The 68,676-nt window shown below is 54.5% G+C and overlaps 3 protein-coding genes and 1 long non-coding RNA gene across 9 annotated transcripts; 1 reads left to right on the top strand and 3 right to left on the bottom strand.

The window, feature by feature from the left end:
* Positions 1 to 15,017: 15,017 nt before the first annotated feature.
* On the bottom strand, positions 15,018 to 21,491 carry LIF (LIF interleukin 6 family cytokine). Of its 3 annotated transcripts, none has more exons than XR_015549952.1 (3): positions 19,451 to 19,654; positions 16,201 to 18,721; positions 15,018 to 15,754 (listed from the first exon to the last, which is right to left on the bottom strand). XR_015549952.1 is itself a non-coding variant. In XM_004429792.3 (3 exons), the coding sequence occupies exons 1-3, from the start codon at positions 21,433 to 21,435 to the stop codon at positions 18,311 to 18,313; spliced, it is 609 nt and encodes a 202-aa protein (XP_004429849.1). In that variant the 5' UTR covers positions 21,436 to 21,491; the 3' UTR covers positions 15,018 to 18,310. The 3 variants fall into 3 exon arrangements, 2 of the variants coding, with proteins under 2 accessions (XP_004429849.1, XP_087280100.1); XM_004429792.3 differs by adding an exon at positions 21,417 to 21,491 and having other exon boundaries at positions 15,018 to 18,721; positions 19,451 to 19,629; XM_087423974.1 differs by having other exon boundaries at positions 15,018 to 18,721.
* Positions 21,492 to 36,456: 14,965 nt separating this feature from the next.
* On the bottom strand, positions 36,457 to 49,623 carry OSM (oncostatin M). Of its 2 annotated transcripts, none has more exons than XM_087423973.1 (3): positions 49,550 to 49,623; positions 38,596 to 38,729; positions 36,457 to 37,974 (listed from the first exon to the last, which is right to left on the bottom strand). In XM_087423973.1, exons 1-3 carry the CDS (start codon positions 49,602 to 49,604, stop codon positions 37,438 to 37,440), a joined length of 726 nt encoding a protein of 241 aa, XP_087280099.1. In that variant the 5' UTR covers positions 49,605 to 49,623; the 3' UTR covers positions 36,457 to 37,437. The 2 variants fall into 2 exon arrangements, with proteins under 2 accessions (XP_087280099.1, XP_004430162.1); XM_004430105.3 differs by lacking the exon at positions 49,550 to 49,623 and adding an exon at positions 40,382 to 40,507.
* Positions 39,524 to 41,234, top strand: LOC147912448 (uncharacterized). 2 transcript variants are annotated; one of them, XR_015549950.1, is made up of 3 exons: positions 39,524 to 39,665; positions 40,607 to 40,728; positions 41,144 to 41,234. It is a non-coding gene; the product is annotated as an uncharacterized LOC147912448 (long non-coding RNA). The 2 variants fall into 2 exon arrangements; XR_015549951.1 differs by having other exon boundaries at positions 40,598 to 40,728.
* Positions 49,624 to 63,634: 14,011 nt separating the features above from the next.
* Positions 63,635 to 68,185, bottom strand: CASTOR1 (cytosolic arginine sensor for mTORC1 subunit 1). Of its 2 annotated transcripts, none has more exons than XM_014786995.2 (9): positions 68,006 to 68,185; positions 67,332 to 67,402; positions 65,952 to 66,139; positions 65,734 to 65,866; positions 65,353 to 65,479; positions 64,769 to 64,882; positions 64,517 to 64,599; positions 64,334 to 64,428; positions 63,635 to 64,197 (listed from the first exon to the last, which is right to left on the bottom strand). In XM_014786995.2, the coding sequence occupies exons 1-9, from the start codon at positions 68,116 to 68,118 to the stop codon at positions 64,129 to 64,131; spliced, it is 993 nt and encodes a 330-aa protein (XP_014642481.1). In that variant the 5' UTR covers positions 68,119 to 68,185; the 3' UTR covers positions 63,635 to 64,128. The 2 variants fall into 2 exon arrangements, with proteins under 2 accessions (XP_014642481.1, XP_004429847.1); XM_004429790.3 differs by having other exon boundaries at positions 65,353 to 65,476; positions 68,006 to 68,183.
* Positions 68,186 to 68,676: the final 491 nt, after the last annotated feature.

Here is a 68,676-nt window from a genome sequence, read left to right as displayed (position 1 = left end):
ATGAGGAAATTAACCTCTTATATGTTCTTGCCATGTTTTCATCTTTCCAAAGCCTCTTCCCGTCTGTGACCTCCTCTGAGCTTCACAGCACCGAGCAAGGCCAGGGTGTCCTTCTACCCACTTGACAGGAGACAAGACTGAAGCTCAGAGAAGCTGCGTGACTGAGAGCATGGTGCAGCAGGCAGGAGCACATGGGGGACCTGGGGCTCCTCGGGCCTGGACCTCACCACCGGCCAGCCCTGCTCTCCGTGGCCCTGTTGGTTCCTGAGCGGGGATGGTGACGTCTTTGGGCTTTTCATACAGGCAGGGGACCGGGTCAAACTTCCTGGGTCACATGGAGGGCATTCGGCTTGAGAGGATTCGCAAACACGTCCTCAAGAGTCACAAACGTGTCCTCAAATATTTGAAGGCCTCTCACGCAGACGCTGAGTTAGGCTGGCTCCAGGAGCGGAACTGGGACAAAGGCTTGGAGGTTCTAGGAATGTGGAGAAGGGGCTTCAGCGCACTGTGAAAGGGAGCATTGTGGATGCTCTGAGCTCACAGGTGGAGCAGGCTGCCTGAAGGGGAGTGAGCGCCCTGTCATGGGGGTGCTCAGGTGCAGGCCTGACAATCAGTTAGCGGAGACAGCTCATAGGCGAGTGGCTTCTGAGAGAGGCAAGCCTAGAATCGGGCTTCTCAGCTTCAACACGATGGACATTCTTTGGGGCAGGGGCTGACCTTTGCACCTGTGGGGTTTTCAGCAACATCTCTGGTCTCCGCTCACTAATGCCAGCAGCACCGCCCTCCCCAACCCTTGTGACAAGCAAAAATGTCTGCAGACACTGCCAAGAGTCCCCTGGGGCAAAATCACACCCGCTCCTCTTTGAGAACCTCTGGCTTAGATGACCTTTAAGATACCCTGATGGGCCAGCCTGTGGCTTAGAGGTTAGGTGCACGCGCTCTGCTGCTGGCGGCCCGGGTTCAGATCCCGGGCGCGCACCGATGCACCGCTTCTCCGGCCATGCTGAGGCCGCGTCCCACACACAGCAACTAGAAGAATGTGGAGCTGTGACACACAACTATCTACTGGGGCTTTGGGGGAATAAATAAATAAGTAAAATTAAAAAAAAAAAAAAGATACCCTGAGATCCTATGATTCTGCCATTCTAGACCATTCTAGACAAGGAACCACAAGAATCACTGTCATTTTTAGAGTCCCTTCTGGCCTGCATGATGCTGAGAGTCTTGTATGCATCATCTCATTTAATATCGTGATCTGCTTTGGTCAGTCTGTCTTCTACACCATTCTCCCCCACGCCTCTGCCTGGCCCACTCCAATTCCTCCTTCTGTCCCACATTAAGTGTCACTCCCTCTGGAGTCCCTCCCTGCCCTGTCTGGGTCGTGTCCCCCCCCTCCTTTTTTTTTTTGGTGAGGAAGATTGGCCCTGAGCTAACATCTGTTGCCAATCTTCCTCTACTTTGTATGTGAGACGTGGCCACAGCATGGCTTGACAAGTGGTCGCGCCCAGGATCCGAACCCACAAACCCCACGTCGATGAAGCGGAGCACATGAACTTAACCACTATGCCACTGGGCCAGCCCCACTCCCTTTTTAATTATATTCCAGCACCTCTTTTCTCCCCTAAATAGCACAGCATCTGAGTGCCTCCATGTCCGTCTTCTCGCTGGACGTCAGGCTGCTGGAGGGCCACCCGGGTCTTGCTCACCCCTGGGTCCCACACAGTGGGGACCCCACACATATGCACTGAGGGAGCAAGGTGGAGATGTCCGCTCAGCACAACACCAACCCTGCCGTCAGCGGGGCTGCCTGAGTCTGCAGCCTGAGCTGCCCGCCGCCCCGTGTGTGCTGCCCGCAGAGCCCTGAACGCCCCCTCGGGAAGCCACCCGCTGCCCGGCTGCCCCCCGGTTCCTCCTGAGCACAGGCCCCTGACCCAGACGCCAGCCGGTGTCCAGACAGCGGGCTCCACAGGAAAGATGAGAGGCGGGCCTTGTGGGCAGGACCCTCCCCTGCAGGAGGAGATGACCTGGATAGGGACAGTGACCACAGACTTGTTCAGCAAACCCTGGGTCCCCGAGCGGGTCCCTTTCTTCCAAGCTGGAGGGAGGTGACTTTGGGATAAATGAGGGAAGACCAGTCAAGTCCCGGCCGGGGCATGGTCAGGGCAGAGGGCCCTCCTGTTAACCAGGTGTCCAGATTCAGGGGGAGTCGTGGCGAGGATGGCGGGAAGCCCCCCCGCCCTTCCTGGGCTTCCAGCGCGCAGTCAGCCGGGTCACCTCTGCCAAGTCGCTCCAACCCTCAGGGCCCCAGAGGTTTCTTTTGTGAAATGAGGAAGATTTGAACTACATTGGTGGTTTCTGAGCTTCTGTGGGTGTTTTTATTTTGTTTTTAGCAAAAGAAGCCCCCCCCCTTAAAGGAAACTCTCATGTCATATCCCAACATTTAAAACCGTGCGCTCTCCTTCTTGGGGTGCCCCATTCCGCACCCCACCCCAAAAGAGCCCTGGGTCACTCCCCGCCCCATACGGCCCCCCAGGGCCCAGTTTGAAACCAACGAGGTTTCTTTAAGGCCTGTCTAGCTCCGCGGTCTGCAGCTCTATAACTAACCCACCAAATGGTGAAATGCGATTGGACATAAAAGGGGGGCGGTATGTGGTGACTCGAAGGCCCCTCAGGGTCTTGCAGGCCCGGGGATAGCTGTGACTTGAACATGCTGAGATGGAAAATTCCTGTCATCCGAGTATTCTGTTTACTTCTGTGGGTCCCTGGATAAACAGGAATTCACAGTACCCAGCAAAGATAAACTTATGGAACTCATTAGCCCAGAAAGGGTTATAGGCCAAGGACATAAGCACACCCGCAGGCCCTGCTGTGTTTGGATGACGGAGCCCAGCGTGGAGACACCCAGGCCTGGCCCAGCCTGACAGCAGCGGCCATCGCCCTGAGAGAGCAGCCGTCACGAGGCTGTGACTGAATGCCGCACAAGCACTCTCTCATCCCTTTGAGATTTGCCGTCCATTCTTTTCCCTTTTTGACTGATGAAGATACTGACGTTCAGAGAGGTAGAGTCACAGGCAGGTGGCTGAAGCCAGAGTTCTCAGCTCCGCTCTCAGGCGCCTCCCATACATTCACCAGGTGGCGGTGAACAACCCCAGCTTGGTCTCCTAACCTGGAAACTGGGGGTGTGGGACTGGAGTGGGCCTTCCCATCAACACACGCAGGTTGAGTGATCGCTCTGGGCTGAGGATGGAGATAGATGCTGATAATAGAGACATAAATAAAAACCTGGCCCTTGTTCATCAGAGGGACAAGGGACCAATGGTTAACTCTACCAGGTAGCTGGTGGGTGAGTGTTTGGAGAAGGTTTCATCAAGAAGGGGATGTCTGAGCTCACTTGGAGGCTGAGTGGTCAAGTGGCAAATGAAGGCAGTGGGGAACAGCATTTCCCCTAGAGGGAACAGCCTATGCTAAGGCGCAGAGGCATGTGGGAGGATCTTGAAGGATTCCTCCAGCTCTAACGACTTTGGTGGGTCATTAAGTGATGATGAGGGAGGAAGAGCAGATGTCCTAGGATCAATATCTCAGAGAAAGAATAAGGGTACTCCTTCTAGAGTCAGATTCTCATTCTTCAGGGACCCTGGGGCTGCCCATGGGGAACATGTCTTATAATTGGGAGAATCTCTGAGTCAGTTCTTGTTGGAGCTAGGAGAGCCCTTTAGGGATTGTACTAGTTTCCTGTGGCTGTCATAACAAATTACCACAAACTGGGTGACTTAAAACAATAGACATTTATTTGCTCACATTTCTGGAGGCCAGAAGTCTGAAACGAAGGTGTTGGCAGGGCCACACTCCCTCTGAAGACTCCAGGGGAGAATGCTTCCGTGCCTCTTCCAGGTGGCTTCCAGAAGGCAGCTCTAGGCAATCCTTAGCTTATGGCTGCGTCACTCCAGTCTCCGCCTCTGTCTTCACGTGGCCTTCTCCTCTGTGTGTCTCAGATCTCTCTCTGCCTTTCTCTTATAAGGACACTTGCCATTGGATTTAGGACCCACTTGGATAATCAGGGATGACCTCATCTAGACTTGACTTAATTACATCTACAAAGACCCTTTTTCCAGATGAGGTCACATTGACATGTTCTGGAATGTGGATATATTTGTGGGGGGGCCACCATTCAACCCACTACAGGGGTCAACCATTCCACAGCCTCGTTTTGAGGTTGGGGACATTGAGGCTCAGCCAGGAAAAGACGCTTGCCCGCAGCTTGCCAGTCAGTGACAGAGCTGGCACAGGACTTTGGTACTGATGCCACCATTGTCATCATAGCATAACACATATCACTTAGCACAGGCCAGACATTGTTCTATGTTGTGCACCCATCAACTCAGAGTGGCCGCATTCTAGAGAAGAGGAGAGAGGCACAGAGAGGTCTAGGAACTTGCCCAAGGCCACACAGCTAGTCTGGGGGCCCACACTCTAACCTGGGACCCCAAGTGTCTCCTGATACATTTGTGAGTGCCGGCCATGGAATGGGCCTCCGGGCGGCTCTGAGGCTTTGAGGGAATAGAACAGGGGTCTTGGGATGAGCTGGGGTGATAGACACATACAAGATCATTTCCTGGAATGTGAGGGAGACACCAGCTGGGGGTGCGGGGAGAATTCTTACAGGAGAACAGGCCCACGTTAGGAGGCTCCCTAAGGATGAATGAAATCATCCAGAGGAAAAAGAATGGGAAGGGTGTTCTAGGCATGGGGACCGGATGCACAGAAGCAGGGAAGCAGGAATGAGCGTGGTGATCCTGGGGACCGCAAGCAGGTTGGTTTTGGTGGAGCATAAAACAGGACGCAATAGGGAATGAGGCTGAGGGGCGGGCAGAGTACAGGCTGAGGCTTTGGACTTGATCCTGGGGGTCCTGGGGAGCCACCGAGGGTTTCAAGCAGGAGCTACATTGGTTGATTTGTGATTTAGAGAAATTACCAGGGGCCCAGCTTGACTCAGGCCCTGGGCCAGGCCTCATGTGGCTGGGAGTGGATGGGGCATCTCCTGAGGGGGCCGTGTGCCTGCACCTGGAGTTCAGCTCCTGTCCCTGGCTTGGCAGGTGTGAGATGAAGCCGAGGTTTAGGGCAGGAGGACCTATACCCAGCTGCCCCCCCTCCCTCTCCCCTTCTGCTCGAGAAGCCCAGGTCATGCTACAATCTGCAGTGAGAAAGGTCTGCAGACAGAGTTCAGCCCTGCACCAGCTTTCGTGTGGGGTAAGCCTCTGAGAAAGATGCCCAATGGGACATTAAAAGATGTGGGCAGATCAACGTTTCCCGGACCGTGTCCACGGAATGTGGTCCTGGAAGATCCCTGGACACAGTGCATGCTCCACCCCCACTTGACTGTCCTAAAGGCTCTGAGAAGTCCCGCAATGAAGACATCTTTTTAATTTTATTTAAACCAGTGTTTCCCAAACTTTTTTGATGCAAAATCCTTTTATTCTCTGAACACCAATGAGCTTCCCTTGAGAAAGGAGAGCAGTGGAACCCACTTTGGGCCACACTGGTACAAAGGAAGGAGCACGGGACCAGGAGTCAGAAGGCTTGGGTCGAGTCAATCCTGCAGGGACTCCCACCACTTCCCCGAACTTCCATGCCCTCCTTGCTCCTTTTCAGGGGTTGTCTTCTGTATTACAGCGACACGTGACCTCTCTGTATAAGGAGCTTGTGTTTCCACCCTGGGGTTCTAGAGCCTGGTAGAGGGCCAGGCACTGAATGAATACACGAGTGAATGTCTATGAATGCCTCTGAGATGAGTTTAACGTTAGTAAACTTTATAGCCCTGTTCACCTGAAGGGACTATTTTTTTATGTACACTGTAATCCAAGGGGCCTTACCTGCCACCGACACACCATGTGCCTAAAATTCCACCATTAGTCACTCGTTTGCCTCAGGGCACTGAAGGCCCCAATAAAATGTAAACGTGTGACCTGGTGGTGTCTGCATGGAGCCACCAGCACCCCTGACATGGCATCGTGCCATCATCATTGGCAATTTGTCCAGCCGATTAGTCCAGAAAACGGGTCCAGATGAAAGAACTCAGAACTGGGAGGCTCTCTGCGGAAGAGGGAACGTGGGGCATAAAGCGATGTTGCTGGGGGCCCTGGGGGTGGGGGGAGCAGGGGTGTGGCTGTAAACTAGACTGGACTGCGGTCACACCGCCGCCCTCAACCCCGCACCGCTCCCATCCAGGCAGGCCTGGGCCATGTTCCTCACCGCCCAGGATGTCCGGGTCAGGCAGCTGGGAGCGAGCCTCTGGCCCATTTTGCCCAGGGCTGTGGTCGGCCCGGGGGGTGGTCTGAGCTGCGCTCTGCAGGAAGCCCATCCAGCACGGCCCTCCTGGTCCTCTGGCCTGGCTGCTGGGGTCAGGCCAGATAGGCCAGCTGTGGGCTCTGGACAGGATACTCCTGAGAGCAGGTGCCAGGAAACAGGAAAGGAGGTAGCTGCTGGCCATGGTCAAGTTTGGGGCCTTCCTCCCCCGAATCTCTTCCTCCCCGTACCCCCACCCTCACCCCCACCAGGTGGCAGCCCTGCGGGCCCCTCCTCTCCAGACTAGGGGATGAGACACACGTTGCCTCTCTTAGGGGTCTTATGCAAAGGGGTTTAGGAGAAATGTGGCTTCTTGGCCACAGCTGACCTGTTCCTGCCCTAAGCAGCCCGGGCAGCCCTGAGGAGGTAGTGGATGGGGAAACCGAGGCTCCTCCTCCTCTATCAGATCTCCAGGAAAATGTCACTTCCCCGGCCACCCAGCTCTGCCACAGCATCCTCGTTACTTCCTCTGGGGCGTTTCCTCCCTGCTGACGCCAGCTTACGTATTTGTGGGCTCGTTCATCCTCTCTCACCCAGCTTGGATTGAAGCCACGTGAGAACAGGGACCCGCGTCCAGCGGCATCTAGCACATAGCAGGCATTTAATAAATATTTGTTGAACAAATGAAGGAATTAAGGACTGGGCTCAGAGGGGAAAAGGACTTTGCCAAGGTCACTAGAAAGTCAGCGAAGGGCCGGGTCTAGTACTCAGGCCCTCGTCTCCCCAGGCCAGGGCTCTCTCTAATTTATTCCAGGCTGTGTCCCCAGGGTAATCGAGAGTGCCACCTTCTTCTGCACATTGCTCCTCTATCCACCGCCCAAAAGCGGGGGCGGTGACTCTGTGGGATCCAGACACGCCCCCCGCCCCTGAGGCAATTACTTCCTGAGATAGACCAGGGCTCAGCCAACTTTTTCTGTAAAGGGTCAGACACTAACTGTTTTAGGCTTTGCAGATACTTGACTCTATTGTCGCATGAAAAGCAGCCAGAGACAATGTGTAAATGAATGGACATGGCTGTGTCCCAATAAAGCTTTACATACAAAAGCAGGCAACAGGCCGGATTTAGCAAATACAAATACAGGACACCCAGTTAAACGTGAATTTCAGTGTCCTGTATTTTATCTGCAGCCCTAGGCTGGTGGGCCTTACTGTGCTGACCCCAGCGTAGATTCTGGGTTGGCGTGAACCTCGGAAGTGACAGGGAAGAGAACCGTCACGGAATGCCTGCCACATGGTGGCACCGCGCTGGGCGCCTCCCATTTATTGTTTCCATTTATCTTCCCAGCAGCCCGGTGAGGTTAGACGCGGGGTCCCCGCTTTACACACGAGGAAATGGGGACCCAGAGAAGGAAAGTAGGGAGCCCAGGTCCCCACAGCTGGTCAGGGACAGAGCCAGGAGCCAACCCGGGGCAGCCTGGCCCAAAAGCCTGTGTTCTCTTAAGCCAATCTCGTTTTGTGATGCGACAACCGAGGCTCAGAGAGAGGAAGTGGCGTGTAACCAGTAATTCTGGGGAGGCCTGCCCGGAACCAGGACCGAGGCTTCCTGGCTCCCCGTCCTCCGAGCTTTCCGGGGGCCGGCCAGCGTTTCTGTGTATGAACTTGTATTGTTGCTGACCTCTCAGGTTACTTCCTGTGTGCGTGTGTGTGCATGTGTGCATGTGTACACATTGCACACACGCACATACACACACAAACAAAACCTGAAGCCGCAGATCCAGTCAATTCCTGGGGGCAGGGCTGGATCTTGTCTGGGAGCAGGTTGGATGCGGAGAGAAGATGGGTTAACGGATGGATTCATTTTGACCCAGGCTTCTCAACCTCGGCACTCTCGCCATCTGGGCTGATGGTTCTGCGTTGTAGCAAGCATCCTCAGCATTTACCCACCAGATGCCAGTAAGTACCACACCCATCGGTTGTGTGTGACAACCAATAGGGTCTTCAGACATTTTGCCAAACTTCCGGGGAGCGGGGAGGAGAGGGTCGGGACGAAATCACCCCCAGCTGAGAACTACTGATTCCTCCGGGGTCTCCCTGGGGAACCTGTACTCGCCCACCCCCCAGAGGCCCACGAACCTCCCCGGGCCTTCGGCAAAAACATTCTGGGCATCCAGAATGGTACCACTGGGAAACTCTAAAAAGCAGAAGCAAGGGTTTGTCTTGGCCAAGCTGTGATGAAAGTCACTGCGAGCACAGAATGAACCCCAGTCGGTGCAGCCTGTGCTCTGTAGGCAGCACTGATGCCTGAAGCCAGAGGTTCCCGAACCTGTCTGTGCACCAGAGCACCCCGAGCTTGTTCAAAGGCCCACTCGGCCTGTCCTCATGGACCACGTGGACTCGGGAGGGTGGCCGGGGCATCTGTCCTGTGTTTCCACTCAGCCCACCCGGCCGCACTCCCCGACAGGTGTTTGGAGCCAACTCCTCAGGGCCCTCGGAGGGAATGAAGTGGAGGGAATTGGGGGCCCCGGCTGCTGTTGGGGGAAAAGGTTTGGACAGAGGACTTGGGGGTGCGGGAATCCTGCCATGTGGGTGGCTGACTTCTTTGCATCAGGCTGGTCTGGTGGAGAGAATGACCTCACCTGCTTGCAAGAGCCCTTGGCGGTTGCTGGATCTGGGGTCGGGGAGTGATCCCCAGGGCCAGACGGAGAGGAGCTTGGGGGCTGAGAACACCTCCCCCCCGCCTGGCTGCAGCCCAGCGTGGCTGCCTGTGGTCTGGCCCTGGAGCAGGGGACAGACCTCCCCCATGGCTGGCACCCACTCAGCGGCCTCTTCCCAGCCACGGCGAGGAAAGTGAGAGGGGCTGACGTGGGTCTGACCTCATGCCCGGCTCCCCCTTCTCCAGCACCTCCCTCGGGGGTTCACTGATGCTGGGAAGCAGGACCTCCCGGGGGTCACGGGGGGAGGGACGGTAACCAGAGGATGCTGCAGGCTGAACTGAGTGGGGGGGTGGGTACTGAGGTCTCAGCTAGGGCCAGGGGTAGGCTTGGGGAAGATGGAAAGGCCCCCTTACACCCCAAAACCTGCTCTGCTGCCTCCAGGAGATCTGAGGTTTCCTTAGGAGGGTCACCACATTGGGGGGCTTTCGAAAGTTCTAGAAATGAATCAAGAATGGATGGCCTTTGTGGGCAAGATAGGGGGAGGCAGAGAGAACTTGCACATTCAGAGCCCTGGCGCTATCCAGGTGCTGTAGGTCAGCCCTTCTCAGACTCCAATGAACAGAATCCCCTGAGGATCACACTGAAACGCAGACTCCAATTCGGCCTGTCTGAGGTGGGGCCGAGATTCTGCATTTCTTAGCTCCCAGGGCTGTGGACGCGGCTGGTCTGTGCTCTACTCATTTTGCATAAGGTGACAGGGTCAAGTGCCTGGCGCGGGCCTTCAATAAGTGGAAGCTCTTATTTCTACACCTGTGGAAAGTACCTCTCACATGCTCTGTGCAGACTAGGCGCTCAATAAACGGTAGGTCTCCTTGTCCCTGTGAAACATGACCACATATAGGAAGAGATTGGTGTATTCTAGAGCCCCGTGCAAACATGTAATTGGAGCTAAAATGGACTCAGAAGAGTCAAACTGAAGGAGTCAAGGAAGACTTCCTGGAAGAGGTGGCGCTTGAGCTGGGCCTTGAAGGACCAGAAAAAAATTTTTCACGTAGTGAAAGAGGAAAGGCATTTTAGACAAAGGGAAGAGCCAGAGTGAAGATGTGGAGAGGTGAAAAGATGTGACATTTAACAGACCGCAAAGCCACATCGTTGCCAGAGGAAGGGGGAGTTGGGGTGGGGAGTGAGCTGAGAAGGTTAAGTTGGGCAGGACCAGCTACATGATTTGCAAATAAAAATGCAGGGCCCCTTAGAGAGGAATGGATGGGTGTATTAGTGTCCTAGGGCTGCTGTAACACATTAGCACAAAGTGAGTGGCTTAAAACAGTAGTCATTTATTCTCTCATGGTTCTGGAGGCCAGAAGTCCAAAATCAAGGCGTCAGTCAGCAGGGCTGCGCTCTCTCCGAAGGCTCTAGGGGAGGATCTTTCCTTGCCTGTTGCAGCTTCTGGTGGCCCCAGGCATTCCTTGGCTTGTAGCTGCACCACCCAGCTTCTGCCTGTGTCTTCCCATGGTCTTCTCCTCTTTGCTCTGTGTGTCTCTTATGAGGACACTTGCCCTTGGATTTCGGGCTCACTCAGATAATCCGGGATGATCTCACCTAGAGATCCTTAACTTAATTACATCTGCAAAGATTCTTTTTCCAAATACGGACACCTTCGCAGGTCCAAGGACCAGGACATGGGTATATCTTTTTGGGAGCCACCATCCAACCCACTGTAGCAGGCAACGCAGGCCACGCCCCTCTCAGAGAGAGGGAGAGAAGAACAGGCAGAGGGAGATGCCACGAGTTCTGCCTGTGGGGTGCCTGCATTTGACTTTTGCCGGTGACACACTCTTCTTCGAAGAACCATCCTTCTGGGGAACTGGGAGGGTTCCAGCTGGCCTGCCGGGGCCAGAGGGGTGGGGCCTTGTTGAGCAGGGCCAAGAGAAAGCCTGCTGACAGGTAGAGCCTTTCCCAGCTTTGATTCATTGACCGTCTGGGCAAGAGCTGGACCGAGCCTCTTGGAATTACAAAAATGCCTCGCGCATATTTTCCTCCAGGCCGGTGGTTTTGCTCTCAGCCAGCAGAGAAGGCCTGTCTGCTCCGCCAACCCCCACTCAGCCCCCCATCCCCTCTCCCGTCTGCGGCTCCCTCTGCATCCCGCCCACCTCTCCCCCCAGAGACACCCTCTCTTCGCCGCCCGTCATTGAGGCTGGAGTGGGCAGGACTTGACCACGTCCTCATAATTGAAATATTTGGCCCCTGAAGTGAGGCCAAAGCAGGGCGGTGCTTCCCCCTAGTCAAAGGGATGGATTCAAGCTGGGCTCTGCTTCCGCAGGAGGGGGCGCGGGAAGTGTCCTGGACGCTGAAGCCAGTGGCCAGCAAAAGGCTTTCTGCTGGGTCCCAGAGGACCCAAGTGGCCTTGGAGTGAGACAGACACAGAAACGTAAGGCCATTGACCCCCGAATCCCTGCCTCCGTCATGATGCCATCCTTCCCGCCCGTCCCACATGCACCACCCGCCGTCACTCCAGCCCCTCAGAATCCTCCAGGAGGAAGGAGGTCATCTGTTGCCCATTTTGTATATTATGCATCAATAAAAAGGTTTTTCAAAATCCTGGGACAAGGGGAGTTTCTGAGGCATATTCAGCCCCTGCTACCCCCTTGGGACTCTGAAGTCCACTTGCGGGTCGGGCCAAAGCCCCAGTTTGCCCCTGTGTCATCCTGGCCCTTGTAGAATCCCCTGCGTTGGGTGCTGGGCATCAGCTTTTGCAAAGATCACTGCAGAAACAGCCCCCAGGCATCCACTTGCTGCAGGTAGGGCCCATTGCCTCACCCACAACCCCCCATGGGCCTCGAGGGAGAAATCCCCTTCACAACCCAGTCCCAGGACAGGCTCTGCTTTCCCTGAGGCTTGAGAAAGCCTCATCCTTTCTGACTATGAGAATTGCATAACAGATCACATTTCCCTTATTGCTTTAGCTGCCAGGAATCTCAGAGCCAACTTTGAAGCTCAGCCATGGTAATTATGTGACCCTTCGTGATATGAAACATTTATTTTCTTTCTTTCTGTAGTCTCAGTTTTCTCATTCTGTTTATATATTCTCTGATGCTGATACTCTTTATCTGTTTTATCAGTACTTTTATTATGTGCCTTCTGTTGTAAGCGGCTTTGCATGCTGTTTAGAACAAAGAAGTAAATAGGGAAATAAATACATCATGGTTCCATTATGACATTAATTTTATTTCTGAAGATGTGGCTGTTTAGCATGACAAATGAATTCCTCTTCTGCATCAGCTGAATTTAGGGCAGAGGACTTGGGAAATTCTCTTTCTTCTAACACTAAACCTTGAGCTCCTTGGGTATAAAGCCTGGCTCACAGAGGCCCTTGCTTGTCTTGACCAGGTAAGTGGACAGATGACGACCACAAAGACGAGCAAACATGAAGAGCATGTCTCACAAGCTGAGGGATGTCAGGATAGTCCCTTAGCCTCCTGGCGCCTCAGTTTCCTCATCTGTAAAATGGAAACAGTAATCTAGTCCCACCCTCAGAACAGTTGGGAGGATCTAACGATGGGTGAGAAAACACTTTGTAAACTGTGAAGTGCAGGGCCATCGCAGAGCCCGTGGCTTGTGCCTCCAGTGGGATTGCTGTTGACAATCAAGCTCTTGGGATGGAGGTCCCCCTCCCTGTCCTGTTGACCTGCTGAGAGCTGGGATGGGAGAAGGCTCAGCTGGGTATCTAGGCTGCCCCTGGCTCCCCCACATCGCTGAGCTCAGGAGGCCTCTCTGTGCAGGTCTCCTCTAGGCCTGGGGCTCAGGGTACCGTCAGAGCAGCATCAGCTGGAAGCTTGTCCACCCTGGCGGCTCCCTTCCCCATCAGCCTGGCCACCCGGCCTTGGACTCAGAGCTGTCAGCTCCTCCCTTATGCATTCACTGCGGGAAAGGACCGCCCCTTTGCCCTGCAGAGAGGGCACCAGTGTCTGAGATTCATTCTGCCCTCTCTATCTCCACCTGTGGATGGGCTGGCTGGTCCCAATTCACACAGCATTTCCATCTCCCTGCTCGGGGGCTCCTTTTGGCAGCCTTGTGAAGCAGATAGGAGAGCATTCATCACCGATTGCTCCTACAATTTCACAGATAAGGGAGCTGAGCTCACAGGGCTGCACGTGGTCCAGAGGACCCAGGCCTCAAGGGCAGAACCCTCCCTGCAGAGCAGGCGGCCTCCCTTCCTCCCACCGAGGGATTGTTTTCACCTCTTTTTGGGAGAGTGACCCAGTAACCAATTAACAGTGCTTTGTTCTCTCTGGGCAGGGCAGAGAACAAAACACCTGCCCTCTCCTTGGGGCGGATCACCCCCCCCCCAGAGAGGCGAGGGAAGAACAAGGGCCTGGGCCGCCCAGCCAGCCCTACAGGACAGCCGTTAGGACCTGTCGTCCCTGGACCCAACCTCATTTCTGTGCTTTGGCATTTGTTTTGTTTCTCTAGTTTCCTAGTAAACGTTTCTTTTGAAAAGCTTCAACCTTGTCTCCCGTGAGCGAGGGGGAAGGAGTGGGGGATGCTATGGGGTGTGGCCTGGCCATGGGATTCAGCCAGCCAGGAGGGGCTGAGACGCCGGACCGCCTTCGGGAGGAAGAGTCCGAACCAGCGTGGGTCGGGCTTCTGGTGGCCAGCCGGCCTCTCCCTCTCAAGCGGCTGCCTGGCTGCCCTTGGTGATTAATTTACGCCTGGCGCCTTCATCGACTCAGGAGGCGTGAGAGATGGAAGGCGTGTGGGGTGGCCTGTCTCAGACTGTAACTTGCACATGGATCGCCTGGGATCCTGTTAAAGGGCAGATTCCAACTCAGCAAGTCTGGGGTCAGATGGGGGCAAGATTCTGCATTTCTGCTCAGCTCCCGGATGAGGCCAGCATTGCCGATGTTGTGGGTCTAGTCCCTTCATTGCACAGAGCAGAGAGGACCACGGCCGAGGCCCCTGCTGCTGCCTGGAGCAGTGAGCGCTCTCTCCACCTTGGCCTCGCACCTTCCGTGTGCCTCTTCCATCGCTCACATCCTCTGGGATTTGCTCATTCATTGTCCCCACTTGTGAGCCTGTGAGCTTCCAGAAGGCATGGACTGTATCCTATTCACCTTTGGAACCCAACACAGGACCTGACAGTTATAAACATTCATGAACAAGCAAGGAAGTGACTCTCAGAAAAACTGCCCAGATCCCCAGACAAATCTCGGCTGGGGGAGCCCCAGACCCAAACTCCAGAGCAAAGCACAGGGGAGACATTAGGGGCTGCTCCAGATCCCCTGTGTCTGTGGCCATCCAGTTCTGACCCCGCTTGTTCCCCAAGGAAGGGGGCCAGGTGGCTGGGGAGAAGGTTGCTGTGGAAGGGGGTCCCCAGGTGTGAGCAGGAGGAGGGACGGCACTGTCCTCTGCAGGAGAGCTGCTCAGGCCCAGGAGAGCCCGATGTAAAAGCCCTGGTTCTGGCCCCAGCATCCTGCATGATTCTGGACAGGACCCTTAAACCTCCTGCTGCACAGTCACTCATGCCTGTTCCCTTTGGCTCCCCTCGCATGGTCAATGGACCATTCCTCGTGGACAGAGGCCTCCGCAACTGCTGTCTTCTAGGTCCCTGAAGTTCCACGTAGGGGAAAGAACATGAGATGTAGAGCTAAAGTGGTGGCCCTAAACACTGTGCCTGTGTGACCCTGGGCAAGTGGCTTCACCTCTCTGAGCCTCAGTTTCCCCTTCTGTGAAATGGGGATGATGACTCTTGGGGACTCGTGGGACTACAGTGGGAGGGAAGTGAGGAGTTGGGAGTGAAGGAACTAAGACATCAACTAATACGTTCCCCACTTTGGGGCAGCCCACACCTTTCCTGGCAGCACCCCATGATCTGGAACCCCACCCACCTTGCTCTGCCTGAGCCAAAGTTCCACCTGCCCCACCCATACCCCTGCCCCACCCTTGCCCAGTGGAAGCGCCCCCTCTTCTCGCCCCCACTGCCCTTTGCCAAGCAGAGCCCCACTCGGCAGGGTGCCCAGGACAGAGACAGTCCCAGCCCCTCCAGCCCCGTCTCCCCACATCAATACACTCTGGAGAGCTTGCCAAGAGCAGATTCTTTATTAATTTCTCTTTTTTCTTTAAAAAAAAAAAAAGATATTCCTTCAATATAAAAAATAAATATTTTAAATATGACATTGAATAAATAAAAATAATCTGTCAGTATGAAACATTCCCACAGGGTACATTCATCAAAGAGGAATTCGTCCCCAAGGCCAAGTCTTGTCCAGTAGAAAGGAAGGAGGGAACCAGGGAAGGAGGCAGGGAGCTAGCAGTGTAGACGGGAGAGACGCCCAGGTACAGGATCGGGATGGGGGCTGGCGAGGATGGGAAAGTAAGACCATCTGTACCATCTCAAGGGAAATTAACTTTCCCTTCCGGCCTCCCCCCCCACGTGCTGTGTCTGTTCTGGAGAGCCAGCAGGGCAGAGCTGGACTGCTTCTGTTGTTGGGGTGGGAGGGTCCCCAAGGAGGGGACAAGGAGAGGGGGAGGAGAAAGACAACAAGGAGGAGAGATAAATAAACTAGCAGTGCTTTCCTGTTTAAAAATTTTCAAAATAAATAAGGTCCCCAAAACTCCTCTCTTGATAAACTGCAAAATGACTGCCCTACCCCCTCTTCCGCTGACGGCCTCTCCCGGTGACCCAGGATGCAGGTGTGGGTCCACACCAGCAGATGAGAAGCGAGCAAGAGGACAGCTTCCTGCCCTGCAAAGCTCTTTCCACAGAGGTTCCATCATTCAGGGATGCTGTGCAAAGTGGGTGCCGATCTGCCAGACTGGTTCTAGAAAGAGCATTGAGGATGGGTGCTGAGGGGCAGAGCCGGGCTAGGGAGGGGAGGGCGTGGGCAGCGAGAGTACAGAGGAGCCGGGGGCTGTGTGGGGCCCAAGGGAGGAGATTCTCTTGGTCCCCGAGCCTCAGAGGCTCCCCTGTGGGACTGGCATGGGGAGTCCGTGTCCACGGGGTGATGAGATGATGGGATACTCAGCCGGCCCCAAGCCTTCTGAACCACGCTCACCAAAGAAGCAGAGCGATGGCAGGGCAGCAGGCGGAGGTCCCGGACAGGGCAAGTGTGACCCACATTAAGACAGCGTCAGAAAACATGTGAGCCTCGTGGTCTCCTCCACCACCCACCACAAAATAGTCTCGCCAATGCGAGGGACAATTCCCAACTCCAGCCCCCACGCCCACCCCCACCCCAGGCCTGGGTCCTGCCTGCTGCCTGCCCACCTGCCATCAGCGGGCGTGGGTAAAGTGCTTAGAGAAGACAGAGCGAGGTGCGAAGTGACAGCAATGTACCATAATCGCGTTGGCTGAACTGCTCGGACTGCCGCCTGCACAGGATTTGAGAAGAAGCCAGAACGCTGCTCTTAGCAGCTGCCCCAGCCCTGCGCCCTCCTCCCCTGCTCCCAGACTGGAGGGCGTTTCTCCACTAGCCTGGCCCCGGCACAAAGGAAAGGATCGGATTCCCTGCCTGGGAGCCCAGACATGGGTGGGGGCGTGGGGGGAGGTGGGGCAGGAGGGACCACAGCTTCCTGGTCTGTGTCCCAGGGCCTCGTGGTCCTCCCTCCAGAGCAGGGGGCTCCTCCCTGCACTGCCCCAGCTTCCTGAGGGCCAGCCAGGCCCCTCTGTGGGTGTTCTCGGGCCACCAGAGAAGGAGCTTCCTCCTGTGTGTGAGCACGCTGGGTGCTGGGGCAGGACTGTTTCAGGGCCCCTCCGCTGCTAGTCTAGACACAGCGTGGAGACAAGGAGACAGGCAGGCTGGGCCACCAGGACTGCCTTGCCCCCTGTCCTGGGGCACCATTTCCACCATGAATGTTGCCCCTTGCAGCTCAATTCCAGGGGGGCCAGAGAACACAGTGTGGAATGAGCCCCCTGGAGCCAAGCAACATGGCGGCCCTGGGAAAAAAGGCCCTGGCCACTCCACAAACCTGCCTGGCATGCCCTGCAGCCAGGATCCCATACCCGCAAAACAGAGACACATTTGGGGTGGGGGGATGGAGCGGAGTCCCCTGCCCCCATCCAGGCTGACCAGCTCTCTCAGATCCTGACCCTTCTCTGAGCTTCACCTGTAAGGTTTATCCCAGTTGTAACATCTTTGACTTCCAGACCAGGCCCTGCTAAGGCCTGGCCCTGGCTCCAACGGAGAGAGCCATCATATTATTTCTGTTGGGTAGGGATCAGGGAAAGGGGAGTTAACTTTGCCATTTACAGCACCAATAAGTTAATATAAATAGGACATCATAATAAATAGACATTCATGCTGGGTCAGACACACAGCACTCTTGGATCTCAGGCTTGTCTGAGACCCTGACCTCAAGTTCTGCTGTCCTCTCACTCTAGGGACCAGAGATGGCCTCTGGTCCCCCTCAAGTACCTTTGTGTGACCTCACAGGGCCTCCGTGGGCCTCAGATGTGAGCTTCCACTCTGATCTACCTTGTCTGTCCCCTCCCTTCCAGACTCTTGCCCAGAAGGAAAACTCTGGGTGCTCTCAGAACCTCCTCGTCTGACTTTGCAACCTGCCCACCTCCACAAACCCCCCTTCCAGGTCTGGGCACCAGACCCTGGCCATCCCAGGCTGCAGGAAAGACTGCAGGGAAGAGGGAGGAGAGCCTGCCAAGGCTTTCAAGGCCTTTCTTCCTTCCAGTGCTTTCCTTCTCAGGCCTGAAAGTGGCCTCTTTCCCTCCCCAAGAGCCTGGATGCCAGTGACCTCCTTCTGGAACCTTCCACCTGACAGTTCCTAGGCCTGAGCTCTCCAGTCATGCTCAAAAGAAGGCAGCATCTCAAACCAGAGCTCCCTTCTCGAACTTGCAATCACCATACTGGTAGGGGCTAAGGAGTCCTGTGGCATCCCAGCCCCTCTGGCCTGCCTGAATCCCAACCAAACCTTCCGAAGTCTACCTGAGGGGCAGCAAAGGCACTGATGGTGGTCATTCTACAGGGGGAAATTTCCCCCAACCCCTGCTGTCTTGCCCTGTGGTCAGGGTCGCCGGAGACAACATGTGCGGTTTGCTCACAAAGACCCTGGCCGAGGGGACAAGTGGGGGCAGAAGTCCAGCCCACACTCCCCTCGACAGCCTGACAGCCTGGTGCCAGGCTGCAGTCTCCCAGAGGAAGGGGCGCCTTCTTCTAGGCGCTGTATAGAGCCCCTGCCTATGGGAGATTTGACTCTGCTCAGAATCATGGCAGCCCACCCCAAAGGGGAGTGGACTGGCCAGGAACCCCTCGAGGTCTGCCAGCAGCCCCCGCTGGGGTTTGGCGATGCTCTGGGCCCCGGCCGCAGTTTGAGAGCCACCTGAGTCTAAGATCTCAGGTCACTGCATGCTTCAAGACCTCCGTCTAGAAGGCCTGGGCCACCACCTTGATGACCTGCTTATACTTCCCCAGGAGCTGACAGCCCAGCTTCTTCTTCTGGAAGGCGTCCTTGTTCGAGGTGTCAGGGCCGTAGGCCACGTCCACGTTGGCCACGTGGTACTTGCTGCACAGGTGGCAGAGCACGTTGCTCAGGAGGCCCCGCATGGTGTCTGAGGTGGAGTTCAGCTTGCAATGGAGGCTGCGGGCGTTGGGGTTGAGGACCTTCTGGTCCCGTGTGATGTTGCCCAGGGAGGCACCAAGGTACGCGACGATGCGGTACAGCTCCACCAGCCGGGCCTTCTCTGTGCCATTGGCGTGGAAGGGCGGGAAGTCTGTCACATCGGGGCGGCACAGCTTGTCCAGGTTGCTGGGGAACGGCTCCCCCTGGGCTGTGTACTGAGGGGCAGAGGGGAGGAAGGGAGGTGACGTGAGAGCCAGGGATGGGTGTTCCAGCCCTGCCACCAAGCCTCTGGGCAAACTCTTGGGCCTCAGTTTCCCATCTATGCTGTGAGGCCCCAACTACTTGCCCTAAAGGCATCTCAGGATTGTCATGAGAGCCAGTAGTAATCATGGATGTGAACGCACTTGGTAAAGAATCAAGGCCTACGCAAGGGGTTATCATCACCATTATCATCAGGACCACACGGGAACAGAAAGGAAAATGTCATGTCTCACCTCCAGCGGTGCACCGCACACACTTGCCCTTTCACTCACCACAGTCACTCTCTTCCTGGGCGGCTCTGCACCCCCAGATACCCACAGCCCACTGTCTCTCCCAATGGCACCTTCCCGTCCACCTCACTGTGTCTCTCTCCTTTGTCTCTCTTTGGCCCCTCGCTCCACGTGGCAGTGCAATCCCAAGACTAAAAGTGCCAGCCTCCTCTTCTCCCCCCAGCTCTGCCCCTACCTAGCTGGGCATGCTACGAAAGTGGCGTCTGGTCTCTGAGCCTGGGCAGGGGATGGGGAGGAAGCTGTGGGAGTCTGGTGTGGTTGAACCCAAGCCCCCTCCCATTCTCTCCCCCCAGCTGCAAAAGGTCCCTTCCCTGACCAGTCCCACCAGCCCAGATCAGTGCAGCAAACCCCCCTCCGCCCTCCTCCTTCCTCGGTGCCCTGGGGGGGACTTACATAGAGAACGAAGAGGGCATTGGCACTGCTGTTGAGCTGCACCAGTTGGTTCCTGATCTGGTCCATGACGTTGCTCTGACATGGGTGGCGTGTGGCACAGGTCGCGTTGTCAGGAGTGATGGGAAGGGGGCTCCCTGCCCCGTGTTTCCAGTGCAGAACCAGCAGCAGGGGCACGACTCCTAGGAACAGGCGGGAAGACGCCATGAGTACGGAGTTATGGGGGCAGGCAAGGGGGCTCACGGGAGAGGATGCGCCTCGTCTCTGCAGGGACACCAGTGCCTCGGCTCCACCTCCAGCTCTGTCTTCCCCTGGGCGGTTCTAGTTTTCACGATGTCACCGCATGTGTCTCTCTCTGTCTCCCTCTCTTCAGATCTCTGCTTCTCTCCACCTTCTTATAGCTCCCTGTTCTCTCCCGAGAAGCAGCAGAGGGGCAGGACATGTGCTGTTCCCACCAGCTGGAAGCTGGGTCCAGGGTGACACCAACCCTCCAGCCCTTTCCCTCAGGAAGGAAAAAGCCCCCAAGGCCTCCTCGCGCTCTGGTTGGAAGACATCACTCCCCAGGGCCAGGGGGTCTCAGGGAAAAGAGAGGCCCCTATCTTCCCACCTCCCAGGATGGTCCAGATTCCTAAACGTTGCTTCATGCCTACTGACCCGCTGCAGCCCAAATCTCCCAAATCGGGTTCCCATGGGGACCACAGCGGGAGGGAGGGACGGGGCCCCTCTGCTGACCCTCTTCTCCCTCCCAAACCTGTCACTTGATCCTGGCTCCCTGGGCCATTTGTCCCCTAATTCTGCCACCCTCTCCCCTGTCTTCTGTGGCTCTCCTTCTCCAAATGTGGCCAGGCCCCGACTAGGACTCTTAACTCTGCCCCAAATTCTGCAGTTCTTCTCCCCTCGGTCCCCAAATCGTCATTCAAAACTTCCTGTCCCCCAGCTCTGTCCAGCTCCTCACCTCCATGCCCTCCCCCTCTTGTCTTCTACTCCTTGCCCCAGGCCCTGGTTAGGACAAGAAGAATCCTGTGGTCCCACCGGCCCCCAGAGCCTCTGGGAGGGAATGGTGCAACCAGGAAAGAGAAAAGGGAAAAGGTCGCAGGCAGTCAGGTAGGTGGGGGAGGAAGGAAAGTGAAAGGTGACAGGAGAGCTGGGAGCTGTCCTGGCCTGTCCTGGATCACCCCTCCCCCTAGGGCGTCTGCTTCCCCTCTCCACCCTCAGGTCCCCTCAGAAGGGCCTTTCCAGGTGGCCCGGCAGCAGGGGCCGGGGTCAGAGGACCAGTGAGGCTGAGAACCTGTGAGGTTGTGGGGAGGTGGGGCGCAAGAGCTTCCCGCTCGGATCCCCCCTGCTGGGGCAGTGGCAGCGTCAAGTTCACTTCTCCTGGGTCCCCCGTTTCTCCTAGCCTCCCCAGGCAGTGCTGAGTCCCCGGGACGGCTGGGGGGGCCCCGCACCCCCGTCTCACCTAGCACAGACCACAGCTTTCCAGACACTAGCAGATGGAGGCGACACCTGCTCCCGTCCCGGGCCGGAGTTTGCAAGCTGCTCGGCGGCCGGCGCCCCTCCCAGGGAGCAGCCCGGGACGCGGTAGGAAAAGAGAAAGCGGAAAGACAGAAAGAAAGAAAGAAAGAAAGAGGGAGGGTGAATCCGGGAGAAAGCAGAGCAGGAAGGGCAGCACGGGAGAGTGGCAGGGGCGAGGAGGAGGAGCAGGAGCAGGAGGAAGGCTGTGGCGGCCCCCTCCCTCGCCCGCCAACCTGCTGGCCCCCGGGCGGGCTGGGCGCGCGCTGCCGGGACCATGTGCCGGCGCTCGCTCCCGGCCGCCACCCAGCGCCTCCAGCGGCCCGGCCGGCTGCGCGGGCGTCCCAAGCGTCCGTGTGTCTGCGGCGGGTGGGTGTCCCGCTCGCGATCGCCAAGTGCCCCAAGTTGCCGCTGCACCCGCAGCGGGGCGCGGAAGCCGGCGCGGGGCGGGTGGATTTACCTGCCGCCAAGACCTTCATTATGGGCTGGACTCCAGAGGGCCTTGGAGGAGACCTTAGATGCCGGCAGTTTTCAGAGGTTCATGCTCAAATGGGGAATTTGCCTGATTTATATACTGGAGCCTGTGTTGTAAGACAGAGAGAGAAACAGCTATATTTAGCAGGGATCCCCGTCCAGGAAGTTGTTTGAGGTGCATCATAGGAAATTATGAATGGAAGAAAGTGAGAGTGAAGGGGGGGCCGGTTAGGGGGGAGGGTGGGGAGAGCAGACTTTTTCCCTCTTCTAAGAATTTGATTGATAAAATTATAATGAACTCTTCTACAAAACACCCTGTGGTTTTCCTGAGTGGCTTGCCCAGGGAGTTGTTTGAAGATGGGGAGAGGGAGGAGGGTCCCCAGGCCGAGTCATCGGGGTCCCCGGGCAGTGAGCACCCCAGACAGCCCTGACTCACCTGGGTTTGGGGAAGTGGCTTGAGACTAGGCAAGCAGATGGTGGCTGGCACCTGTGGCCCTCTGATGGGGGCGGGGGTTGGGGGGCTGTGGGGAGGAGGCAGGCTGGGGCTTGGCTGAGAAGGAGGCTCCAGGAAGAGGGGCTGGGGCTCAGTGCGGACTTTAGACAGTAATAAAGCGGAACTGAACGTGGGCGCTGGAAGCCACCTCAGAGGTGGCCTCCAACTGCCCATTGCCACTGGGCAAAGTGGGGCTCCAAAGGAACGGTTGCCCAGGGTCCCACAGGGTCAGCCCTCCTGACAACCATCAGAAAACCTGCCTTGCTAACCACGGGTACCTGTGAGGCTGGGGAGGGGGCTGGGAAGACGGAGGATGGGAGTGTTGATGTGACTGGGTTCTTTGGGGACAGCTTGGGGAGGAGCTTCTGGGAAGGTGTTGTGTGCTGGGGTTTACCTAAACTCTTTGCAACCCCACCTCCCCCTTCAGGGGTGGGTGGTCCAGCATCTCCACTCTGGAGGGACACCTGAAGCAGAGACCTAGAGAGATTTAGCAAATTAGACCCAGCTTGCCTCCTCAGGATGCTGAGGGATGGCTGGGGAGAACAGAAATAGCTTGCCCCTCCCAGACCTGCCTTGGAAGCCCCTTGGGGCTCAGGCTCAGGAAATGATGGGAAAAAGATACTTCTAGAGTCTCTAAGGCAGGTCACAAATTCTGATGTCTCTTGTGGCCAGGTGGATTCATAAAGGAGTGAGGAGGGGCAGGAAGGAATGGTGGAGACTAGGGCAAAATGAGCGTAGGGACTCCTCCCCAGTAATAAGCATTTAAAAAAATGAGATGGAAGAGGGCTGGATATCTGGGGCCATGCTATCCCACAAGTTGCCAGGGGCACCCCCTGTCCCGGGAGATGTCTCATTCCCCTCCCCTCCCCGGTGGGGAGGACCCCCTGCAGCCCTCGTGCCTGACCTTCACCAGAAAACAAGGTCAGAGAGTTGGTTTTTCACTGCCAGGGAGCCCCTGCAGCCTTTCCCTGACCCCTAATGCCCTGCCCACCCCCTCACCCATCCTCCATGCCCCCAGCTCCCTCATCTTGCCACATTCCTGACCTGCCCAGCCACATGTTCCTCTGTCACCTTGCCAGAAGGAGCCCTCACGCCTGCTCTGTCCCCTCCCCCCACACACACCCTGCCCTATCCAGGCTGGCTTCCCCCATGCTCTCCCAGCAGGGCCTGGGATGTGGGGTGATAAAACTGCCCATCCCAGCTGGCACTTCCCAGCAGGAAGGAGGCTGGAACAGCCCAGATGGGCTCTCCTTCCTCCTCCCTGCCCTCCCACAGCTTGTCTCTTCCTTGGAGGGCCATGGAAGGCCCCACCTGGCACTTGCCCATCTCTTACACCTGCTTGGGGGTCCACCCACCCCAGGCTGGCTCAGGCGACCTCACACTCCAGGACATCCCAGCTCACCTCCCTCTTCTCACAATCCCCCGCCCCCAGCCTCTCCTGCACAAGGGCCTGACCACCCGGAGCACTGAACTCTGGATCAGCCTCCACTCCCACCCGCACATCTTCTGATGTGGACCCCAGATCCATTTGACCAGGGCCCCACTGTGGCCCATCTATCAATCCCCTTGTCCCCCATCCCCAAGTCTCCCACTCAGTGCCCTGATTCTCCTGGAGGCCACCACCCTGTCCCACTGCCCTCCTGCCCCCATCTCTCCCCTGCATCCTTACGAATGGGCTTCCAGGGCCTTGTACTGCCCTCTGGCTCCCCAGACCCTACAGCAGCCCTATAAACCACCCCCAGTCGCCGTGTAATCTCAGCCCCACCCCACAGGAAACCGGAAGTGGGGCAGAGTCTAGAAGACACGTAACTCCGCCCTGACTGGCCCCCTCCCGTGCCTCAGTTTCCCCTCTCACGGTACCTGACTTGGTCCGTGCTCCCCAAGTGCTGTGGGCCCCTCGGCACCCCAGGCCCAGCCTCCCTCTCCTGTCCATGTCCAGGCACCACCTGCGCTGGGCCTCTGTGGGGAAGGCCGGGCAGGGTCTCGGAGCTGCTGGCCGTGAGCCGCCTGCAACGTGGCCTCGGTCCCCGAGAATCGACTGCCCAGGCCGCACTCCAGGCCGGCTTTGGTCTCCTGGAGTTTGTTTTCTTCCCTCCCTCTCTACGCTGTGTGTGTGTGTTTTCCCCAGCTTCCTCACGGAAGGCATCCTCCCTTCTTGGCTGCCTGTTCCCGGGGTTGTGACCCCAGGCCCCACCCTGGAGTGGCAGCCCCAGCCCGGCCCCTTTCAGTGGTGACTTCATCCCCAGCCTGTCCTGCTCCTGCACACTGGCCTGCTGGGGACTTGACCAGCCTCAGGGTGAGGGGGACAGTCGAGGCCCACAAGGATCCCCCTCAGCCTGGCCAGGGGCTCCCAGGCCAGAGCCTGGGGGTGCTGTCTCCAGGTGGCTCTGCCATCTAGGAAGCAAGCCCGTGTGCTGGCCTGGGACCTTCCCAGGGCCCCTCAGGGCTCCTTGGTGTGTGCAGCCACCCAGCCCCCTTCTTCTGATTCTCCCCCGCCATCCACAAGCCCCTCTTCGAATGTCACAGATGTTTTATTTCTCGGATGCGGAAACTGAGGCTCAGAGAGGTAAAAGCACTTGCCCAGGGCCACACAGAAAGTTAACACTAGAGCGGGGTCTGGAACCCAGGCCTCTGGCTTGCAGGCCACAGCCATGCCAACAGCAGCTCACGCCACGGGGGTGGGGAAGGATGGTGAGGGGCACTCTGGCCACTTCTTCCAGGATGACCTCCCTGCCTCCCACAGCCCTGACTGGCTGAGTCTGCCTAGTCCTGCCCACTCTCCTTTCAGGTGGGGACGAGTCTTACTCCTCACTCTTTGAGGGCTTGGATGGGATCTGATACTCATTTGCACTCTTGACAGCACCTGGCTCAGGGTTACACCAGAGTAGATGTTAAGTACTTTCTAAAAGCATTTTAGAATTTCCAGAAGGTGCCTGTGCCAAATCTCTTGTGGAGAGGAGGTGTGGAGGCTGGTGGTTTGCAGCGTGGACTTTGGCCTCAGTCAGAGACGGGTTGGAGGTTTGGCTCTGCCAGTTATGAGCTGGGTGACTTGGAGGAAGTGATCACCTCCTGGCCTCAGTTTCCTCATCTGTAAAATGGGAAGAATGGCACCTACGCTGTGGGTTTGCTGTGAGGGCTCAGAGCTCAGCGCAGTTCTGGGCACCCAGCAAGCCCTCTACACGTTGGCGTTCATCCTTACCACCGCCCTGTGAAGTAGGGGTCTTGTCCCCATTTTATAGACGAAGAGACTTGGGCTCACTCCAGGGCTGAGGGGGAAAGCTGGACAGAAAAGGAACCCGTCCACCCTCTCTTGACGGATAATGGAGGCAGGACACCCTTACATCATCCAGCTTCAGGGGTGCCCTAGAAAGATCCGACAGGTCGTGTGGGGAGCTGGCATGGCAGTGTTCCCATTCTCCCTCTGTCCCATCCTGGCCCCTGACCACCCCCACCCCAGGCCTGAGCTGAGGACAGCGGGTGACCCGGCCTCGCCGCCCCCAGGAGCTGATTCACCCCCAGGCCCCTTCTGAGAAGGAAGGAGACACAGCTTAGCTCAAAGGGGCTTGAATCACCAGCCGCCCCCTGCGGAGCCCCACGGGGGGGGGGGGGGTGCGGGGGCGGGGGCCAGCCCCCTGCCTCTCTGTCTGTCTCTTTCCCGGGCCCCCAGGGCACTCAGGGGAGAGGGCAGCGTGGCAGTGGCCATTGGCAGGGGTGGGCAGGGAGGTCCCCTCACAGTCAGGCATCCTGTGTGGGCAGCCAGCAGCAGTTACTCACCAGGTAAGCAGCTCTCTGGGCATTGGGGAATTCCCCAAGACCAGTGACCCAGAAATTGAGTGTTCTGGGCAACCCCCACTGCCCAGCCCAGCCTCCCTCCTTTGTTTACCATCGCCTTCCCTTGTGCCCACCTAAGATCTCAGGTCTCTGAAAACCCAACCAGCAGCTGCTCTTAGCCACCAGCTCCTGCCCAGCCCCTTGCCTTGATGTTCCCACCTGGGAAACAAGCACGGGGGAATCAGATGGGGAGGAAGTTGGGGGCCAGAGGGTGTGGCCTAGCAGGGCTGGTGAGAGGCAGCCAGAGGAGATGGGAGAAGCTCAGGAATTCCTGGCACAGCCCTGGCAGTTGGGTGGCCTGTCCAAAAAGGCAAAAGCACCTCATTATTCAGCACTTGAGAAATGAGGGTGTAGCCACACCTGTGGACCCCACTCCACCCCGCAGCACCACGGAGCCATCCACGTGCTCTCGTGGACTTTTCTGTGGCCCGTGGCTCAGCTTTGCAAGTTAACTTTGGGTCTTCTGGGGCTCAGCTCGTGGTGGTGCCCGTGGATAAGGGTGTGGCTTAGAGGTGAAACTGGTTCGAATCCTGTCCACACTACTTCCCAGCTGTGTGACCTGAGGCAACTGGCTTCCTCTCTCTGAGCCTCAACGTCCTCTCTGAAAGTGCGGATGCTATAGTGCCGGCCTCATGATGCTGTCGTGGGGACGTTAAGGGGGAAACACAGATAAAGTGCCCAACATGCGACGGCCATTCTAATCAGGGCTCTGGGTGGTTACGGGCAGGACTGGAACCCCAGCCTCAGTCGGGGGCTTGGGTCGGGCCTGGATCCAGGGGTCAGTGCGTCACCGTGGTCTGAGAGTTAGGCCAGGGAGAGCCCTTGTGTCCTCTCAGTACACAGAGGGTGGCGTGGGTCCTGGGGGAACAGGCAGCCTCTCAGAGCCTTGGCCTCAGGGGACTAAGCAGAGCTTCCCACCTCAGAGCCCAGCTGTCTTTGGGGCTCTTGAGGCCCAGGCTCTGAGCCTATAGTCTGCCCCTTCTTACCCTCATGCCATCAAATCTCTGACAGGGACCAGATATACCCCCTGGAGCCAGAAGCCACCCTGGCCTCCCGCCAGCTGCCCCCAGCATCACTCTGACATTTCCCAACCAGGTCTGCGTCAGGAATCACCCCCCTGGAGGTGAATCAGAGTGACTGCATTTTTTCTTCAACTCTGATAGAAATTGCAAGGGAAATGCAAGCAGCAGCCCACAGAGCCCTCCTGGTGGCAGGGCCAGAGGCCTGGCTCCAAGGCCAACGCTGTTGCATGGGGCTCGGTTCCACTCTAGGCTCTGCTCTCGGCATCTCCCTCCGTACAGTGGGCTGCTCTCCTCCCTGATCATCCAGGAGCACTTAGCAGATGTGGCATTTTAGCCTCCGTGGGCCCTTGACCTCCCCCAGCCTCTCCCTGAATCTCGAACTAGCCCGAGACCATTGCAGGCAGGTGTAGAAGTGAGATTTTCTTACGTGGGTCTCTGCCTCCTAGTGGGTTATGGATTCACTCTAGAGGCCTGCTGCCAGCACTTTCAAAAAGGCAGTGGAATAGCAAAATCGCCCAGCATCGCCCAGAGTGAGGGCAAGCACCGCTCCATGAAACCCTTTTTTTTCCGCTGTCTGTATGTGTCAGTGTGTGCATCATCCTCTGGTTGCAAGGTGCAGTGTTTCTGAGGGTAGTGGTCAAAAACGTTTGTAAGCCACTGGCATCGATGATGGAAGCCAAGCCCTGAGGGGCTGAGGAGTGACTTGCCCAAGGTCATTCAGCAGCTGGCAGCGCTGGGCTCCTGACTTCCACCTCCGCCACCATCCCTTCCAGCTCAGGAATGGGCAGGAGGTGCCGCGGGCGGGGCAGGGCAGGTGCTCGTGTGGGGGGTGGCGGAGGCCTGGCATCACCCCCTGCTGGGACAAAGGCCCTCCCAGGGCCCAACCTCTCACTGTCCACTCCCTTCCGCAGCCTCAGATCCCGGGCTCCCCGCCCTGCCCTGCCCTGCCCTGCCCGGGTGGGGCCCTGGATAGTCACAGGCCTTTCCTCACTCTGCCCGGGAGCCCTTCATCCTCACCGCAGGGAGCAGAGGAGGAAGTGGCCCCAGGGCCCCCTCCAGGGAAGCCTGCAGCCCAGAGGCCCAGCCTGTGTCTGGGAGCGCCCGCCGGACTCCCTGTGGGTCTGTCTGTCTGTCTGGGCCTGAGTGGGCATTCGTATGTGTGTGTGTGTGTGTGTGTGGCGAGGGCCTTGGTGTGTCTGCACGGCTGTGTTTGGCTGTGTCTGACCCTGTGTGTGTGCGCATGTGTGTCTGTGCTGGTCTGTTTGCCTGTGTGTGGTGGGGAGAGAGCTGGAGCGTGCACATCCCTGGCTGACTTTGTGAGCCCTGTGTGTGATTGTGTGAATGTGTGTGTCACGGTGTGTGTGGGTCCTGTATGAGTGTGTGTCTGACCCCGTGTCTGTGTGAGTCTGTGCGTGGTGAGGGGTCTCTGGGCACAAGTGGGGAGGCTTGACCCTGTGCGTGTATGCGCGTGTGTCCCCGAGTGTGTCTCCAACAATCCCTGCTCCTCATCCTGCAGCCCCCGCCCCTGGGAACCGTGTGGCAGCCTCACGTCACGGGGGCCACCAGCAGCTGGTTTCCTCTGCACCCCACCCAGGCCCCCCCGCCCTGGCCACCCTGACTCTTGGCAAAGGGACAAAGCTGATGTCAGAGCTGAGCTGACAGCTTCCTTCTCCCACTGGATTTTCCAAAAGAGAGAGACCACAGCTCGGCTCCTATTAAATAATCGCGGGGCGGGGGCTGGGGGAGGATGTTTCACTCAATGATTTCCTGAACTCAGAAGAAATAAACAGAACAGGAAGCAGCCCCGTGGACCCACTCAGCCTGCAACTGGCCAGCACCAAGGTGGGGCCTGGCCTCCCCTCCTCTGAGTCAAGCTCACTGGGGCCACCCCGACCCAACCCCAGAGGTGATGTCAAGGAGGCTGCCAAGCCCTCTCCCCAAACTGTCCCTCAGCGTCTGCAGGGCCTGTGGAAATGTTTGAAGATGGCAGGAGGTGATGTGAGCCTCAGGCCTGGTGATAAGATGGAAAGAGTAGAGTGGCCCCATCCCAATGGGTGGGAATGATGGAGGGGATGAAGCCCAGTTGAGGTTGGACTGTCCTTTTCCCTGGGGAGAGAAGAAAGGACGAGCTCCCTGAAGTCAGGGAGGGATGCGACAAGGTAGAGGAGCAGCTTGTGGGGAGCGGGGCGGAGAGGGCCAGGCGTCCCCCTGCATCCTTCAGGCAACCGGGGTCTGAGGCCCGTCTCCCACCAACCCTGCACCCTTGGGACACTCCTTCCCGCCCTTTCTGGGGCACATGGCTGGCATGCTGCAAGCCCCAGAGGCCTTCATGAGCCTCTCTCCCACCCACGTCCCCAAAAGCAAACCATTACAAAGTGCTTACTAGAGCCACCTAATATCTCCAGCCCTAACCCCTGTCTCCAAGGGAGGCATTTTAATTCTGGTTTCACAGACATGGAAACCAAGGCTCAGAGAGTTGAATGACCTGCCCGAGGCCACATAGGGTGTGATGGAGCCACACCCATCTCCACCCGTGCGCCCCCACGCCCCCACAGCCTCCCTAAAACAGGAGCCAGGAGGCCAGGAGTGGTCAAGCTGCCTGCGGGGCTCGCTGGCAGTGGGGGACTATGGGGTCCCAAGGATGACTCGCCCCCAGGGAGCCCCTCCTTCTGCCTGGGGCGGCCGCTCAGCTCTTATCAGCCGCAGGCCTCCATGACACAATCCTGCTCTGATCTCCTGCCCAGCCAGGCCTCCTCCACCCCCGGCCCCACCCCGGACCCCGTTTCCGCTTCCTCCCCTTCTGGGCTGGACCTCGCCTGCAGGGGAATCGCAGTGGGCTGTCTGGAGGGCCGGCATCCCTGTGAGCTCCGCAACCGCGTAGTCTCCCCTGCATCCACTCTGGCCAGTGGGCTGGTGGCAGGGGACCCTCATAGAAGGAGGACGGTAGCCTGCAGTTCCCCATCCTCAGACTCCTGAGAGCCCTCTTGCCTCCCCCAGAGATCTCAGCCTGGAGGGACCTTAGAGACCGTCATGGGCCCTGCTGGCCTCAGTGTTCCCACTTGTAAAGGGGAAAAGTCGGAAAGATGAGACTGCGGTGGGGGTGGGGGATAGGGAGATAGAGGGAGAAGCTAGGTGGGCTCTGCCATCAGCCACACCTCGGGTCCAGTCCTAGCTCCGCCACTTACAAGCTGTGGACCTCAGACAAGTGACCTCATCCCTCAGGCTTCAGTTCCAACGTCTACAAAATGGGACACAGTGTCATCAACCTGTGACGTTAGCTACGCCCTCTGGAAAGCCCGGGCAGACACTGAAGATGTGCCTGAGTTACTGCTATTATTATCTTAGCTGTTAAGACTTCACAGGTGGGGCCCAGAGAGGGGAAGTCACTTTTCCAAGGCCATACAGCAAATTAGTGGCATATCCCCAACAGCATGTGGGCTGCTTGCCACACGGTGCAGACAGAGAGCCGGGAACCCTGGGTTTCAGTCCTGATTTGCTGTGAGAATTCCAGAAAGAAGCTTCTTGGAGTCTCAGTTTACCCATCTGTAAAATGGGCCTAGAGAAGGCCATCAGTCTTGAAGGATCTAGAAAAGGTTCTTCAAAGCCTGGATTGTGGGGTGGAGTGGGAGGGATAGAGAAAGCCTCCCAGGAGCCCTGGAAACCTGGGCCCAGCAGGAGTGAGGCTCAGGGCCACTGCCCTATGCTCTCAAACGCCCAGCCGCTCAGCTCGGCTCCAAGCCGTGGGCTGCAGCGCCCCCCACTGCCCAGCGGCCAAGGCACCACTAGCCCCAGACCGGCCCACCTCGGCCAGTGCCTCCCCCAGGGCTGGGCAGGGCGGGATTTGGGGATTGAGGAAGTGGGCGGGGATGCCTGAGGCTCGGAATTCGGAAATCGGGGTAGGCAGAGGCCCTCTTCCCAGGCGGGAGAAGGAGGCGCACTGAGGGGTCCCGGAGGAGCTGCTGCCCAGCCCAGCACCTCCTCGGGGGAGCCCTGAGGATTGACCACAAGGGGGCGCCAAGGACCACACGCAGTGGGCTGGCGGGGGCGGGGAGGGGTGCGGCGGGCGGATCCAGCTGGAGCCCTGGGAGGAGAAGGAGGAGGGAGACTGCTGCCCCTTCCCACCCATCTCAGGCCCCAGGACCACCTAGTCCCCACCCGGGACAGGCCCTGGGGACAGTGTCCTTGCCCTCCCGGAAGCCTCTCCCCAGTCCTCGGGAACTGCTGATGGCAAGATGGGGGTCGAGCCCCTTCTCAGGTTATTTGTGCCAAGGTGCCCCCCCTCCCACCTCCCCCCGCCCCGCACCGCCAAGCTCTGTGCAGACTCTTGCTTCTGTTTGCCTTTCTCTCCACCGTGGCCCCGGGAGCAGGTGCTTCCACAGTCAGGCCCCTCTTACAGAGTGAGGGGAGCACAGAGCCATTGAGTCCTGTGCTGGCCCAAGGTCAAAAGCACAGGGGCCATGACCTTGACGGACCACACACCCTAGAGCCTCCCATGAGGGACTTCACTTTGGCAAAGACCCCCTCCCCTCTCCCAAGAGGAGGCAGGCAGGGGCCACCCCATGACCACTGCAGACCCTTCTGGGGGGACAGGGACCCTCTGCCTGCCACATCTCCATCTGAGGGAAAGCTAGGCCGCAGTGGGCTCAGAACTCTCCACTACTCTGGGGAGAAGGGAACTTGAGGGTCCCTTGGTAATCCAGGAATCAAGACCCCCAGAGGACTGACCCCTCTGATCACACAAAGCCACGATTCCAGCCTTCTCATCCAGTGGTCTCTCCTCTGCCCTTTAACCCTTCCGTAATCTTTAACCCTTCACATGTCTGCATGACACTGTCACATCTGGTCTGTCCCCTTTACCTCAACATCCTTGGAGAGATGTGCAGGGTACATCTTACTATGCCCGCTACACAGATGGGGAGACTGAAGCCTGGGAAACCATGTGGGCCACCAGGTGCCCCCTGACACACGAGGGCAGGTGTGATGTTTGCCTGTGCTGAAGATAAAGTGGAGGGCTAGCATCTACCCCCCGCCCTGCCCATCAGGGAAGCCTACCGTGGTCTGCATCCACGCAGGACCCTCCAGAATCTCGCAGGGAGTTTGCCGGGTCTTCAATGGGACACCATCGACTTCGGGGCCAGGCCCCCTCTGCTTCCCTCTCCTGCTGAATCTTCTCTGGAGACAGCTCCTCACCCCGCCCCAACCTGACTTCCCGTCCAGGGCCGAGTGGCCCTGAGGCTCCCCCCACTTCCACCCCACCCACCCCCAGCTGAAGGGCTGGGGGCCACAGGGGCAGAGAACCCCAGGGTCCTGGCCAGATTGCACCTGACACAGGTGGGGGCAGGGGCTTCAGGGTGGCCAAGGGGAACAGTGGGACCAGGAGTGGGGAGGGGGCGTCCCAGTGCCCGGCACCCCTGCCCAGTGCTGTGTGGCGAGGCCGCTGGGACCTGAGTCACAGCTGACTGGGCCGCGCCCAGCCTGCCTGGGTGACCCAGGCCGGCATAAGGCGATGACTGGGCAGCCCTCCGCATGACCAGCCGGGGTCGGCCTTAGGTGTTTTGACTCAGACCTGCCGCAGGCCGTGTGCACCAGGGCCATGCCTCCTTGTCCCCCACCCCTGCAGCTGCCCCCGGACACAGTGTCCCCCTAGGCCACCATTCCCTGCCCTGGTACCCACCTCAGAACGCCCGAGTCACCTGGCCCGTCTGGCCCACCCTCCTCCACGGTCTCCAGGGCCCCACCTGCCCAACCCCCTCCCTCGGAGACCTTCGCCCCTCCCTGAGCCCAGCCCTCAGGGACGCCCCAGGAAGCAGGGAGCAGGGCTGGCCAAGCCGAGGGCCTCCCCACTCTGCCCGTGGACTGTGACCCTTCCCTCTTGGTGGAAAAGCATTCTGTGGGCATTCTGGGTCTCAGGGCTGGCGTGGAGGGGGGTTGGTGGGGGGACAAGGACAAAGAGAGAAGAGCTGTAAAGAAAGAAAAGCAACAAGGAAAAGGGAAAATGAGAGAAAGGAAATGGAGAGAAGGTTGTTCGCGCACCTGCTCAGTGACAGCTTATGACAGTGCTGACAGGCGCCGAGTTTGTGTCGTCTCCTGGGAAATCTCTGTCACAGCCTGGGAGGCGGGCCCATTGTACAGAGGGGGAAGCTGAGGTCCAGCTGGAGGTTACACAGCTTAAGGGCAGGGGGGCTGGGGTGGAACTCATTTTGCTCAACTCTTGGGTATTTTTTCATCCCTCGAGAAAGAGGGAAAAAATCCCGTTAGAACTGGTGGACAGCGAAGGGGCTAAGACCGTGGAGGCCAAAGACCTGGCTCTGCCGGGAGCAAGATGTGAGATTGTTGTGTAGACAGAGGGTAACTGCTGGGACCCCATCCCTGCCTTTCCCTGCAGTTCCCCTGGGAACTTTCCATCCGTGTGTGTTACGTGCGTCATTGACTGAGAGGCTGTGACTGTCACCCTAAAAAACTCGAAAAAGAAAAAAGAAAACCCAGCTTTGAGTCGATTCCAGTGGCAGGGTCACACCAGGACCCCTTTATCTTCCTGAGCCGGTGCCAGCTCACCTGTGGCCAGTGTCCCTTCACATGGGCCGTTGTGGGGGAGCATTTGCTATTTGCAGGCTCACAGGGCCTCGCCACTCCGGGGAAACGTGTCTTGTGGGGGCTCAGCTCACACTGTGGCACAAAAGCCAGATTGGAGCCCCCCCGCTGCCTGTCACAGCAGATGGTCATGGGAACCCCAATCTCATAGCAGGGAGGAACAAGGCGATCAGAGATGGCTGGTTCTGACTCCAGGCGCAGACTCCAGAAATGACCCCCTGCAAGCTGCTCGAGCCCCCAGGGAAGCCCCACCAGCCCCTTGGACAGGGGAATTGAGAAGGAGGGGACGCTTGAGCCAGCCCTCAGGGTGGGAAGGTGGGAGAAGCGGGGAGGAGCAATGCAAGCGTCCGGGAGGTCAGGAGGCCTGGATGGGCGGGGCAGGCGAGCATGGAGTGAACACAGAGATGAGCTGACAGAGCGGGCCGGCCTGAGAGTGGGGGCCTGGCATGCTGCGCCGAGGAGTTGGGAATTGATGCCGTGGGCACTAGGACAGGAGGGAGTCATAGAAGATTTGTGAGCAGAAGATGTGCTGATAGTGAGATTTTAGACAGTGTCCAGGGAGCCAGGACCTGGTGGGCGGTGGGAAGAGAAGGAGGCACATGCCAGAGACGGGGTGCGGGAGAAACCACGGGACTCTGTGATTAGTGGGGGGAGGAGAGGCTGAGGGAGGAGAAGGGGATTCTGGGACTGCAGTGGGGGCAAACAGGAAGCAGAAAGGTGTGGGGTTGGGGGCGAGTTTGGCCTTGAGGTACCCACAGGGTTCCCAGTAGATGTTCCTGGAGCTGGGGCTGTGGATCTGGGCTAGGGAGAGGGCCAGGCTGGAGACGGCAGTATGGGGGCACCTGCAGCTGTGGTCTCATCAGGAGGCAGGGTGGCAGTGACAAGTCCTCACAAGTGGGACCCCTGAGACCCCCACCCCAGAGTCTGGAGCTCCCTGATCTGCTTCATTCGTGGGGGTGGAAGGGCTGCTGCTCCAGCTCAAAGCCAGCCCCAGACACCTCTCCTGGGGCTTATCCACGGAGTGGGGGGCTGGCAAGGGGGCCAGGCAGGGGAAGGGGTCCACTACCCTGGGCTTCCCAGCTCTTCCTCTGCAGACCAACCTCTGCCCTCTCCTCTCCCTGGGCAACCGCACGCTAGCCACAGCATCAGCTCCCCTTCCACTCTGGGAACCTGAACATGCCTGGCTTTCGGTGTCTGCCACCTCCCACAGCTTCCCGCCCGAGGAAAGCCCCCCACCCCCATGCTGGGGCCTGGCAGAAAAGAGTGAGGCTAGCCCCCTACTCTTGGCTGCACCTGGGTGGCACCTGTCCAGGCCACGCTCCCTGGCACACTCCTCAGCGCCTTGACTTCCTCCAGGGCCCTGTCTGCCCTGGTCCTTATTGAGCTCCTACTGGGTGCAGGCACGGGGCTGGGTGCTGAGTGCTGGGACAGAGCAGAAGGAAGCAGATATGGTCTCCATCCTTGGCAGCTCCAGGCTAGTGGGGGAGGCAGACTGTAATGCAAACGCCACACCTGGTGAGGGCCCCTGGATGGGACAGCGTTGAGAGAACAAATGACCAAGTTGCTGGACCCATACCATGGGCAGTAGGGAAGGATTGCTGAGGAGGCACTGACCAAAAGGACAGGGAACAGCATTCCAGAAGGAACAGCATAGGTGAAGGCCTCTTGGTAGGAGCGAGCCCTGGGCATTTTGGGAGCCAAAATGTCGCCGCTGTGGCAGGAGCCCTGAGAGCAAAGGAGATCCCAGTGGGGGGCAGTGGAGAGCCCTTCCTAGGTACTTGGTAAATAGTCTGGAATACATTGGGCAGCTGCCTGGGAAGATGGCTGGTTGGGAGTCAGGGGCCTGGAGTTCTAGCTCCATCTCTGCTCTAACTGTTCTGTGACCTTGAGCAAGACACTTCCCCTTTCTGGGCCTTTTTGACAAATCAGTGATGCCCTATATACTCTGATCCTTGAATGCTCAGAGCCTTTGCCCTAGCTGTTCCCACCACCTGGAGGCTCCACTCCTTCTCCTGCACATCATTCAGCCTGCAGAGTGGATGCCACCTCTTCCAGATGCTGCCCTGCCCTCCCACATTGCCTGCTCTCAGTCTCTGTTACAGCCCCTGGTTAGTTTTTGCTGGGCTCAGACTGCCATCTCAGATGCTCCTGTTGCTTCTTTTGCTTGTCTGTTGTCTGTCTGTCCCCTCGCCTGGGAGCCCTTTGCCCCTGGGGACTCATGAAATTGTCAGCCAAGTTCCAGAGGCTGAAGGGGAACAGAAAAATGCTCCCTCCTTGACATCTAACAGACCTGAATTCAAAATGTGCCCGCCCCCAGGAAATTTGCTCTGAGGTCATGGGCAGGTCACTCAAACACCCTGAGCCCCAGTCTTCTCATCTGCAAAGTGAATCGTATCTATTGCAGAGCGTCCTGCACGGGGCTGTCCTCCATCCCGACGGTAAGTCCCTTTCCCACCTTGGGCCCCACTTCCGGGAAGCGGGGTGGTCAAGGGCCCATCCAGGACAAGTTCATTCGCTTCTGTCAGCTCTTCCTTTGTAGCCGCTGCCTCAGCATGTCCATCACCAGCCTATAGCTGTCCCTCCCGAGGAGGAGCCCAGTTTTCTGGGGGCCAGATGGAATCCCTACACCCCTGGGGCCCTTCAGGAAGCAGTTGCAAGCACATACCGGGTCACAGGCTCTGTCTGAGGCAGGATCTGTTATTATCTTGTTCATTTCACACAACACACATCAACACACGTACGCCCAGCCACACCCACAGAGGCCCAGAGTCACACACACTCTCCAGCCTTCCTCCCTCCCCTCCCACTCCCAAACCCCAACGCCCTAGTCCCCAGGGTCCCAAGGGAGACCCGTTCAGACACAACAAACTCCTTGTCTGTGTTCGAGACGCCCCCACAGTCAGAGCCCTGGGCTGACTGGGGAGGGCGACTTCCCTTCCTGGACAGGGCAAGGACTTCCAGCCCAGTTCTCAGGTGGTGGACGCTTGTGGCCTTGCCACCTAGGCACCCCCTCCCGCCAAGAGACCAGGCTTCCCCAAATCCTCTCCCACAAGGCAACAGAGAGACACAGGGGCTTTAGAAATCAGGCCAATTTTAAATATCTGAAGGTACAATATTAAGATTAAATACACATCATAAATAAGCCTTATAAATAGTAAACAGATAAAAACTGATAAAAATCGATAAATTAGTCATGTCCCTCCGAGGAAATATGCCAACAGCTTCTGGGACCCCTTCCAAGAGGGCAATGGTTTCAGCATGAGAAAATTCCATGATGTACCACCAGGGGGAGCAGCCAGCAGCCAGGACCCAAGACCCGGAGCTTCCAGGCGCTGGGAAGAACAGAGAACTCAGTCTGCAACCCTGCGTGTCCCAATTTATGGAGAGAATTGGATATGCACCCTGTGTCAGGGAGTCCCAGCAACTGACAGGCAGAGAGGGCTTTACACTGTCCCCAATCCCCTTGATTCACAAAGAGAAAACAGATTCAGAGAGGTAAAGCTGCCTGAGGCCACACAGCGAGTTAGGGGCTGAGCTGGGTTCCTTGGACGCCCCCAGATCAGTGCTCCTTCAAGGACACTCTGCCTCTGTCACAGCTGCCTAAGGTGAGGTCACCCAGACATCCAGGTGTCTGGCCTGAGACTGAGATGGGGCTTAGGAGGCCAGATCAGTCCCCGACTTCTTCCTTGGAACCATGCCACCACGGAAAGGAGGAAGTCTGGGGGCAGCAGCCCTGCAAGTCATGAGAGGGAAGGGCCGGCAGGCCTCCGGAGAGCAGAACAGGGGGAGCAGTCAGTCTGGCCATGAGTCAGCCTGTGTCATCAGACCCCTGAATCAATGGAAAGTTGGCCCCGCGTGGCCTGACCCGGCCATCCCCCCAGGACGGGGGAACTCAGGGATGGGGGGCACAATGGCCTGACCCCATCCCCCTAGCCCAGAAGGAGGAGGTAGATCCCTTAAAGTGCACTTCTGAGAGGTGGGGAATGGAGAGGAGCAGGTTTGGAGGTCCCTGGAGGTGCCATCCTGGAGAGCACCTGCTGACCCTCCACCTGCCAGGGGAGCCCCTAAGGCTACCAGGGCAGCTGCCCGCTGGGCGCCAGTCTCCTGCCTCTGCTGAAGAGGTGGGTCCCATGCGCCCCCTTCTGCAGGGCCTGGCGGGGGCTGTGTCTCCGGATCCGGCGCGGGCTCTTCCCCCACTCCCGTAAGACCTGGGCCACCGAGTGCATGAAGTGGTGGTAGCCGCTCAGGAACCTGCAGCCCTCCAACTTGCGCTGGAAGGCGTCTGAGGCGAGGGTGGGCAGTGGCGGGGCCGGGCTTGCCTGAGTGGGCTTAGCTGCCTCCGAGGAGCTGCCAAGCAGCTGGCACATGCAGTGGATGTTGCTCTGGAACCCGCGGATATACAGCATCACCATACCCAAGTCCTTGAGTTGGGGGAGGTCCTGCTGAAAAGTGGTCAATCTGTGCAGGACCTGGCCCAGCGTGGCATTTAGGATCTGCAGGAAGTCCCACCTGCTGAGCCTCCACAGCGCATCCTCACTGGGAAAGACCCCGGGGCGCTCCTTGCAGTGTTCTTTCAGTCCAGACGTGTCCAGGCCTTGGATGTGGATCTGGGGGGGAAAGGAGAATCAGGGAGTGAGCATGGAGACCCCACCATGCACACATAGAGACAAGTCTGCTCTGGTCAGCCTTGAAATGCTCGACCTCACATACCCCCTTATCCAGTCCTCCCATTGTACAGATCCAGAAACTGAGGCCTGAGGGGGAGAGGACTCCCCGGTCACTGCAGGCAAGGTCAGAGGGCTAGGGGGGCTGGTGGGGGTGGCCGCACAGGCAGTGATTGTGGTATGGGGAGTGTCAGTGGGGGGGTGACCATGAGCTTCAGGAGAGCGGGACTCTCATGCTCACTGCTACATCTCCAGGGCCTAGAACAAGGCGAGTGGTAGGTGTGTAGTAAGCATGATGGACAAACAGATGCATGAGGCAGTGGGGTTGGGGTTCACATTACAGACCCACTGAGCTAGGGAGGCTGTATCCTCTCCTTGGCGTCTCAGAGTTAGGCCTGAGATTCAACGTCGCCCTGGAATAATGTGGGGACTCGGTTTCCCCACCTGCCCCAACTCAAGTGGGGGTTGGGTGAGTGGGGGTTGGGCCTGATCCTCTCTGGGGCTCACTCCTGCCCTAACCCCGAAGTTCTCTGAGACTCGTGCTGCCAGGGGCCAGGCGCTCACATAAGGGTCCAGGAGTCTGCTGGTGTCCTGCATGTAGTCCGCCTGGCTCCGGAGCTGCTCCAGGAGCCCTTGGTACTTGCCCGAGCAGCTGCCCGTGGCCGCTGTGCTCAGAAACAGGAGTCCGAGGACCAGACCTGGGGCAGAGAAGGGGGGTATCACCTGACTTGACAAGGAAGCCACAGGTGGGTGGCTTTCAGAAGGGAGGGTACCCAAGAGGGTCTCGGAGGGCACAGCCCTTCCCCGGCTTTGTGCCTTCGAGGGCGGGCTGCGCACCGTGTGTGCACTGGAGCACGTGCTGGGGCTGCCGCCACCTCCTGGTGACTCACTGCCCAGCACTGGAAACAGTGGCTGCGGTTCACCAAGTAGGCCTTTGAGAGGAGGTTGTGGGGCCCTGCTGGAGCTCCTGTGCCTGGCAATCCTGCCAACCTCAGGAGCTGACACAGGGCGGCCCAACTGGGGCTGCTATCCGGAAGACCTCTGGGCTACAGGACGCTACTGCTGCAGGACCCTGGGCCCCCCAAGAGAGACCCAGGCCCTCTGAGCAGGTGGGCTGGAGAGGCTTTATGGCAGGCAGCCGGGAGCAGCCTGGCGCCCTGAGCTACGTCTGCAGAACCAAGAGAGGCTGCCTTTCCATCCAGAGATTCCATCTGGAAAGGATGCACGAGATTGTCCAGTCCATGCACCCATTTTACCGACAGGAAAACCAAGGTGCAGAAAGAGAAGGGATGCCCAGGTCACACAAAGCCAGCCTGTCCCCTGACCTCTCACGCCTCTCCCTTCTCTTTCCATAAAGGGCCACTTCTGTCAGACCCACCAGGGATGCTGTGAGCCTGTCAGAACGTTCTGGGGAGCTGGCACAGTTACCACTCACCCGCCTCTCCCTCACCACCACCAGGCACCGGGAGCCACGTGGTCGGAAGGGGCCTGTGGCGCAATGGCCCGGAAGGCAGTGACACCATGTTCCCTTCCTAAGAACCGTTTGGCCCCTTGGGGAAGACGCTGCTGGGGAGAGCTGAGGGGCTGGGCACCCAGGTGCAGCGACCACAGGACACACATCGCCGCCTCCCCAGGTACCTGCTGCTGGGCGTGGGTGGGGGAGCCCTGTGTGAGTGTGCGCCTGGGACTAGGGTGTCTGCCGGGTATGCGTCCAGGTCTGTGTGAGGCTTGAGGGAGCAGCTGGTCACACACAGGTGCTGTGCCCCGTCCACCGTGGAGGCCCTGGGCTGCATGTGGGGGTTCTCAGGTTGGTGAGACTAAGGGTTCTGGATGATGTCACTCCGCTCTGTGTGCATGTCACCCTGTGGGTGTGGCTATGTGTGCTGTGTGATTGCGTGGGCTCCAGGGCTCCTGAGCCTGGCTGTGTCTATCCATCCCAGACCCTGCAAATCGGGGCAAGAGGAGGCCTCGCAGCCCCTCCAGACAATGCACCATTTTCCCACTGAGCTTCTGCAGCTTTCTCCTCTGCCCAGCACATCTCCCACCTTTCTCCTGCTTCCCCAGCCTCTCCCCTAATCCGTCTTCTTCTCTCCCTCCTTGGCTCCCAGAGTTGCCTCTACATCACCTCCCCCTAGAAGCCCTCCGGGGATACCCTTTTTCCACCCCGTAAAGATGCTGTGTTCTCAGTGGGCCCCTCTCTTTGCCTGACCTCCTGGCTCTCTCCTGTTCTTAGCATCCTTTTACCCAGCGCCCAGCCTCCCCACCTCCTGGAGGACAGAGGGTGCCTCTGCTCCACTGGTGCCCGTGGGCACAGCAAGCTGGTGCTAGTGGGGAGGAAGGAAGTACTTACTGAGCAGCATCCTCTGCGTAAGCTGTGCCCGCATGCTGGGTGCCTGAGCTCTGACCCGTGCCTGCTGGGGGTGACACCTCCAGGCTGGGAGCCCTGCGGGCTGGCAGCCACTTTATGCCCGCTGGGGCGATTGGCCAACACCTCGTGAGGTGGGTGGGGAGGGGGAGGGAGAGGGGGAGGGCAGGCCTTCTGGGAACATGACCCCAAAAACCAAAGTTTCCACAGGCGGCCAATGGGCGCTGGGTGCGGTGGCATGCCTGCTCCTCCTCCTGTTTTCTTCGAATTCGTTCTTCGAGGTCAGCCCCACGCCCAAGGATGATGCAAACCGCAGCCTCAGCCTTCCTGGGGTAAGCGGGGAGCAAAGGGTCTGTGCCATCTGCAGGGGGCTGTGCCTGGGATAGAGGGGACAGTCTGCCAGACGGGCACCTGGAGAGCCCGAAGGCCAGTGTCTGCCCAGGAGCCATCAGCCTCACAGGCCATGGTGGTTTGGGGCTGAAGGGAGCGAGACATCTTCCTTCTTGAGTGCCCTTCCCGCCCTCCCGCCGGGGCTGTTGGGACATCTGTGAGCGGAAACCACCGGGCTCTGGGCACAGAGCCAGACCCAGGCTGGCAGCCCTGAGATTGTGGTTCTGGCCCCGGGACCTGCATCCCCCAGTGGGGCTCCCTGCTGTCTTCTTTCCTCCACCATGCACCCCACACACGACCAGCCTTCCCCATCCCAGCCCCATAGCCCGCAGCCAGACCCTTTTCCTTTCTCTACAGACAGGGTCCTCTGGGCATTTGGAGCAAGAGAAACAAGAGATCAGGATTCAAGCCCGCTAACATGCTGTGTGACCTGAGGCAAGTCACTTAATCTCTCTGGGCCTCACCTATAAAATGAGGACTAGAAAAGCACTTCCCGGCCCACTTCACAGGGCTGCTGTCATCACGGACATAAAAGCAAAAGCCCTTTGAAGGAAAAAGGAAAAATGAAACTCTAGTTCCAAGTACTAGCTCTCGGGGGGCGGGGTGGGGGATGGAGGAGATGGGGAAGCTGTGAGCTCAGAGGGGAAGCCGGGGAGGGGGAGTCGCTGCAGTGACGGTTGGGGACCAGGTTTCACTTTCTCTGAAAGATAGTGATTGTGGGTTGGTGCTCTGCTTCTCGCAGCCTTCTGAATGTCAGAATGAAGGGGCCCTGGAGACAGCGCCTCCTTAGTCAACCCACTGCTTCCTCGTGGAGTAAGCTGAGGCTAGGGCAGGGGCAGAACAGGCTGGCCCAGGCCTGCAGGCTGTGCCTAGTGGCCCCAGAACATCCACCAGGCCCTGAAAAGAATCTTTGGCCTATCCCCTCAGGATCCTGGCGGCGAGGAGGGTGTCAGAAGGCTGGGGAGACAGGGTGGGACCCCAGGGGACTGCCAGGGAGGCCTGAGCTGCTCCAGCTGGGGAGAGCACTGGGCCTGTGCAACCTGGACTAGGAAAGCTGAGGTGGCAAGAAGGAGGAGGACCAGATGTCCCTCTCTGCCCCTGGCACCAATCATGACCACCAAGGTTCTTCTCATGTGCTGTTCTCTCTGTAGACATGCCGCCATCAATCATTTATCCGTTCAACAAACTTTTATCTGGCCCTACTTTGTGCCAGCCACTCCCAGGTGCTGAGGATCCAGCAGTGGACAAAACCAGACACACCTTCCTGCTCAGGAGGCTGCTCCTCACCCCCACCCACTCCCTGGCGTCCCAGCATGGTGCATACTGCGCCATGCCCAATTACCCCGCCATCACCAACCCCGAGGGGCACTTCTGGATTCTCCTCCTGAGAATGTCGCTTCCACTAAATTCCTCATCTCTGTGCCCACCCCCGCAAGGCTGCTTCCTGGGGCCCATGCCAAGCTGGGATCCTTCTTCATTTCACATCCCTGATCTCATCTTGCAACAGCCCCAGGAGGGAGAGCAGCCGGGCAGGGATGCCTCAGCTCCCTTTAATGAGGAAACTGGAGCTCAGAGAGGCTCAGGGCCTGCTCCAGGCAGGAGAGCCAGGTCTGGCCAGAGAGCTCCTTGCCCCTCTCAGCTACTGCTGACTGACCTCCACATTCGGGGAACAGCCACATGCCTTTACCTTGTCATCCCCACGGTCCAGGGAGGCCGTATTGTCTCCTCCTTTAAAAAGGGCTCCGAGGCCCGGAGATGTGAGGTTGCCCGGCATAGGAACATTTAAGAGGAGCAGGGCTGCCAAATCTGAAAGACCACGCTCTGAGCATGCAGCTAATTGACGTGCCGTGTGCAGGCCCCAGGGACGAGGGCCACTGAAGGGAAGGAGGGCTTATGTATTAGTTTGCTCAGGCTGCCATAAGAAAATACCACAGACTGGGGCTTAAACAATGTCTTCTTCACTGGAAGTCTGAGATCAAGGTGCTGGCAGGGTTGGAGATGGCCACCTTCTTCTTGTCTCCCCACATGGTGGCCCTGGGTCTGTGTCTGTGTCCTAATCTCCTCTTCTTCTAAGGACGCCACTCCTATTGGATCAGGGCCCACCCAATGACCTCATTTTACCTTAATCACCTCTTTAAAGGCCCTATCTCCAAATACAGCCACATTCTGAGGCTCGAAGTGGTTAGGTCTTCAACATATGAATTTGAGGGACACAGTTCAGCGCATAATCGCTTACAAGAGGAGGGCGTGGTCGGAGGGCTGCAGGGAACAGGGTCACTGGAGGAGAGTCCAGAGAGAGGTGAGAGGGCAGAGAGGACAGGGAGAGGCCACAAGGTGAGGCGGCCCGGCTGCCCGACTGCCCATCTGAGCGAAGCCTGAGGGGAAGATGCGTCAGCGTTTCTGGTGAGGTCAGCACCCAGTGACGTCCCTCTCGCCAGCAGGAAAAGCTTGCAACACGGCCCAGCCAGTATAAATAGGCTCCCCGACCACAGGACCCGGGCTGTCCCCTCTTCCCGGGCCACGTCAGCCAGGTCCGCGTGATTCGGAGGGGAAGAGAGGACTGGCTTGCTTCCTCAGAACTGCTATTTCCCCTCCTTTCCGGCCTACCCTTCTGCTGTGGGGCTCTATCCCTTTAAATGCAAGCACAGGACCTGGGGTGGCCTGGGAGGCCGGTCAAAATTGGAGGCTAGGGCTGGCCCCGTGGCTTAGCGGTTAAGTGCGCGCGTTCCGCTGCTGGCGGCCCGGGTTCGGATCCCGGGCGCGCACCGACGCACTGCTTCTCCAGCCATGCTGAGGCCGCGTCCCACGTGCAGCAACTAGAAGGCTGTGCAACTATGAGATACAACTATCTACTGGGGCTTTGGGGGAAAAAAATAAATAAATAAATAAATAAAAATTAAAAAAAAAAAAAATTGGAGGCTGGAGGCTGCTCCACGGGGTGGAGAGACAGTGGCCCCCGACCTGCTGGGTGGGCAGTGGAGACCAATCTGCTTGTGAGCCCAGTGTTCTTGGGCCAATCACATCCCTTTTCTGAGCCTCAATTTACCAAAACTTTGTGGTCTCGGTGGCACAACTTAACAATCAAGAGACAAACAGCCCAATTCAAAAATGGGCAAAGGATTTGAATAGACGTTTCTCCAAAACAACAGACCAAATGGCCAATAAGTACATGAAAAGATGCTTGGCTTCACTAGCCATCAGGGAAATGCAAATCAAAACCACGGTGAGCCACCACTTCGTACCTGCTAGGGTGCCTATAGTCAAAGACAGACAATACCAAGTGTCGGAGAAGACATGGAGAGGTAGGAGCCCTGGCGCACGGCTGGTGGGATTGTAAAATGGTGCAGCCACTTTGGAAAACAGTCTGGCATCTCCTCAAATGGTTAAATATAGAGATGTCATACGCCCAAGTTTTCTGTGCCTAGGTATGTACTCAAGAGAATTGAAAACATATGTGCAGGGCCGGCCCCATGGCTTAGCGGTTAAGTGCGTGCGCTCCGATGTAGGCGGCCCGGGTTCGGATCCCGGGCGCGCACAGACGTGCTGCTTCTCTGGCCATGCTGAGGCCGCATCCCACATACAGCAACTAGAAGAATGTGCAACTATGACATACAACTATCTACTGGGGCTTTGGGGGAAAAATAAATAAATAAAATTATAAAATTATCATACTAAAAAAAAAAAAGAAAACATATGTGCACACAAAAACTTGCACACAAATGTTCATTTATTTACAATAGCCAAAAGGTGAAAGCAACCCAAATGTCCATCAACAGAAAAATGGATAAAAAAATATGGTACATCGATACAATAGAATATTATTCAGCCATAAAAAGGGATGAGGTACTGATGCACACTACAATGTGGATGAACCTCGAAAGCATTGTGCTAAGGGAAAGAAGCCAGTCGCAAAAGGCCACATATTGTATTATTCTGTTTATATGAAATGTCCAGAACAGGTAAATCCATAAAGACAGAAAGTAGATGGGGGATGGGGAGTGATAGCTAATGGGTATGGGGTTTCTTTAGGGGTGATGAAAATGTTTTTGAATTAGATAGTGGTGATGGTTGCACCATCTTGTGAATATACTAAAAACCACTGAATTTTACACTTTAAAATGATGCATTTGATGTGTGAATTGTGCCTCGATTTTAAAAATGCAATGGCAAATGCTACCTTGCAGGACAGTCCACGTAATTCAGTGGAAAATGCGTGCAAGCACCTGGCCCACCGCAGGTGCTCGACAAACACTTACCGGCCAGCCGCTGGGTCAGACGAAGGCGCACATCTGCTTATGTCACCGGGTGGCTTTAAGGGCGGTTGGGAAAGATGGTGTTACATAAACCCCGGGGTGAGCAAGGCTCTACCAGGGCCCTCCCTGTGAGGTCAGCCAGGTCACCCTGGGCTGGGGGATCCTTTGGCTCAAGACCTGCCACAGAATTCTTCTGGAACCTGGTGCATCCACAAGAGTGGGAAGCCATGTCCCCCTGCACCCAGTGGCTCCCCCAAATTGAGTGACTGATCTCCTTTTCAAGGGCCTGAACACCTATTCAGGGAAGTGCAGCAGAGAGAGTTGAAACTCACTTTTGTGCAGGATCCTCTACTGTCCACTTCACACTAGCTGTGTCCTCAGACCAGGCCCGCCACAGGGACCCCCCAGGCCGAGGGGAATGCGGGTGGGGGCCGATGCGTCTACTCTGAGGTGGGCTGACCAGGAGATGAGGGTGCTGCCCTGCTGTCTGCAATCTGGCTGGCCTGGAACAATCCCAGCCCCTGGCTGCACTCTCTGAGCCCAGGGTCCTCTCTGTGAGATGAGGGGACAGGAGAGATGACCACGGAGGGCCCACAACCCTACAGAGCCCCACGGGGTCCTGTAGCAGTTCTAGGCACTGAGATGTCACCTCAAATAAAAACAACCCTAAACATCAAACAGTAGAGTCCTGACTTTTCTCATGATAACAGTCTACAATGCCTGTTTTGAAACATCACATTCTTGCCAAAAACGTTTTGGTGCCCCAGGCACATGCTGTGGCCCAGTGATAATGATCAGGCGCATTTCGGAGTTCTTTTGTGTCTCGTGCTCAGTTCTGAGCGTTTCACACAGGCTAGCTCACTGAATCCTGACAACCACTTTATGGGGCAGAAATTGTCTCCGTTCTGTAGATGGGGGAAACTGAGGCCTGAGAGGCACGGTACTTGACAGAAGGTGGGAGGGAGCAGGGACAACAAAAACGAAACAAACGGCTCTGTTAGTGGGGAAACGGGAAAGGCTCTGTTAGTGGGGAAACGGGAAATCCGCTCCCACAGGGGAGGCTGCCTGGGGCAAGGCACTGAAGATGGCTTGGCAGAGGAGGTTGATATTTCTGCAGGTCCGGAAGGACAGAAATGAGGAAAAGAGCTGCTACAAATTCCACACCCAAAGGACTGCGTGAGCTGACCTGCAAGCAGGACCTCATAGGACCAGTTTAGAGACTGGCCGGTGTGGCTGGAAATCTAACAGAGTGAAGAAGTCAAGGAGGGAGGGGAAACAAAGCCACCCACAAAATGGCTTTCTGCCACTGCAGCCCCTCCACAGCTTGTCCCACCCCCTTGCCTAACACACTCTCCTGTCTTCCCGCTGCCATTTGGATAAGGCCCGAGTCATTACCACTGCCACCGGGCCCTGCCCACCTCCTCAGCCTCACCCACACCTCTCTAGCCCACCACCTTCTCTGACCTTCCTCAATCCTTCAGGGGAGCCAAGCTCTCACCCCAGGGCCTTTGCACATGCTGTTTCCACTGCCTGAACACTCCACCTGCTGAACTGCCACCCAGACAGCAAGGTCCAGTACAAGCTTCACCTCTTAAGGGAAGCCCTCCCTGACCTTCCTCTACCCAAGGCTAGTCCCCACCTCCCCACTCCCATCGACCCTCTCAGAGTACCATGTACCCCTCTTTGTAGCACTCTTCAGAGTTGTAAACTTTACAACTGTGGGGTTGTCTCCTCAGCCAGACTGTAAATTCCAAGAGGCTGTGCACTGTGGTGGTGGCTCCCCATCGCCTCTCTGGAGCACAGCACAGGCCCCGTAATGTAGTAGGTGCTCAATAAATCCTCAGTGAGCAGATGACTGCACAGCCATACAGATGTGCCCATATGCAGATGCCTCAGGCTGCCGGACCAGATGTGTCCCCATCGCACATTTAGTGAACCTACAGCCAGGCTTTCAGAGGTGCAGGCCCCCTTGGCTGCTGGGCAGGAGCAGGTTCTCTTGGAGCCTTTGCCCTGTCCTCTCCTGGTCACCTCTTCTCAAGGAAGTCGAATCATATTACTCCCAGTCCACCAAAGCACATGATCCCTTTTTCAGGAAGCCTCGATTTTAAAGATGCTGACTTTTTCCTTTTATGATAATTTTTCTAAAGTGAATTCAGAATTTATCCTTTCACCCACTGCAGATTTCAACACTTTGCTGGAAATTAAACTGAAAAAGAAAACATTGAGGCATTTCTTCTGCTTCAGAATGAATTCTGAATTCACTTCAGAATGAATTCTATAGAAGCAGCCTTCCCTCGATGGGCCAGTCTTTCCTCGAGGGGACAATCTTACATTTTGCAAAAACAGACAGATCACGGTGCCTTTCCTGTTCTCATCCAACCTATATTTAAGTAACTCGCTGTGTGTGTCAGGCACCAGTCTAGGTGCGGGGCATCAAGAAAGACAAGGTTACAGGTGAGTGCAATGACTATGAATGCCTTTTTATATCCAGGTTTTGAAGGATGAATAAACACACACACCCAACATCCAGCATGTGGAGGGGCCTAGAAGACCCGTTTGTCAGGCTGCCCATTTCCCGCCTCAGGTCGCCGACCCAGCCTGGCCTTTGTGGTACCCCAGGGTCTAGCAATGCGCCTGTGTCCTGAGCAGGATCAACATAATCCTTCCCGAGCACTGATGTGAGACCCAGGAGACAGGCCTCCCTCGTGTGGCTGGGGTTTCTGAGCTGGGATGTCGCCGGACTGGCGCTGCGGAAAGCCACCTTCTCCAAACCCACAGGGTAGAGGTGAGGTTCTGCTGAGCATGAGAACATAGCCTGAGCAGCCAGGGAGGCGAGCGATTTCCCTGAGTCCCTGGTCCCTGCTTGAAGCCAGGGCCGACCAGACGGCGTGTCCCACCTACACAGGACATGATGCACAGGACTTTTCTGCTAGTTGAGCTAGTTTCCCAGCACTTGCAGTGGGGAGTCCTTCATCCTGCACCAGCATGAGAATGGGGGCGGGGGGTGGAGGGCCTGGAGGGAGGAAGTGGGATGGGCCTCCTCTTAGTGCCAGCTGCACGGACACACTACGTGCAGCAAAAGCTCAGAAACTTTGCTCAATAGAGTGGGCAGCTGGAGAAAGACCGGGAGAACAGGCCAGGGTCCCCATGGGGCTGTCTGAAAATGACAGCCCTGGTCCCAAGGGGAAGCCGGGGACACAGAGGTGGGACTCACCTGCAAGGATGCCAATTACCAGGCTGGAGGAAATAACCTGGGACAGGCTCTGGGAAGACTTGCACTCTTCCCCCTCTTGATCTTGGGGAGATGCCAAGGAAACTCTGGGCATTTATCTTGATATGAAAAAAAGAAACAAATCCTGCAGCTCCAAGGGGAGAAAAGGCCATTAGAGTTTGCTCCCTCCAAGGGTCTACTGGTAGCCATTCAATGGGTGATATGGTGTGACCAGCTGGGGCCAGGTCGTCCTGTCCACAGAAAGAGCGTGTAAGGAACACCAATGCTGGGCACCCTCACAATCAAGAAGGCAGAGCTTAATAGGCAAAAGATGGGAGCAACCCAAATGTCCATCTACACATAATAGATAAAAATGTGGTATGTCCATATAATGGAATATTATTCAGCCATGAAAAGAAATGAAGTACTGGCATGTGCTATCACTTGGATATACCTCAAAATCATTATGCTGAGTGAAAGAAGCTAGACGCCAAATGACACATATTGCATAATTCCGAGTATATGAAATGTCCAGAATAGGGAAGTCCATAGAGACAGAATGCAGATTGGTGGTTGCCAGGGGCCAGAGGGAGGAGGGAATGGGGAGTGATAGCTAATGGGTTTGGAGTCTCCTTTGGGGTGACGAAAATGTTTTGGAACTAGATAGAGGTGATGATTACACAACATTGTGAATGTGCTAAATGCTACTTGTTCACTTTAAAATGGTTCATTTTATGTTATGTGGATTTCACCTCAATTAAAAAAAATTTTTTTCAAGGGCAGAACTTGGATTGCTGAGAAGATGGCAGCACAGGTGGACTCTGAACTCACCTCCTCCCACAGATACAACAAATTGACAACTACTCTTGGAACAATTACCCCTGAGAGAGAACTGAAAACTGGATAAAAAGAATCACCACAACACGGCGCAGTTCTGACTGAGGCCAAAGAGGCAGAAATTCCTATCTGGAGAAGAAAAAGCCACATTGTAGCCGCAGCACTTCACGGCAGGCAGCAACCTCAAGGTATGAAGTGTTCCCCGGAGGAGGAGGGTATCTGAGTGGGAGAGCTTTGCCACAATAAGCAGCTTTTGGACTCAGCACAACAGAAACGAGTGTCATAATATCTGGCTTTGCTGGCTATTAACAATAACAAGGAATACCCCCAGGAGAGCTATTAGACATAAAGGACAGAAAAATTGGCTCTTAAAGGGTCCAGGCACAAGTTTGCACGTTTTGGAAAGCAACCTAAAATCACCAGAAAGAAAGGTGCACAGTCCTTTGGTGAAAAGAGACTCACTTGATAGGCTCTGGGTGCGTCTTGGTGAGAGGTAAGACCTCCCTAGTACAGGCATGCTGACACAGAAGTTGGCAGACACCGCTGGAGTTCTTCTCCTGGCCTATTAGTGCAGGGGTCTGCCTCACACACTAGAGCACCAATTTAATCCAGCTCAGCCAGGGCAGGCAGCCCGCCCTAGGGATTGGCTCCACCCACGAGCAAGCCCTTGGGCAACTTGTGGGCCTGCATATGCGGGGTGTGTGGGACCTCTGCAGCAGCGTGAGTGGTCAGCCTCTGTGAGTGGTCTGCCTCTGCGGGGCAAGCCATTCGCAAGGGGTAGGCCTGGGTTGGTGGAGTGTGTGAGGCCTCTGCAGCAGGGCGAGTGGGTCCGCTTCAGTGGGTCAGGGTGTGTGCACGGGCACAACTGTGTTGACGGGGTGTGTGGGCCTGTAGGTGGTGGGGCTTGTCAGCTGCAGCAGACTTGTGTTTCTCAAACAGCCACCTAGGGGATCGACCCCACCTTCCAACACCTGAAACGATTGTGTGCTGCCTCCCCTGGGGCCAGCCCCACCCAGCACCACTCCTGAAAGAGCTGATAACAGCCTTGTAGGCCCGAGGCCTACAGCAATTGTGAGCCCCTGAGTCTAGCAACCAGCAGGAATGTGCTATTAGACCTTGCAGCCAACTGTGCTGGGGCTCCCCATGCCTGATAAAGTGACTGAAGGAACCACAGCAGTCTCATGCAGCTGAGCATTACAACCAGCTGCCAGGGGGACAGCCCAGCCTCTCTAGGCACCTGCAGCAAGAGCACCCCTGTGGGGCTGGCCCGGTTGCATAGTGGTTAAGTGCACACGCTCCCCTTCAGTGGCCTGGGGTTCACAGCTTCAGATCCTGGGCATGCACCAATGCACTGCCTGTCAAGCCATGTTGTGGCAGCGTCCCATATAAAGTGGAGGAAGATGGGCACAGATGTTAGGCCAGGGCCAGTCTTCCTCAGCAAAAAGAGGAGAATTGGCATCAATTGTTAGCTCAGGGCTGACATAAAAGAAAAAGAGCAACCCTGCCACAACAAAAGGACACACGTAGCCCACACAGGGGACAGTCCTGGAACATCTGGAACTGGTGACGAGAGGGAAGCACATTCCTGGGCCTCATAAGACATCTCTTACGCAAGGCCATCTCTCCAAGATTGGGAGATGTAGCTGACCTATCTAATACATAGATACAAGCACAGAGAAAGAGGCAAAATGAGGAGGCAAAGGAATACATTCCAAGTAAGGGAAAAGGACAAATTCTCAGAAAAAGAACTAAGTGAAACAGAGATAAACAATCAACCTGGTAAAGAGTACAAACTAAGAGTCATAAGGATGCTCACTGATCTTGGGAGAAAAATGGATGAATTCAGTGAGAACTTCAACAAAGAATTGGAAAATATAAAAAAGAACCAATCAGAAATGAAGACTACAATAACGGAAATGAAAAATTCACTAGAGGGACTCAATAGTAGAGTAGATGATACAGAAGAATGGCTCAGTGAACTGGAAGAAAGACTAGAGGAAATCACCCAAGCTGAACAGATAAAGGAAAAAAGAACGAGGACAGTCTAAGGGACCTCTGGGACAACATCAAGTGCACTAACATCAATATTATAGGTGTCCCAGAAGGAGAAGAGAGAGACCCCTAAAATCCTAAAAGCTGCAAGAGAAAAGCAACAAGTTACATACAAAGGAAACCCCATGAGGCTACCAGCTGACTTCTCAGCAGAAACCTTACAGGCTAGAAGGGAGTGGCGCAATATATTTGAAGTGCTGAAAGGAAAAAACCTACAGCCAAGAGTACTCTACCTGGTAAGGTTATCATTCAGAATGGAAGGAGAGATACAAGCAAAAACTAAAGGAGTTTATCACCCAGAAACCAGCCTTACAAGAAATGCTAAAGGGACTTATTTAAGTGGAAAAGAAAAGACCACAAATAGGAATATGAAAATTATAAAAAAAGAAAACAAACAAACCCAGAAACAATAAAGTCACTGGTAAAGGCAAATATACAGTAAAGGTAGCAGATCAACCACCTATAAAGCTAATATGAAGGTCAAAAGACAAAAGTACTAAAATTATCTATTTCCATGATAAGAGGGTAATGGATACACATGCACTAAAAGAGGTTAAATATGATATCAAAAACATAAAATGTGGGAGGAGGGGAGTAAAAGAGTAGAGCTTTTAGAAAGAGGTCAAACTTAAGAGATCATCAACTTAACATAGTTTGCTATATATGTAGATTATTATATATGAACTTCATGGTAATCACAAACCAGAAACCTATAATAAATACAAAAAAAAATTAAGAGAAAGGAACCCAAATATAATACTAAAGAAAGCCATCAAATTGCAAGGGAACAGAGCAAGAGAAGAAGAAAGGAACAGAGAAGAACTACTAAAACACCCAGAAAAAAGTAACAAAATGGCAAGAACTACATATTTATCAATAGCTACTTTAAATGTCAATGGACTAAATGCTCCAAGCAAAAGACATAGCGTGGCTGATTGGATAAAAAACAAGACCCATATATGCTGCAGAAAAGAGACACACTTCAGACCTAAAGACACTCACAAACTGAAAGTGAAGGGATGGAAAAAGATACTCCAGGCAAACATCAATGAAAAGAAAGCTGGGGTAGCAATACTTATATGAGACAAAATAGACTTTAAAACAAAAACTGTAAAAGAGACAAAGAAGGGCACTACATAATGATAAAGGGAATAATCCAACAAGAGGATATAACACTTGTAAATATCTATGCACCCAATGTAGGAGCACTTAAACATATTAAACAATTATTAACAGACATAAAAAGAGAAAAAGACAGTAACACAATAATAGCAGGGGATTTTAACACTCCACTTACACCAATGGATATGTCATCCAAACAGAAGATCAATAAGGAAATATTGACCTTAAATGACACATTAGACCAGATGGATTTAGTAGATATATACAGAACATTCCATCCAAAAACCACAGAATACACATTCTTTTCAAATGCACGTGGAACATTCTCCAGGATAGATCACATATTAGGCCACAAAACAAGTCTCAATAAATTTAAGAAGATTGAAATAATTCCAAGCATCTTTTCTGACCACAGTGGTATGAAACTAGAAATCAACTACAGGAAGAATACTGGAAAAGCCACAAATATGTGGAGATTAAACAAAATGCTACTGAACAATGATTGGGTCAATGAAGAAATAAAAAAATACCTGGAGACAAATGAAAATGAAAATACAACATGCCAAAATTTATGGGATATAGCAAAAGCAGTTCTGTAGGGAAGTATATAGCAATACAAGCCAACCTCAATAAACAAGAAAAATCTCAAATAAACAATCTAACAGTGGGCCTAAAGGAATTGGAAAAAGAAGAACAAACAAAGCCCAAAATTAGTAGAAAGAAGGAAATAGTAAAAATCAGAGCAGAAATAAATGAAATAGAGACTAAAAAAAAGTAGAAAAAATCAATGAAAGTAAGACCTTGTTCTTTGGAAAGATAAACAAAATTGACAAACCTTTAGCTAGACTCACCAAGAAAAAAAGAGAGACAGCTCAAATAAATAAAATCAGAAATGAAAGAGGAGAGATTACAACAGACACCTCAGAAATACAAAAGATTATAAGAGACTACTATGAAAAGCTATAGGCCAACAAATTGAATAATCTAGAAGAAATGAGTAAATTCTTAGACTCATACAATCTTCCAAAACTGAATCAAGAAGAAACAGAACAGAGATTTTGAATAGGCTAATCACCAGTAAGGAGATTGAAACAGTAATCAAAAACCTCCCAAAAAATAAAAGTCCAGGACCAGATAGCTTCCCTGGTGAATTCTACCGAACATTCAAAGAAGACTTAATACCTGTCCCTCTCAAATTCTTCCAAAAAATTGAAGAGGAGGGAAAGCTTCCTCACTCATTCTATGAGGCCAACATTACCCTGATACCCAGACCAGAAAAAGACAACACAAAAAAAGAAAATTACAGGCCAATATCGCTGATGAACATCGATGCAAAAATCCTCAACAAAATACTAGCAAATCAAATACAACAGTACATTAAAAAGATCATCTACCATGATCAAGTGGGATTTATTCCAGGAATGCAGGGATGGTTCAACATCTGCAAATCAACCAACATGATATACCCCATTAACAAAATGAAGAATAAAAATCACATGATCATCTCAATAGATGCAGAGAAAGCATTTGACAAGATGCAGCATCCATTTATGATAAAAACTCTGAATAAATGGATATAGAAGGAAAGTACCTCAACATAATAAAGGTCATATATGAAAAACCCACAGCCAATATCATATTCAATGGAGAAAAACTGAAAGCTATCCCTCTAAGTACAAGAACCGGAGAAGGATGCCCACTTTTGCCACTTTTATTTAACACAGGATTGGAAGTCCTAGCCAGAGCAATCAGGCAAGAAAAAGAAATAAAAGGGATCCAAATTGGAAGAGAAGAAATGAAACTGTCACTATTTGCAGATGACATGATTTTATATATAGAAAACCCTAAATAATCCACCAAACTTTTGGAAATAATAAACAAACACAGTAAAGTTGCAGAATACAAAACCAATGTACAAAAATAAGTTGCGTTTCTACACACTAACAACGAAGTAGCAGAAAGAGAAATTAAGAATACAATCCCATTTATAATTTCAACAAAAAGAATAAAATATCTAGGAATAAATTTAACCAAAGAGATAAAAGACTTGTACACTGGAAACTATAAAACATTGCTGAAAGAAATTGAAGACGACACAAAAAAATGGCAAGATATTCCGTGCTCTTGGATTGGAAGAATTAACATAGTTAAAATGTCTATACTTCCTAAAGCAATCTAAAGATTCAATGCAATCCCTATCAAAGTTCCAATGACATTTTTCACAGAAATAGAACAAAGAATCCTAAAATTTATATGGAACAACAGAAGACCCTGAATAGCCAAAGTAATCCTGAGAAAAAAGAACAAAGCTGGAGGCATCACACTCCCTGATTTCAAAATATACTACAAGCTACAGTAATCAAAACAGCATGGTACTGGCACAAAAACAGACACACAGATCAATGGAACAGAATCGAGAGCCCAGAAATAAACCCACACATCTATGGACAGCTAATTTTCAACAAGGTAGCCAAGAACATACAATGGAGAAAGGAAAGTCTCTTCAATACATGGTGTTGGGAAAACAGGACAGCCACATGCAAAAGAATGAAAGTAGACCATTATTTTACACCGTACACAGAAATTAACTCAAAATGGATTAAAGACTTGAATGTAACACCTGAAACCATGAAACTTCTAGAAGAAAACATAGGTAGTACTCTCTTCAACATGGTTCTTTGCAGCATATTTTCAAGTACCATGTCTGACCAGGCAAGGGAAACAAAAGAAAAAATAAATAAATGGGACTACATCAAACTAAAAAGCTTCTGCACAGCAAAGGAAACCATCAACAAAACAAAAAGACAATCTAACAATTGGGAGAAGATATTTGCAAACCATGTATCTGATAATATCCACAATATATAAAGAACTCATACATCTCAACAACAAAAAAACTAACAAGCCAATTAAAAAATGGGGAAAAGATCTGAACAGACATTTTTCCAAAGAAGATACATAGATGGCCAACAGGCACATGAAAAGATATTCAACATCACCAATTATTAGGGAAATACAAATCAAAACTACAATGAGATATCACCTCACACCCATCAGAATGGCTATAATTAACAAGAAAAGAAGCAACAAGTGTTGGAGAGGATGTGGAGAGAAGGGAACTCTCATACACTGCTGGTGGGAGTGTAAACTGCTGCAGCCACTGTGGAAAACAGTATGGAGATTCCTCAAAAAATTAAGAATAGAACTGCCATACGATCCAGCTATTCCACTGCTGGGTATTTATCCAAAGAACATGAAAACACGAAGGCATAAAGATATATGCATCCCTGTGTTCATTGCAGCATTATTCACAATAGCCAAGACTTGGAAGCAACCTAGGTGCCCATCAAGGGATGAATGGATAAAGAAGTGTGGTATATATACACAATGGAATACTACTCAGCCATAAAAAGATGAAATCTTGCCATTTGCGACAACCTGGATGCAACTTGAGGATATTATGCTAAGCAAAATAAGTCAGAGGGAGAAAGTCAAATACCGTATGTCTCACTAGTAAATAGAAGATAAAAATAATAACAAACAAACACATAGAGATTGGACTGGTGGCTACCAGAGGGGAAGGGGGGAGGAGGGTGAAAGAGACAATTAGGCACATGTGTGTGGTGACGGATGGTAATTAGTCTTTGGGTGGTGAACATGATGTAATCTACACAGAAATCGAAATATAATGATGTATACCTGAAATTTACATAATGCCATAAACCAATGTCACCTCAATAAAAACAAAAGGGCAGAGCTTAAAACCACAGCAACCCCAGGAAAACCAAGGGGCTGTGAAGGGACAGGAGAGTCAGAGGGCATCCCACAGCCCCTCCTGTGTTACTGCCCGGTTAGCACCTGTCCAAGGGCTCTTGTTTGTCGACTTAGAAAAGACTCACCTCAACTTAAAGGCCAGGGCAAGCCAGCTCAGAACAGGACCTGGCAGCTGCCACGAGGGGGGGCTCCCGGCTTTGGGAGAGGGCAAGTCCAGGGCGAGGCACTGAGGGCAGCCAGGAGAGCCAGTGCCGGCCAGGAGGTCTCAAAGGCGGATCTCCTGAGCCGGGGGGCTGCTGAAGGCTGGTGATGGGGGATAGGGAACACGCTAGGGTTGTGCTGAGGAAAATGCGCTTGTGCAGCAGACGAGAGGGAGACTGAGGCAGGGAGACCAGCAGGAAGTCTGGGGCAGCAACAGAGGTGAGGACGACCGTGGGCTGAATCAGAACCCTGGGAAGTGTGGGGTGCCAGGCTGTGGAGGGCTTTGGGGCTGGGCGGCTGGGGTAGATCTCTGTGTCATGGTGGGGCCCCGGCTGAGGGGCTCGTGGACAGTGCACACACAGGCACAGATGCACACCCCAGCCACACACACAGGACACGTGCAGATACAGAGCCAGGCACACAGCTGATGTTCATACGTAATCAGATGCACACACAGCCACAGACATCCAGACCAACACAGATGCACAAGGACACACCGGGACACACCGACACTGAGACACACGTGTGCACACACACACACACACTTTCTGGCCAAAACAGACTTGTCGGTAGAGATGCACACGAAGGCCTCCCTGACTGCGCATGCAGTCCTGCCCACAGACCCCAACACGTGGCACTGGGACCCACCCCCCAAGGAAGGCAGCTCTGGGCGCTCCCATTTGAGGCAGGCTTGCCTCAAACCCCAGCACCAGGGCCCGCCTGGGAAAGACACAAACCATGGCCATTGCCTGACACACCCACTGGCCCTGCCCAGGGTCAGGGAGGAGCCAGGGCCAGGCCTCCCGTGCCTGCCCACGCACTCGTTGCCACCGGCAGCAGACACCCAGCCACCTACGCAGACAGATAGGATTGCGAGGGATCTTGCAAAATCATCCCCGTCCCTCAGGGTTCAGCTAAAGTTCCCTCAGGGAACTTCCCCAGGCTCCTGCGGGCACTGTTAACATCCTTTTTGAATTCTGGTTCTGCCACGCCCAGCTGTGTGACTTTGGGCAAGTCACTTCATCTCTCTGTGCTTCATTTCCCCTGTGTAAAGGGGGATAATGATAGCGTGTGTTGAACACATGAATTAATGGAGCACACCATTCCCCCTCCTCCTCACATACAGATGTGAGAAGCAGCTTCCCTGTGCTTAGAGTCAGCTAGCTGCAGACAGGACTCCCCATCATGCCTCCTACTTGGTCCCTTCCCACCAGGTGAGATCCTGGAGGCAGGTGGAACATCGAGAGGGTGTGGGTTTATTCTCCCCTCTACATAGAACCAAGAAGCCAGCTTTGGAGCAAGTTGGCAAGCATGGGACCACAGGGCCCTACCTGGCAGGGGTGGGGATGAGGACTTTAAACCCTGAATTTCTGCTCAAATGTCTTCGAGGAGGACTTAAGAGGTCACTTCCCCTGTATGGTGTCGGGGGAGAGGGAGAATCTCCCTCTGCCCTTTTCCTTAAGGTTCTTATGGCTGGCCAAATAATCAACAAGACAGGTTAGCAGGAGAAAATAATATCAAGTTTAACAACATGTATACATGGGAGAAACTCAGAAATGAGCAACTCGGTCCTCTCTCTAAGCTGCTTGCTTAAGTATTGCAGCTAAAGGCAAGGAACGTGTTGGGGGTGGGTAGTGGTCTGGGACTTCAGAGGGCAGGAAGACAATTCTTTTCAGGGTCATCTATAGATAATGTGGTCAGGGAGTGACAGAGTTTTTGATAAAAGGGGCTTGGTGACTTTCCTATTGTAACCTCTATCCTACATTATCTTTACAGCCATCATGATAGAAGATCTGTTCCAGGAAGGAGCCACCATGTCAAATTCTTTAGGCAGTTAGTAGGGGAGGTCAAACGTCCCTCAGGGAAAACAATCAAGGTAAAGAGATATATTTCAGGGTGGCCAAATCTTGATCTCCCACAGTCCCGCCTTTGAAACTAAAAGTTTCACAGTCTTTTGAAACTTAAAGAAGTTTTATAGTCCAGAAGCTGAGTTGGTAGATTGTTTCATCTCACTGAACATATTTCTTAGTCCTGATAATAGATCAGTTCAATTAAGTTTCTTTTGGAAGGTGGTGATGCAGGTGGGCTCTCAAGGTTACGCCTATATTGTGGAAGCAAGCAATCAAGTATTTAATAGAAGCATTTCTATGTAAACAAAAGAAAAACAAGGTTAATGGTTGGAGCAAGTTGTAAAGCAGTTTCTGAGTTTAGAGGACAGCCAGTTAAGATGATTTTTAGATATCAGCATCAAAGCATCTTTTGCAGTTTAAAATGTCTCTGATGATGTCATCGGGTCATCTCTTAAGTTTATATCAAGTCCATCAGCTTCAGTTTGTAAGGCTTCAGGAAAAAGGGCAGGTTCAGTTTTCAGTGATTCCAAATGAAAATGATGGAAAAAATCAAAAACGTTAGTTTGGATATCTGTAGCCAGATATTTCAGGAGACTGGAAGAAATCAGGATCCAGTCCAGTCAACAGATATAAAACAAAAACCTCAAAAGACAATTAACAAAACTAGGATCTAATATCCGCAAATGTATACTATAGTTTTTACTAAAATATAATTTTTCTCTCTAAAATCACCCTCATTTTTATTAAGATAGCCAAATTAAAACTAACTAGTTTGCAAAATAAGTCTAGTTCCAATAGAGTTGGCCCAATTATTTACATAAGTACAGCAAGAATAGCCATTGATCACATAGGCTCTTTTAAATCTGCTTTGCTGGAACTTTTTATAAGGAATCTCAGATTGAACTTTAAAGGCCTCTCGAGGCCAGGAAAGCCAAGCCAAGGATTTTGTCATCAGACTTTGCCTGCAATACCTACAGATTTGGGTAAATTCCTCTCTTCCAAGGTTCCCCCAAAATATTTCGAGGTTCCTTGTACCTGCCAGATAAGTGACATTCTTTACTTATCCTGGTAAGTGTTGCTTGGAACATAAGGTACCAGGCCAATATTTCCACGTGGCTTTATTCCATAAAGTCAAATATTCATTCCTCAAAAGCTGTAGGGTTATATCGCAAATATGATGTTCCAGTCACAGCCTTGGTAATATAACCAGTGTTTCCAATTGTGTCCTGTTATAAGGAGAACAGATTCTTATTGAACTTATGCAAATAACTTTATTGCCATGAAAACAACAATACTCACTAAGAGTTTCCAAATTAGAGGGATCAGATAGAGAGAAAAAGATAAATATTCCAATTTTACTTACAAAAGTATCATTTACCAAATTGTTATAAGTCATAGCTAGCTCAGGAGAAAAGAGAAAAAGTTTTCCTTAACTCTGAAAAAACAAAACATTAAAAATTCAGCAATACTTCAAGTGAAAAATCATAAAAATTATAATCATCCTTATCAGTTCATTTAGTCCTGTGTAATCCATTCTTGATCCCAATCTTTTTGTTAGCAGCTTCATGAAGTTATCAGTTTCTCCATCAGATTTCTGTAATTTCTTAACCCGTTCAGTTTTATGATGAGAAAGTTTATCAGAAGCCTGTACTTCAGTGTAAATGTTAGAGTCCTTTCCATGAATTTTTCTGAAGTTGAAACATTTTGCAAAAGCATTAGAGCAAAGAAATGTCTGTAAACAACAAGACCTCAAAATGGCAATTGACAGAGAAATTTGGTTAATTTTGTGACATACAACACTTTAAAATAATAATAACCAGAATTATGACTGATAACCAGGACAGATCAGAATTTCAGTAATGTTATACAATTTTAAAACACCTATATCAATAACATTTACCCACATAATACCACCTAAGCAGGCTTATCATCACTTGTCTGACAATGCTTTCCATGTAATTTAACATACTGAATAAGCCTAATAAGTTTAGTATCTTTCTCCTTATAGGAGACTTTATTTAAGATATGAATTTTGGGGAGCTTGTCAAAAATATAAAAAGTTAAAGCAAACAGAGCATTAACAGTCCAAAAAGCCTTAATAGAGAGACCTCAGTCTTTTGAACACAGGAAATTGTTTTAACAAGACATAGATTTTCTGTCTTTTAGGTAGACTTACTCAAAGGTAAAGAAAGATCTTTTGTAACCTCTTTATCAAGTTTAAGCAAATTATCCTTTTAAGAGACAGAAGACCAATTTAATTTTGCACCAGCTTACTTCTGCTATTAAAACTCATTTACTTAATTAAATTCATTTTAATCTTAGCCAACTTGACCATGCATAAAACTCTTTTTCCAGAATTCCTCTTCCACAAACCTATAACTTTCTTTTTACATTCAGAATTTGTCCCATGTCTTTCTTTTCCCTCCCAGTACTTGAGGACAAATTTATCTTTCTTAATCAACCAAACAAAATATTTCCATTCTTTGTTCCTTCTTTATACATCTTACTTTCCTTGTACACAGACATATTTTTCTTAATTTTTAGTAGCTTCAATCACATATACGAATTAGAAATTTTAACCCTTAGAAACCTTAATTTGTAAGTAAAAACTAAGTAAACAATTATAAACTTTCTTTTACATTAGTATCTTGTGGCTTGGAAAATTTATAAACACTTCATAATTTCTAGAAATATGTTACTTTATAGTACATCTTTTAATAAAACACATGTTTACCAATAGACCCAAAACACCTTTTAGCTTTCCTGTAATGAAAAGCCAAAAGTAGACAAATGTATATTTAGCAATCAATGTCTAATATCTTATCTTATTTGGAAATGATGATACTCAGTGAATTTTTATCATAAAATTTAGCAAGACTCTAAAGTTTTAAGTCACCAAAAAGAGTTTGGAAGCTGTAACCACCATAACACATAATCATTGTTTAAAGTTCACCCAACATTCATCTTTTTCACAACTATTTAGTTACTTATTCCCAATAATTATTTAGATTGCCTACAAGACTTCATAAGACTTCAGATAAAATTAGCCATCATTTAAATTACTATTTTTGTTAACCAGTTCTGTAATAGAAATAACATCAGTTTTTTCCTATAAAATTTCATGTAAATTTCATCACCTCTTATACCTTTAAACATAGTTATCATTAAGATTTTTATCAATAGGTCTTGGTCTTCTAATTTTGGACAAAGGGAAGCATTCCCAGTCAGACATTTTAAAACATACTCAGGCAAAGTTGATGTAACCTCTTTATATAAGATTAGTTCAAACACTCCAACCTTTATAATCTTATCAACACTTACACTTTTACATGTTCTCAATTCAATTGTAACCTGAGTCAAGGTCTTAAGGCTATTCAAATTTTTCCCTTCTTTTTCTGGCCCTTTTTTAGGTACCAATTAAACAATTGTGTGAGAGCTCTCAAAACATTTTTTTTTCCCCCACTTTAGAAGTTTTCCCAATTCAAAGGATCCGTCGTCTGGCCATTGACGAGTAGCATCTTCATTTGTATTCCAATAGTGACTCAATCCAATAAGCCTTTTTAAGGAAAGACCTGGAGGTAACTTTCCACGCTTAGAATAAATCTTTACCGTGGACTCAAGAGGCGTCCCTGGTGAGGGCGCAGATGATGTAGTCCCCATAACCTCGGTTATGAATGACCCAAGCCGAACCCAACCGCAGGTCCAGGCTGACCAGACTGATTTCCTTTGCTCTAGAACTCCCAGGGGCCTGGTTGGGACGAGGAGGTGGTTCTGTGAGCCCCCACCTCAGCCTGGGATAGCTCAAGGCCCATCTGTCTGACAACACCCAGAGCATCAGCCGCCTGTGAGGTCCAGGTCCAGGTCCAGCCCCTCTGAGCCAAGTGTCCCCCAAACACCTCCCAAGCCCTTGCCCGACCCCAGGTGGGTCTCGGTCTCCCTGGCATTCCCTGAGCAGATCTCCCATCTGTAACCTGCTGAAGGCTGAGAGCTGGCCCAGTGACCCCCAAGGACCCTAATACCCTGGGAGCTAAAACCCCTCCACATAGACTCACATACACGTGGCAAAGAGACACGTGTGGGCATGATGACCATCAGGCCTAGATCCAAGTGAGATCAGCCCACCAGGGTGTGCTTGGGGCCCCCCAACCCAGGCCAGTCCTGTGGGCAGCCCCAAGAACTAACTGATGGTGGGTTAGGACCTGGTTTGAGGGACCAGGTGAGGCCTGATGCACTTGGAAAGCCAGGATGACTGAAACACCCAAATCAGGCAGTGACTCACAAGCAGACAGACAGATGGACAGACCCCCAGAGCTGGACGTGGGGCCAGGAGCTCTCTAGCTGCAGGTCAGGAAGCCCCAAGAATTCTGCATCCAAAGCCCCCACCTCAGCCCAGGGCATCTCCTGAGCCAGTGTCCATGGTGGGCCCTCCAGGGAGATGAGCCGTAACTCCCCCTAACCCCAAAGAAACTACAAAGGATCACCCCCTTCCCAGGGCCAAGAGGTATAGGGTCCTGAAAGAGCCGCCTCCTAGGTTTCAATGCACATGGGGAAACTGAGGCTGAGGGGAAGGGGCTGGCCCCAGGATCCCCGACAGCTCACTCACCGGGCTGGGCTGTGCTCTCTGCTCCCCTGATCTGCAGCCTCCGGGTTCCCAGGGGCAGGGTGGGCACACTGCCAGAGGCGTGGCCCCAGTCTGGCTTTTCTGGGGAGCCACTGCGACCTCCGAGTATGCTGAAGTCACACCCTCCTTCCCTTCCTGAGTGTGGGCGGGTCTTGGCTGAGGGCACCTGATAACCTCCCTGGCGCATATGTGGGGCCCCATCGGAATCCCAGCCTCATGGAGTAGGGAGGTGGCCGCCTGTGACAGGAAACCCGGGCCAGAGATGCTAAGCTTCTGGCCCAGGCATGCAGCCATCGGGTGCAGAGCAGGCTCCAGGTAGTCTCTAGGCTCCTGTCCTATCTCCTGGCCAGGGTATACCCAGGTCCCCACTCTGGCTGGCCCCTTCCTAACACTGCTCCATGAGAGCCCTGGTGGCAAGAACTGACTGATCTCTTGGCCAACAGTGACTCCTGTGAGGGACAGCCAGAACTCAGACACTGTCCAAAAGAAAGCAGGCAGCCACCTGGAAGAAAGGTGCTTTGGGGTCCTCCTTGAGGGGGTTTTGCAAAAGGCCAGCCCTACCCAAGGTGGCAAGGAAGGCTGGGAGACCCTGGGCAGGAAGGTCTGGGAGTTTCTGCCCATGTTCAGAAGGTTCTAGGCTATTCCAGAAGCAGCAAGGAATGAAGAAAGAGCCTGGACTTCAGAGCCAGGCAGCCCTGGATATGACCTTGGCTAAGTCACTTCAACTCTCAAAGCTCCGGTTCCTCATCTGGAAAATGGCGATGGTTCACCCACCACTCTCTCCGTGAAAACTGAGTGAGGTGAGGCAATCCCAGCCCTGAGGCAGCTACACAGGGAGACACCAGGACCTCAGGCTGAGGGGCCACGAGGAGCGGCAGAGCAGCTGTGGCTGAGGCTCAGACAACCCCCAAGGACCACAGCCCAGGCTGGTCACTACAAGCCCTTTATTAATAAGTCAATAAAAATAGAAGAGAAAGAGATGTAAAAATACTTTTCTTGGAGGCCCCAAGAGGGGAGGCACTGTCAGAACTCCCCTGGCCAGGGAAGGCAACCCAGCCAGAGGCAGAATGGCAATCAGGGCCCTGTCCAGAGAGCAGCTGGCCCAGGGCGCTGAGAGAGAGGATGGCTCAGGCCTCAGGCAGGGAATGTGCAAATGCCCCAAGGCCCCTCAGGGAGTAATGGGTTGAGGGTTTCCTGGTGGAAGCCCCGAGCACCATGTTCCCCTGTGTGGGCAGACACGCGCATCCACGTGAGCTGGTGCCTGCACGCAGCTTACATACAGAGAGCAGAAGGAGGGGTCCCCCAGCAGGAACAGGGGTTGGGGGTTGGGCTCATCTCAGAGCTTGAGGAAATAGCTTAGAGAAGTCTCTGGAAGCCTGGGGGCAAGGGGAGAGCACGGAGGCTGCTGTTCTCCTCAGGCCTCAGGAGACCAGTCCCTCCTGCCGTCGCTGGAGGACCTCGATGACGCTGCTGATACCGTCCTCAGGCACCTGCGGGCAGGTAGGGGGAGGGAGGGATCAGGGCCACCCTGACTTCCTGGCCCAGCGGGGATTACCTCCTGTCCCCTCCACCCTTCTGGGCCTCAGTGTCTCTCCAGGAGCCCCCACCTCAGTCCACAGCACTCACCAGGGCGTGGTCAAAGTTGAAGGTGCTGATGTAGTAGGCAGAGATGTCAGCCGCAGCCAAGGGACCCGCGATCTGGGCCACAATCCCACATTCGTCTGAGGGTTGAGGAAGGGTCCATGTGGATCAGCCTGGTTGTCCCGCAGGCCCTCCCCAAGCCCCCAACACACAAGGAGCGGCCCTCACCAAAGCCCAGGGGCTGTCCACCGATGCGCACCATCCTCCACAGCTCTCCAGAGGAGCTGGTCAGCAGGAGGTCACTGGGGAACCTGGGGTGGCAAGTGGGCAGTAGGCAGGGCACCCACCCATCCCCTCCCTGCCCCACTCTGAGACCTTGGGGCAGGTCAGCCTGGTGACCTCCGAGTCTGATGCTCCACCTCCTCCCTCCCTGGGGCTGGCTTAGGGTCCATGGCCCACTCGAAGTCAGGGGTCACATACTTTTTCTGCGTCTCGGCATCCATGACAATGGAGATGTAGCCCTCGATGAGAGAGAAGGCAAAGAACGTGATGGAGCTGGGTCCAGGACTGCCAGAGGCAGCCTCTTTGGGGGCACTGGGGAGGAACAGGAGGCTCAGGCGCTCTGCTGGGCACCCAGCCCACTCCATTTCCTCCCAGTCAGCCTCCAGACCCACAGGCAGGAGCTGGCACGGGTGGCCCTGGGCAGGCCCTCCCATCTCTGGGTCATTTTTCTTCCTGCCTGAAGGTCCTGATCTCCTGATGGTGCCGGGTGGGGATGGAGGAGAACGATGAACCCTGTCTGCACCAAAGGCGCAGGACTCCAGGGCCAGAGGGCCTGACCAGGGCACGGCTCTGCCTACACTATAGGAGAGGGCTCCAGCTGTCATGTCAGGACCTTCCTTGAACACCAGTGAAGGGCACATGGGCATCACAGGCTGCCGGGAACCCCGAGACACAGAACAGGGCACAGAGTTGCAGAATCGAGAGACTGGTGAAAGGCGGTAGGACAGAGCAGAGGGAACAATGATGTGAGGACAAACGGATGAAGTGTAAACACAGCCCACCTGTGTGAGTAGAAGAGGACGTCGATGAGGGTGGTGGCGATGGCTGGCAGCGTCTCAGGGTCCAGCGTGAGGACACAGAAGCGGTTCTGTGGACTCTGGATGGGATGCACTGTGGGGCTGGGCCCTGCTAGGGAGGGACCAGGCATTGGCAGGTGAAAAGGCAACTGTGGGCTGGGGCGCCCCCTGGTGGGGCCTGGGATGAATGCAGGGTCATGCTCTACGGGAACTGGCTACAGCTTTCCCCCACCCCATCTCCCCACCTTGTGAGGTGATCAGTGTCAGCTGGGCTCCCCATACCCACAGACCCACGCGCACAAGAGAAGGGCCTCAGTGGGAAGAGGAGACCCCACCCAGGTTTGGGTGTCAGAGGGTGGCCCTCACCATGCTGGGCACGGGGAAAGCCGTTGCTGGAATCAGCCCTGGCAACAGGCACAGGCTCCCCGCCCACCTCTCGGTAAATGTCGAACTCCTGGGCCAGCGTATGGATCACCTTGGACAGGTCCTGCTCCCGCACCTGGACCGCAAGGAGATGGCACATCACATGGGTCCCCAGGCACCCATGCCCACCTGCCCTGCACCGGCGCCTGCGGGAAACTCACCAGGATGAAGTCCGTTTGGTAAGTGGACAGCATCAGCACGGACACGTGGTGCTCGGCCAATGGCGCAATGACTGAGCGGGCGATCTTGGTGACCCCAGCAGCCTGCACGGCTGCGCCGCTGTGGGATGACACATTCAGCACCAGCCATGTGGCCTCAGCCACTTGCAGGAACTCGGACGGGGGCAGCTCTGTGGGCAGGGGGCACACGCCCGGTCAGGGCCTGCAGGGTTGGCCCCTGCCCCTGTTTCCCTGTCTGTGCCTTAGAGGGCTCTACCAAGGTAAGGTCAGGTCTGGAGACTGGGGCTGTCTCCCTTCTCCAAGTCCTGCTCCTGAGACCTGCATGTATGCAAGGACTGAGAAATGCTTCAAGTGCTGGCCTGCCAGGGATTGAAACTTCCCAGTTAAGATTGAAGCTCCAGATTCAGACAGACCTGGGTTCAAATCCCAGCTTCGCCATTTACTTGCTGTTGACCTGGAGCAAATGATTCAACTTCTCTGAGTCTCAGTTTCCTCATCTGTAAAATGGGATGACAGCAGCTATCTACCTCACGACAGTGTTTCCTGGCTTAACAAGTTTTACACCATGTGACACCACTAGGGGGCGCCAGCAGATCAGGTTGGCTGGGGTATGCCCTTCCCCTTAGCACACTCAGCCTTTCCTGCGGTACAAATAGGGAAACCAAGACCTGAAGCTGTGCAGTGGGAGGTGGGCCAAGCCCCAGTTGGCTGGCCTGAGATTCCAGGCCTGTGAGGACAGGTCAGGCTGGCAGTAGTATGAGACAGATGTCAGTTCCAGGGACCTGGGAGGGATCAGGCTGGCGTCCAGTACAGAATAGAAGCCAAGGCCAGGGTGGCTGCTAATGGCCCAAGCACAGCCAGGAGGCCCCCCAGGACCTTGCCCTGGGCTCACTGCCTGCTCCTGCATTCTTTCCCCAACCCTCAGACTCCTGGACTTCCCAGACCAGTCCGGGAGGGGGGCACCAGCACTAGGGAGAGAAGTCCAGGGAGAAACAATGGCCAGTGGGGTATAAGAGCCACAGGAACCCGATTCTTGGCCAGAAACGTTAACAGAGGTTTTGCTGCTGGCCTGAGGCTGCTAAGTGCCCTTCACATACAGCCCCGTTTATAAAGCCCTCATGGGACCCTATTAGATCAGAACTATAACTATATCATTTTACATAAGAGGAAACAAATAGCTCAGAGAGGGGAAGTGACTTGTCAAAGGGCACACAGCCAGTGAGTGGTGGAGTCGAATCCGAACCCAGATTCATCCGCCTTAAAGGCCCCAGCTCTTGGGATATTGGACCCCAGAATCTAGTGAGAATCCCGAAAAGAGGGGAGTGCGACATCCCCTACGCCCCCTGCCCAGCCCAGCCCCACCTTTGAAGCCCTCCTCGTCCACCATGAGCGTGTAATCCTCGGGGGTCTCCGTCAGGCTGAAGAACTTGCACCTGGTTGGGAGTAGGGGGCATCTTCAGCCTGGGTTGGGCGAAGGGGGCGGGTAGACTTCGCTCCATCTGCCTGGAAAGACCCCCGCGGGGCGCCTCCCTGCCCCCTCAAGCCTCAATTTTCTCCCCAGGGCAGTGGGGTGTGGGCTCCACCTCCGGAATCTCGAATTGTTTTCCGACTCCCTACCTCCGCAGGAGCCCCCCCGCCCCTCCATTCCGGGAGGGAGGAGAGGCTCACCTGCGGCAACAGCGCCGGGGGCGTCGGACCTTGGGCCCCGTAGACCCGCCCCACTGACCAGATGGGAGGCATCTGGAAGAAGCTGACCCGATGGAAGTCGCCAGGAAGGAATGCCCCCATTTAGCACCACTCGGAGTTAAGCACTGACCAACCCAGGCTGTTTGCGCCTTAACTGGCCCTGGGAGGGGTCCTCACGGGGCCGGATAGGCGGCGGTCCCAGGGAGGGCAGGCCCAGGCGGGATGGCGGCCGTGGTGGGGGGGCTCCCCGCCGGCTCCCGCTCGCCCCGCGGCGATCCTAATCTCCCGACCCCGTTCCGGAGCGACAGCGGAGCCCACCCCCATCTGTGCCCCCGAACCCGGGCGCGCACCGGCTGCGGTGGGGCAGGAAGAGCAGCTTGATGAGCGGGTGGGTGTAGAGCCAGAGACCTGGGCGGGCGAGGCTCAGCACCCGCACCCGGTGCTCTAAGATGTGCAGCTCCATCTCGGCCCGCGCGGACCCGAACCCGCCGCCAACCAGACCCCGGCCGCGCCGGGGGCGGGGCGGGGGGGGCGGTGCCGGAGGCTTAAAGGAGCCGCCGCGCGGCCGCGTCCACGACTCCCGCTACGGCGCGTCCCACTCCCTGACTGCCACGCCTATCCGAGGAGGCCACGCCTTCTTCTGATGCCTGAGCCTGACCCCACTCCTTCCAGCCCGCTGAATCCCGCCCCTGCTGGCTCCGCCCCTTTAGCCTTGGCTCGGGGATCACCCGCTGACACCACCCCCGTCGAGTCCTCCAGGCCCTGCCCATGCCACGCCCCCTCTCAGGGCTCCGCCCTTTCCGCAGGATGCCTGCCTCGCCCGGGGTCTGGAGCAAGCGGGAAGCGTGGGGTCGTTTCTGTCCTCTGGCCTCCATAGGGTCTTATGAGTGAGGTCATTGAAGCTTGGAAAGGCCGCGAGGCCAACTGGGGCTCCGCTGGGACCCAGAATGCTGCCCCCAAACCCCTGGAGCATAGGGTAGGGGTCGGCTGTGCAGCCTGGGTGACCCTGAGATTCCCAGCA

Source organism: Ceratotherium simum, chromosome 35, assembly GCF_057802395.1.
Source record: "Ceratotherium simum simum isolate JZ-2026a chromosome 35, ASM5780239v1, whole genome shotgun sequence".
Lineage (NCBI taxonomy): Eukaryota > Metazoa > Chordata > Mammalia > Perissodactyla > Rhinocerotidae > Ceratotherium > Ceratotherium simum.
This window is presented reverse-complemented; position numbering and strand designations above follow the sequence as displayed.

Coding starts and splice junctions, on each gene's coding strand:
- LIF (XM_087423974.1), bottom strand. CDS start 19,654: ATGGCGTCTTCCCGCCTGTTCCTAGGAGTCGTGCCCCTGCTGCTGGTT. Junction 18,722..19,450: donor ATGCCCTCTTCGTTCTCTAT/GTAAGTCCCCCC, acceptor TCTGCCCCTCAG/TACACAGCCCAGGGGGAGCC.
- OSM (XM_087423973.1), bottom strand. CDS start 49,604: ATGCCTGTACTAGGGAGGTCTTACCTCTCACCAAGACGCACCCAGAGC. Junction 38,730..49,549: donor ACGCACCCAGAGCCTATCAA/GTGAGTCTCTTT, acceptor TCTCTGCCCCAG/GTCTGGTCCTCGGACTCCTG. Junction 37,975..38,595: donor GCAGACTCCTGGACCCTTAT/GTGAGCGCCTGG, acceptor TTTCCCCCCCAG/ATCCACATCCAAGGCCTGGA.
- CASTOR1 (XM_014786995.2), bottom strand. CDS start 68,118: ATGGAGCTGCACATCTTAGAGCACCGGGTGCGGGTGCTGAGCCTCGCC. Junction 64,883..65,352: donor GTCCTCTTCTACTCACACAG/GTGGGCTGTGTT, acceptor GTTCCTCCCCAG/TGCCCCCAAAGAGGCTGCCT. Junction 64,429..64,516: donor TGGACAGCCCCTGGGCTTTG/GTGAGGGCCGCT, acceptor CTCAACCCTCAG/ACGAATGTGGGATTGTGGCC.